This window comes from Solanum stenotomum, chromosome 6 (genome assembly GCF_019186545.1).
Source record: "Solanum stenotomum isolate F172 chromosome 6, ASM1918654v1, whole genome shotgun sequence".
Classification (NCBI taxonomy): domain Eukaryota; kingdom Viridiplantae; phylum Streptophyta; class Magnoliopsida; order Solanales; family Solanaceae; genus Solanum; species Solanum stenotomum.
This window is the reverse complement of record NC_064287.1, coordinates 54,992,314-55,054,868: the sequence shown is the minus strand read 5'-3', so window position 1 is coordinate 55,054,868 and position 62,555 is coordinate 54,992,314. Positions and strand designations below refer to the sequence as shown.

General features: G+C 36.6%; 3 protein-coding genes across 5 annotated transcripts; all 3 read left to right on the top strand.

Moving 5' to 3' along the window:
- Positions 1-10,891: 10,891 nt before the first annotated feature.
- Positions 10,892-12,015, top strand: LOC125867408 (defensin J1-2). The gene is made up of 2 exons (XM_049547902.1): positions 10,892-11,046; positions 11,852-12,015. Exons 1-2 carry the CDS (start codon positions 10,983-10,985, stop codon positions 12,010-12,012), a joined length of 225 nt encoding a protein of 74 aa, XP_049403859.1. The 5' UTR covers positions 10,892-10,982; the 3' UTR covers positions 12,013-12,015.
- Positions 12,016-13,396: 1,381 nt separating this feature from the next.
- On the top strand, positions 13,397-14,618 carry LOC125867411 (defensin J1-2-like). The gene is made up of 2 exons (XM_049547904.1): positions 13,397-13,515; positions 14,330-14,618. The coding sequence occupies exons 1-2, from the start codon at positions 13,452-13,454 to the stop codon at positions 14,479-14,481; spliced, it is 216 nt and encodes a 71-aa protein (XP_049403861.1). The 5' UTR covers positions 13,397-13,451; the 3' UTR covers positions 14,482-14,618.
- Positions 14,619-15,806: 1,188 nt separating this feature from the next.
- Positions 15,807-30,858, top strand: LOC125867403 (replication factor C subunit 3). Of its 3 annotated transcripts, none has more exons than XM_049547894.1 (12): positions 15,807-15,991; positions 16,075-16,189; positions 16,257-16,367; positions 16,432-16,464; positions 18,011-18,179; positions 20,276-20,457; positions 21,994-22,130; positions 22,267-22,365; positions 25,246-25,315; positions 25,403-25,477; positions 26,260-26,305; positions 30,623-30,858. In XM_049547894.1, the coding sequence occupies exons 2-12, from the start codon at positions 16,106-16,108 to the stop codon at positions 30,679-30,681; spliced, it is 1,065 nt and encodes a 354-aa protein (XP_049403851.1). In that variant the 5' UTR covers positions 15,807-15,991; positions 16,075-16,105; the 3' UTR covers positions 30,682-30,858. The 3 variants fall into 3 exon arrangements, with proteins under 3 accessions (XP_049403851.1, XP_049403852.1, XP_049403854.1); XM_049547895.1 differs by having other exon boundaries at positions 15,864-15,991; positions 16,101-16,189; XM_049547897.1 differs by lacking the exons at positions 25,246-25,315; positions 25,403-25,477; positions 26,260-26,305; positions 30,623-30,858 and adding an exon at positions 22,455-22,810 and having other exon boundaries at positions 15,864-15,991.
- The last annotated feature ends 31,697 nt before the right edge of the window (positions 30,859-62,555 follow it).

The following is a 62,555-nucleotide window of genomic DNA, read 5'->3' as shown; positions in this document are numbered from 1 at the left end:
TAACTTATGAGCAAAATATATTATAACAATCTTTACTAATTTTATAACAATACATAAACTATACTCCCTCCGTCCCATATTAGATGGGCACTTCCAACTTTACACGGTAATTAAGAAATCATTAATACATTGAAAGACTTCACCATTTTGCCCTTTGTTTATATCAATGCACATTGAAATGAGTTACAAAAAATACACATACAATATAGGAATGGTCATATTAATTGTAGGGGTAAAATGGAAAAGAATTAATTAATTCTATCCTAATTTAATAAGTGCTCAAAGAATATGAAAAAAATATTTTTAGTAAGATTCTCATCTAATATGGGACGGAGAGAGTAACAATATAACTTTATTAATGTTGGGCCCGGGCAGCGCCCGGACTTTCTTTACTAGTATATATATATATATAACAATGCTTCATCCTTTTTAATAATTGGAGGATGGCACTTCTTTTCACACATACCTTTAATCTTTTGTTATCTTATTGGGAACTACATTATTTCCCCCACTAGTTTTCCACTTGGGAATATATGCCACCAAACCCCTTTATGATTTCTTTTTGTTAAAATTAATTAATTTAATTGTCCTCATGAGTCATCACTTTTTCTTTTTCCTTTTATTTATTTATTGAAAAAAGACTTGTTAAATTACCGACTCCTATTGCTTTGGATAAACGACTCAATATTTAATCGAGTGGATTATTTAATTTTTTTTGGAGCATAGAGGCCCATCGTTAATATTAAATCAATTTTCAAAAAATATTTAATTATAAAATATCTAATTTTATAAAAAAATTATAAATTCACATTTATTATAATTTGAGCTTAAACCTCTCCTTAAAAAGTGTTACAATAAGTTCAATTGTATTCAATATTTTATTATTATTATAGTAGAAATTTTATATACTAACTTTGACCCAAAAGTCAACAAAATAGAAAGTTATAAAGAATCCTTTTATCACCCGTTTCCAAAGATAGATGATTTGTTTTAAAAATTAGGTGACAATCTTCTTGCAGGCCTAACAAGATTTTCCAGAAGAAAAACAAATGTTTTTGGATAATAATATATGCAAGTAATGAATTTAAGTAGTGCAAAAATTGTGGAGCATCAAATAAGGGTTATAATTACGTAAATAATAAGATATAAGAATTTAAAAGTGGAAATCTACTTGCTATCAAACTTATTATATTAAATCAGACAATGTATAGTTTAATCCTTTACGGATAGTTAAAGATTTCATATACCTAATTAGAGTCAATAATATGGTTAAACAAAGGGAAACAGGCAAATCAATGTGCAAATGAAGGTCGAAAACATATATAAGAATAAATGGTCAAATTAAATTATGTATCGTTTGAAAATTAAGAACATATTCTCCCTTTTAATATGTGTTTTGTCTTTGGTTTTGTTGAAATGCACCACATGATGAATCGGGTCTATTAGTTGGGTACAATACACAATTAACCTGATCCTTTAGTTAGTTACAATTCATTCCGTTTTTTAATTACTTTGTGATTTTATTTCATAGTTTGTTGTATTTCAATTAGAAGATGTTTTGGGGATTGAAAGTACAAACTATTATGTGAAAATTTTGATAGCTACCGTACGATGTCCAACTCTAATTATGGGTTTAAATGGGTATTAGTATGGGTTAAATATGTGAAAATTTTGATTAATTAGATTTGCAGGCATAAAATTAAATTTATAATAAAAATAGGAAATTTTGCAAATAGCCACTAAAAATCACTTAATTAGGCTCAATAGTTATAGTTTGCTAATTATAATTCACAACTACATGTTAGAGGGAGGAAAGAGGCGAGTGAGAATGGAAAAGGGAGGAGAGAGACGAGAGAGAGGGCAGAGAGTGGAGAGAGGTGAATTATATTTGTATATATGTCGAATTGTATATGTATATCTATCAAATAATTGTATATATAGTATACATATGTATTTGTATATCTGGCGAGCGAGATTGGGAGATGGCGGAGAGAGGTGAGCGAGAATGCAGAGAGAAGAATTATTGTATTTGTATATCTGTCATATAATTGTGTATATGTATAATTTGTATTTGTATATATGTTAAGAGAGGAGAGAGGCGAGAAAGAGGAAGAGAGGAGAGACGCGCACATAACTATAGCTAAAGTGAAGGAGTGATAATTCATTCAAATTGTAGCTATAATAGCTAATTAAGTAATATATACTCCTTCCGTCCACTTTTAATTGTCATGTTAATGTACATATTTATTGCAGTTAAAAGCTGATATTATTATAATGACCTTGTAAACCATTTAAGGTGTAAACCGTTTGGCCATAGATTTCCCAAGTAAAACTTGGGAAAAAATTTGGCAAATATTGTTTGTCCATACACTTTCTCATTATTTGGCAAATTTTTTTGGCAAATAACTCAAATTTTCAAATACTAGTTTTTTCTAGTATTTGGGCCAAATCTCATTATTTGAAAAGTTTTAAAAATTTAAATTTAACACTAAACTTTTATCTTTTACAAAAACACTATTTATTAACACCATCCAACTCAATTACCTCTCCATCTACCAACTAACTCAATTAATAAACCTTTATATTATAAAGAGCATAAATGTATGAATTTTCTTTAGATTGATCTTGCTTGAATTGATCTGTTTCTCTTATCTAGGTTTTAAGAGTTATGAATGATAATAATCTTTTTTTCTTGTGTTTTATTTTATCATTCGACTGGTGCAACGTGCGTCTTTCATTTTTAGTTAAAGATATGCTTTTAGATTATGTGCACTCTAAACAAAATTAAGTTATGCATATGATGCGTTGTCATGTTGATGTTGTATTGTAGAAACGCAAAAAAAATAAATAAATCACGTGGTTTAGCTGCTGATAAATGGACCGATGAAGAAACATCAATCCTTATAAGTGTCCTGCATGATGATGTGAGGAAGCCTGGATTTAAAGGTTATGCCATCAGTGGTCCACGATTGATAGAAGTTAGGAATGAGTTTTTTTAGAAAATTGAAAATCGAGATAAGTTTGATGAAAGTTTGAACTCAATGAATTTTTACATGAACACCAAAACAGTGATGAAATATTCAGTGAATATGAAAGTAATAATATGGTTGTTGATGAAAATGACGAATAATCGGCTCAGGGTAACATCGCTTCATCTTCTCGATCATTTGATTAGCAAATGCAAGCTTATCGAGAAGAGATTGTTCATAGAATGTGGGAAGATTATATTAAAGAATAGTTTGAACTCTTCTGGAAGAGAAGGCAGAGGTGCTTCAGTGATTGCTATAATTTTTTTCTTCTGTTTTCTTCTTCTTTTTCAAATTCATATTAGTTGTATTTTCATTATCATGATTTGTACTAGTCTCTTTTAACAATGTGAATATTTACTGTAATGATGCTTGTTGATTTGTTGCGAAAGTCATGAATCTTACTACGTGACATTTCTATTTTGCTATGTAATACAAATTTATGGTTAGTTTTGATAGTTTTAAAAACTTATGGGTATAAATCATATTTCTTAAAAAAATGAAATATGTTTCCCAAATATTATGGCCAAACACATGGTGAAATTTCACCCAAATCTTCACTCAAATAATATCTGCCAAAAATATTTGGAAATTTATGGCCAAACGCTAGCTAAGCGTATGTTTGGTAGAGAGGAAAATATTTTTTTGAATGTTTTCATGTTTGATTGGTTAAAATTTTTTAAAAATATCTTTATAAAAAAAAAAGTTCATTTTAATGTAGAAAATGGCTTCCCTCATAAAAGTAGAAAAAATAAATTTTATAAGTAACATTTCATATTCATTGATTGTATCCTCTAGATCTTCCCTCCATCCTCATCCCCATACTATCGTGTATCTCCATCTTCTATGGCATTTATCTGAAAAAATATATAACTTTCTTTTAGAAAAATAATCTTTCTAGCATATTAAATATTAAAAAAGAAATTAAAATATTCACTTATTTTTCTAAAAAATATTTTTCAGAAGATATTTTCCTTCGTTTTGAGTGAAAATAAATATCAATCATGGATAGAAAACAAGAACTTGTCCATTTGTCAGCAATAACCTCTTGTCAAGTAAGCTAGTATGCATCTCTAGCTTGTTTGTGTTTTGCAGCTAACCATCTTCGTGTCATTTTTTCTTCTTCTGAGTGTCTTATCCACGACCAACGCACAAGAAGGATCGTTGGCCGATTGGGAAAGCTTTATTGTACGGATATTCTTCTCTAACTCTTTCGTCTTATTTTATTGGACGTTGTTTGATTAAATTTGAAATTTTTGAAGAAAAACACAATGTACATCATATAAAACGAACTATAATCTAAGAAATTATAGCTATAGAAAATTAGTAGAGGTGATTTATCAATCAGTGAAAGTGAAATGTTGTATAGCTTTAAGAGATATGGTAAAGACAATCGAAAGAAATCCGATTATTAGTTATTAAAGAATATAAAAAACTTCTCTTAATAAAGATAAAATAAAAGGTTTTAAGATTAAATTATTTTTAATTAAATATTAAAAGATATTTCACTCCTTTACCCTAATTAATGTATCACTCTTCTTTTCCCTTCAACCTTCTATTCCAAGTAGAATATTATCTTTTTATATTTAGAGATGGTTTATAAACAATAATTTTAAAAGAAAATTTTCCTATTTTCTCATTTCCAATCAAATACAATACGAAAGAAGAGGAATAATCCATTGATAAAAGAACATGAAACTATTCTGTTTCAATAGATTTACGAGGATGAAAGAGATGATTTAGAGAAGAATTCATTCCTCTCCAATCAATGAAGTGTTATATTCCAGAAAGTGAGATCATGTCATTAATCAATAACATTTTCATTTCAGTACTTAATTTAAATTTTACATTTTTAAATTTTGTAATCGATTAAATTATTCCATGTTGTCGTTCTCTCAGAGATAATGTCAACGTCGATAATATTGTTGGAGTTGACATTTGAGTCCAAAATAAAGACGTAAAGGTTTCAATAATTAACAAAACAACAATATCAAAGAAACGATTTTTTTTTCTTGGAAAAGGACACTAAGGTAATACTATTTGTTTTCACATTATAGAGTTATGTAGCTAAATCATTTAATTATGTATGTAGTTTTAATAAATTAGTTCTTGTATGTATGTAGTCTTAAAATTGTTAATATGTTCTTAAAATCATGTTATATAATTTTTTTATCACTATTTTATTTATTATAAACTTAAATTATAGTCATCATCAATCGTTTTTACCACAAGGCACTACTACAATCTATTATTACTATCGATAATGTACCTTTAGCATCGATCTCCTCTGCACATTCACAAATCACAATTGTCAATCACTAACCACATCACCTTTCATCGGTGATACCGACCATTTTCACCATCACCATCAATCACTACCGCTCGTATATTTTAAGTCTGATGAAGCGCGAAATTCAAATTGATCGAACTCTGGTAGACTGAATTTTAAAAAAATCTTCCATGAATAAAATTTATAGGGATAACTATGACGATGACAACAATGACATATCTGATATAATTTCATAAATGAAATTTAGAAATTATTACATTTACGGCTCCACCATCGACTACTTATTCACCTTCAACATATATAATAAGTCACAATTATCAACCACCTCCACCACTAGGCACTAGCTAGTTACATTGCACAGATTACCCCTATCAGTCTACCATAACCACAATCACCTCCACCACCAACATACGAAAAATGTTGTTTTAACGGTTCAAAATAGATGAGGTGTGTAAATAATAGGGAAATCAATGTTAGTAAACGACTGAAGCTAATTTAGAAATTAATTATGAATTTTGAATTTTAATTCTTTGAAACTATTGGGTTCTGAATTTTTAATTTTAAATAAATATTTGAAGATAAATTTAAAATTTAAATCAAAAATATTAAATTCTGGCAAATCCTTATCCAAAGCGATAAACTCGCCCCTAATGAAGGAGGCAAATTAGCCTAATTGTTACGAAAACAAGAAAAGATTATGACAAAAGAGTTTATTTAAACGTGTAAAACTCAGCTTCCTTGTAAACCCTACAATGTTTGCCTGTTGTTTGGCAAGTTAGATTAGAAAAGATTAAGAAGACCGAGAACGGTTGTGATGGAGTGGTAAATATTCTTTCATCCTTAATCATAAGTTCTAGGTTGGAAAAATTGTATGAAATAGCAAACTATTAATTCAAATTAAATGTTATAGCCATAGTTTATTTTAATTGTAATTCACAACAAACATTCCATTGTTTTGCCATATGATTCGGTATACAATTAGCCATTTTATATATTTCGGTATAAAATGTGTTTGTGTTTGTATAAAGTGAGAGAAAAATGTATATACAAATGCAAATACATATATTTTCGTCCTATACACTTATAATTATACAAATACAGATCTTATTATACAAATTACAATGTATAAATTAATTTATACAAAACTGAACAATTTGTATAAAATTGGATGTTTCTAGCAAATTACACAAATCAAAAGCTCCATAGCAAACATAAAATTTGCTATGGAGCGCAATTATGCAAACTATAGCTATAACATACAAATATGATTTTTATGTTTGCTATATGTGAAAGTTGCTCTTTTAGGTTTGAATATTCCTGGGTACGGAGTTGACTTTGTTAGGGAGCGCTTTACCTTTCAAGGATTTTCCAGCGCGAATTTAGATTTAGTTGGTCTTCAATGTAGACACTAGGTACCAGATGGAAAAAAAAAGGCTTAATATGTGTTTAGTCAAAATCATTTATTAAGATTGTCTTGAAAGATTAAAAAAAAAATGAAATTAGATTGAAACATAATTCAAAAGAGATAAATGATATTTACCTAAGAAGATCACTTAATTAATAAGTAATATTACAAATAATTTATTTAATAAATTTTGATTCGTACGTAATCTAGAATAAATGAGAACTAATATGTCATAACGAGTGAAGAAGTCAATTAACGCAATTGATTTCTTCGTGTGCTTATTTTTACATATTTTGAACTCCGTTCGATTAAATATTCTTAATTTGAAGGCAATAAAAAGAAAAATCACAAATTTTCTGATGAAGTGTTAGGTGGTATTTACCAATATGATAGTTGATAGATGTCAAGTGGAAATATATGTTTGATTTTTTTCATATGCTTACTTTTATATATTTTGAAGTTTTTTACTAAAAAAAAATTTGATTCTGTCACTAATTAATATGTCAATTTATACGAATAATATAAAAAATATTATATTGTCGGATTATATTTTATGGAGTCTGTTATAAAGTATGGACAGAGATTATGATATTTATTCTATTCCCTCTTCATGTGTCGGCTGTCGCCAATTTTTTTATTTCTATAAATATTTACAAAGAAAAGAAAAAAGGATAATAATTGATGGTTCTTTTTTTCTTTTGTTTTTTTTGTTAGCTTTTGCAGCACACAAATCTTGAACCACATGAGGGATGCCAAAAAGTAGTGATCTCAAATATATTCATTTTAATGTGTAAAAGTTGTATTAAAAAACTAATGAAAAAATCATTCTAACGTGTAATCAATTTATTTATTTTTAATCTCGAAATAATCCGCGACCGCAACAATTTTTACACAACCTTTGCCCTCTTTGGTTAAACAATCTATGGTGAGCACTTACGCACTAGGTAAATCCCAAATAAGTAATATTCTGCAAACTGCATCGTTGATGTAAATCGCACTAGGCAAGCTCTGTGCGATAAACTCGACTCGGAAGGCATTGAGGAGGGATCGACCCCGGGTCCAGTGGCGGAGCCAAAAATTTAACTAAGGGTGTCCAAAATTAATGGTTTGTGGCTATCAAAAATAAAATAAACATTGTGCTATTTGGGGTTCGAACCCAAACTCCTTCACTAAATGGACACCTAATTACCACTACGCCACAAGCATAACTTTAGTCAAGGGTGTCCAACTTTAAATATATATCCTTTAAATGTAGAATTTGATATATTTATATAATGTAATTTTACGACGAAGGTTGTCCAACTTGACACCTGGGGTAGCTCTAGCTACGTCCCTGCCCAGGTCATCCGTGTGGATGATTACCCTCCAAACCAACTTAGCGATCCCGAAGGACCATTTAAAAGTCATTAAGGAGGGATTGATCCCAAATCATCCGCGTGAATAATCACCCTCCAAACCAACTTAGTCATCCCATACGACTGTTTAAAAGCCATTAAAGAGGGATTGATCTCAAATCATCCGTGTGAATGATCACCCTCCAAATCAATTACTGAACCATATAATGAAATATTATTGATGATATCATCATCATCATCATCTCTTCTTCTTCTTCTTCCTCTTCTTCTTCTTTTTCATCGGGCTTAAAGGTCTGTAAAAAAATCTCATCTTAAAAGATTTTTTTTACCATATAAATATATATTTAGGACATAATCGATTCGAAAAAAAATGTTATCCTTCGTAAAGTAAGGTTTATAATTTAGGTTATAGTAGTAATTAAACAAATGATAATCTTAATTATGAACTCACTTTCCAGAACTAGATATTCCCAACTCATATACGCAATTAAGGCCCTTTTACAAAGATAGAAAATGCCAGCTATAATTCAAATGCTGATTCAGATCAGACACTAATCTTTAGACATATTTATATTCATAGGTATCTAAAGTTAATATTCCAAAGGGATGGGACCTTCAAATAATGATAAAGTTATTTCTGTGCAATATAGATTGTTCGAGCGATGGAATCAATTACAGATGTTTGCGTTACAATAAGCTACCTTATACATCAGAATGATCAGATTCTTTAGTTTGGGGTTGTGAGACAGTTGTAAAATTAGAAAATTTGTTAAGAATATTCGAAATTTAATATATATGTATGAAAAATAATTTTTGACATATATATACTTTATATAAAAAATTTTCTCTCTCTATATATATTATAAATTTTTGATAAAGGGTGTCCGACTGGCAATCCTAAACTATGTGTAGCTACGTTTCTACATGTGAAACCCTTTCTAAGTTGATCGCTACGTAAATGCAAGATGTTTGGTGCATCGTATTATTTTAATTTTTAGTGAATGTTCATACCTTCATGATTTTTTTTTCTTTTTAAGTACACACTCCTTTTTAATTTCTTTTAAGCACTTCTTTTCTTTTACTTCTTTTTATGTTTCGAGGAAGGACGTGCTAAAGTGAATGTTCACATCTTCATGTTTTTTTTTTCTTTCTAGTAGGTTCATTTCTTTCTTTTATTTTTTCTTTTTCTTTTTGGGGTTTAAGGTAGAATATATATGCTAGAATTATATTCTTTTTGTTAAAAAGGAAGAAGACAAAAACGATGTATTTTTGAATTGGGAAATAAATTAACTTGAGTTTTTCATTTTATCTTTTATCACCATCTTTTATACTCACATAAATGTTATTTCAAAAGACTGTTCGATCAAATAAATAAATATAAAAAGCTAGATGAATATATATTAGTTGGTGATTAATTTAAAATAAATAAATAAATAGATCTCTTATAAAAGGTCAAGATATACCTTTTTTTTTAATTATTCTTTTTACATATTATATTATCAATATAGTAGATATTTAGATTAAAAAAAAGTAAGTGAAAAAGCTAAGACGTAAGAGAGAGCAAAGATTAGTGGACATCGAGTTGTCATGATTTGGTACAGATAATGTGTGTTTTTTCTTTTACTTTCACCGAAATTTTTAAAATTACGATAAAATTATTTTTATATAATTTTTAAATAACGAATTTAAATTATGAAAATTGTCATTAATATTTATACTATATAATGATGAACTGTCTATATAACACTCCTTAATAGGGGTGTGCATTCATTTTTTCGGTTTGGTTTTATACTATTCGGTTTGGATTTTTCGGTTTTTGGTTTTGAAGAAGTGTAACCCAATCCGAACCAAAATAAATTTGGTTTGGTTTGGTTTTTCTCTTTTTGGTTTGGGTTTTTTCGATTTGGTTAATCGATTATGTCAATAATTAGAAACATAACAAAGTTATATTTACAATTTTTAAAAAATTATATATATATATATAATATTGAATTTCTTAAATATACTTTTTAATATAAATCACAAGTAAAACGTAAAACACAATACTTAAAAGTATATCAATTATTGATGTCCAAACATAAAAAAAAAAAAATAAACTAAATCATAATGAAAATAACTAAAAAGGGACAAAAGTGGTTAACTTTCATTTTTTCGGTTTTCATTTTTCTAAATCCGAAATCAAACCAAAAAACCAAACAAAGTAAATTATAAATCCAAAACCAAACCAAAAATCCAGAAAACCAATCCAAATTAGAATTCGATTTGATTTGATTTTTCGGTTTAATCCAAATAGTACACATCCCTACTCCTTAAGATACGATCCTTTCCAAATTCTATATAAACACAAAATACTTTGCACATTAGATTATCCTCTACTTTTCCCTTCTGGATTATTCAAAGTAGCACACTTCATATGTAGTTCCAAAATCAATCTCTTACACTCATATAACTAAAAAAAAAAATGAAAAAAAAATGAGAGTGGGTCGTTGAACAAATTAGTCTTCATATATAGGGTTTGAGAAGGCTACCATCGAGGAGTATGACATAAGATAATTTATTTTAATACAAATATTATTAATTGTCTTTCAAAGTTTGATTCTATAATTCGATTCACACAAAAAAAATTTAAAAAAGAAAAAAGAAAAGAGAAGAGTAGTTTGGTAAACAAACTATTCCGTACATGATATAAGACAATTTACTCTATTAATACAAGCATTAATGAGTATGTTTTATAATTTAAATTCATAACCTATAAATTACTCAGAAATAATTTACCGCTATTTTGAAACTTGCTTCACACTCATATAACTTTATGCTACTATAAATTAGACATATTAGTAGTAGCCTCTTCACTCTTCTCCCTTCACCACAACAAAGAAAGAAAAAAATAATAAAAGAGATCCAATATGGCTGGCTTTACAAAATTAGTTGCAACTATTCTCCTTCTGTTGACGCTTATTTTTTCTACTGGTAATTAATTTATTTTCCTTCCTATTTATTTTTTCATAACACGCTTATACGTTTCAAAAGTTTTATAGATATATAAAGTTTATATTTAAAATTAAGAGTTTCGAAAATCTTACGATTTTTTTTATAAATTTGATATGATTCAAAATTAAGAGTACTACACTTATAAGGACCATGGTTTACCGGTTGCTAATTACTATGTAGTATGTCTACTCGAGAGATGGATCTAAGATAAATTCTGCGAGTTTAACTGAATTTATTGTTTTCATTTTGAATTATATATTTAAAAAGAAGATAAAATATTAAACATATAATAAGATCATACACATTTTAAAACTAGTTGTTGATGTTGGAGTATCACTTCTAAAAGTTTAAGTACTCAATTATATTCTTCTCAAAATTATAGTACATACAAAAAAAAATATTAGGTGATTTTTCTATATGTTTTAGTCTTAGTCGAAAAGAGTTATTTGATATTTGTTACGGGTGGAATGTGATAGATATTCCTTCAAATTAATCGATGTACGTACAAACTTATCCAGCTTTCACGATTTTAAAATAATGGTCTTCTCGACAAGCATTTCATGAAGCATGTAGAATTTTTTTTAATGATAAATTCACAGTGAGACTTGAACTCACGACTCTAATAACTACTTTGATAGGACCATTTTAAATTGGATCACCATCTCATCTAAATATTTAAATTATTAAAATGAACATAGGTATATTTACTCAATTATATATTTTCATTCTAGACAAACTAATATGACTCTAGATTCTGAATTCGTCGTCGTTAAATAATGTATAGGGATGATAGCAGAGGCGAGGACCTGCGAGTCGCAGAGCCGCCGGTTCAAGGGGTTATGCTTCAGTAAGAGCAACTGTGGTTCCGTTTGCCATACGGAGGGGTTTAGCGGTGGCCATTGCCGTGGATTCCGTCGCCGTTGTTTCTGCACCAGACACTGTTAATTAATTAATCTTTCCTATCGGAGGGAGTTGTTATTAATTATGAGTGTTTTTCTACCTAATATGAATTAATGTCATGAAATAAAAAAATTAATTATCGACCATTTGAACTTCAAGAAATAGAATTGTTCTTTTTTCTTGGAGAGTTAATGATTGCTATGGTTAATGTTATGTGTGATAATATATATCGTATTGTATTGTATTTATTTGAATTGAAATTAAAGTTTATTGTATCATGTCCTAAAATATCATCATTATTATGTAGAAGCATAAAATTTCATTTTATGTGAGTATCGTCTCAACGAAAGCAATAGATTACCTTCGATTTTTTTATGGTCTCATTTTAAATTAATATTCCCTCTGTTCATCTTATATGACATAATTTTACGGAGTTTAAGAAAGAGAGTTATAGTTAAATTTGTGATTTAAAGTAAATCATCATTTTTTGTGCAATTATAAACCATCTTATTAATGATGAAAATCACACTTAAAGTATAATATTTTTATGAATTTTATATCTGAAAAAAATTTCGCATTCGAACTATTACCAAATGTTTATCAAAACACATCTTTTGTTTCTAAATATAAAAATATAAAAAATAATTATTCGTATGTGTCAATTTATATGACTGACCTCAAATCAATTTATATAACTTTGTTTTATTTTTAGCCAATTCTAAAAAAATATCACAATTCTATATTTAGTAATAATTTGATTTTAAAGACTCAAATATGACATTGAACTTTGAGAAAAAGTTATGCCATATGTTAAAAAATTGGCTTACCTATACAATTATGTTTGAGAAAAGGCTTATCCATGTCATTATTTGTTAACTAAAAATAGTATCAATTTTGCAAAATCACTTTTTACACATAGTCCATTATGATTCAGTCACGTCATTAAAAATGTTTAAACATGTTATCGAAAATAACTTAGATGGAGAATTCATATTTGAGCCTTTTTCCAATAAAAAACAATTATAACCACATAAATAACTTATTTTACATGATAAGTTTTTAAAATAAATTTTGTTTTAGTAAAACTTCACTTTACCACGTCAAAATAAATCATATAAATTGAAATGAAGAAAGAGAGTGAGACAAAGGGAGTAGTTGATTGACTATGCGAGAAATCGAAGGGAGTAGTTGATTGACTATACGAGAAATCGAACCTGAAACACCTTGCTAATGAAGATGCAGAAAGTCAAGGATTAGACCAGTGCACCACATCAACTTTTGTGATTAAGGATGCACAAGTAAATATATTACATGTATTAGGATATATACATGCATATTATATATATAATTTTTTTGAAATTAACGAGGACACGTACACCCCTTTCATCTAAGGTGGATCCGCCTCTGCCTATTTAGTAGTAGCCTCTTCACTCTTCTTCCTTCAGCCCAACAAAGAAAGAAAAATAAAATAAAAGAGATCCAATATGGCTGGCCTTTCAAAAGTAGTTGCAACTATTCTCCTTATGTTGATGCTGGTTTTTTCTACCGGTAATTAATTTCTTTTCATTTCTATTTGATTTTTCATATATGACGCTGATAAGTTTTAAAAGATTTATAGATGTATAAAGTCTATACATATAAAATTAAAAGCTTTAAAAGTCTTATTTTTTAAAAAAATTGATATGATTCAAAATTAAGAGTACTACACTTATAAGGACCAATATGGTTTACCGATTATTAACTACTACATAGTATGTTTACTCAAGAGACTGATTTAAGATGAATTCTACGAATTTAACTAAATTTATTGTTTTCATTTTGAACTATACATATTTTTTTTTAAAAGTTAAAATATTAAACATATAGTAAGATCATACACATTTTAAAACTAGTAGTTGATGTCGGAGTATCACCTCTAAAACTTTGAATACTCAATTATATATGATCTTCTCAAAATTATAGTAGAGATAAAGAAACACCAGGTGATATTTCTATATGTTGTAGTGTTAGTCGAAAGAGTTATTTAATAATTATTTCTGGTGGATTGTGATAGATATTCCTTTAGTCGATGTACGTACATGCTTATCCAACTTTCATTTAATATAATGATCTTCTCGACAAGCTTTTCTGAAGCATGTAGAATATTTTTTTAATAATAAATTCAAAGTGAGACTTGAACTAACGATTCTAACTATTTGATAGAACCATTTTAAATTGAATTATCATCTCATTTAAATATTAAAATTATTAAAATAAACATAGGTATATTTACTCAATTATATATTCGTCACTCTAGACAATATTAATATGACTCTAGATTCTAAATTTATCTGTAACGTTAAATAATATACATGGATGATAGTGGAGGCGAAGACTTGCGAGTCGCAGAGCCGCCGGTTCAAGGGGTTATGTTTCAATACGTGGAAGTGTCGTTTCGTTTGCAGTACGGAGCGGTTTAGTAGCGGCCATTGCAATGGACTCCGTCACCGTTGCATCTGCACCAAACAGTGTTAATTAATTAAGCTTTTTTATTGGAGTTATTATTAATTATAAGTGTTTTGCTATGTTATATGGATTATTATCATGAAATAAATAAAATTAATTATCGACCATTTGAACTTCAAGAAATAGAATTGTTCTTTTTTCTTGGGGAGTTAATGGTTGCTATGATTAATGTTGTTGTCAACTTTTGATTGCAAGTTTTTTTTTGTTTGAACAGTTGTTATCTGTTGTAATATATTGTATTGTATTTGTTTGGATTGAATTTAAATTTTATTGTATTATATTATGTTACGTAAAAGCGTAAAATTTCATTTTATGTGAATATTGTCCCGATGAAAGCAATGGTTCTAGACCTTCAACTTTTTATGGTCTCATTTTAAATTAATATTCCCTCCGCTCATTGTATATGAGATAATTTCACTTTATATGGAGTTGGAGTTTTAAGAAAGAAAATTATAGTTAAATTTTGCGACTTAAAGTAAATTATCGATTATTGTGTGATAGAGCTGACAAAATGAATAAAAAATATGTGTATTCATTCATTTTTACCCATTTAAAATGAGTCAAATATGAGTCCAACTCATATTACCCATTTAAAATATGGGTACTTAAATGGGTAAAGCCTATTCACTGTAAAAGAAAAAAATAGGGTAGAAATTTGAATCTCACGCAAACAAAATTGCCTTAGTTTTTCATCATCTTCCATCAACCAAAGTTGTCTCAGCTTCGGTGATTTCTCCGGTGAGACTCTCTCCTTCGTCTTTACTTCTGTCTTTGTCTCTCTTTTCTCCTTTTCTATTTTTGTTATTGTTGTTGCTGTGGTACTCTGCTTTGCTGTTTTGATAGATTTGATGGTAGACTTTCTATCTGTTTCTTTTAGTTCAACTTTTAGATCTATTTTTCAAGGTTGATGCATGTCTAAATACAGCTTCTAGTCATGGGTAAAATTGTTAGAAACTTGTCATGTAGTAACACACAAGAGACTACATTGATGCAAATAATTGAGTAGGAAACAAAACAACTTTATGTGAAGTTCACAAATGTATCTCTTTTTTCCAATAACAATTTTGGTGGATTAGACAGACTTAATTGTCATTTGACAAAAGTGTTGCAGAATTTTGTTATCTTCATTATCCAAATTGATCATTTAATGTCTTTAAATGCTTTATGACTTGGTCATTTTGGAGCTCATTGAGCATGCGAGAAACAATTTGACTCATGGGTAAATATGGATATCCATAGTATTCATTGAATAATTAATTTTTATCCATTTAAAATATGAATCAAATTGAATATTTTATTCATTTTTATTTAACTCGTTTTCGATCATCACTTATAATGGGCCAAATTTAATTGACCCAAATCAATTGGCACAGTAAAACTAAAATCCCAAATCACGATTCACGTCTCACGACCACACTCCACAGTGGACGTCGACCAAGTATCACGGTTGCAGACTTGCAGCTCGCCTCTCGTCGACAATTTTCGACTGTTCAGTCTCTCATCAGTCATCTTTGTCAAGGTGCGATGTTTGAGTTATTTCTTCCCTTTTTTGTGTGTTGTCTGTGTTAACAAAGAACAATCATGGTTGATATCTGGTTTCAGGACCATTTCTCTTCAACTATATATAGTGGAAATGTTGTGGGTTGACAAGTACCGCCCTAAAACATTAGACAAAGTTACTGTACACCAGGATGTTGCTCAAAATCTTCGTAAACTGGTAAAATATCTCTCCCACACTTTGTCAATTCTTTCATACTCAAACTCATCACCCTTATTACTATTAGGTCTCAGAGGGAGATTGTCCTCATCTCCTCTTTTACGGCCCTTCCGGTTCAGGAAAGAAAACTCTCATTATGGCACTTCTTAGACAGATTTTTGGTCCAAGTGCTGACAAGGTAACTCTTTAATTCTTTTTTTTTCTCTCTCCCTCTCTCTCTAAAAATTTGAAATTTATTGCAGGTTAAGGTTGAGAACAAGATTTGGAAAGTTGATGTAAGCTTTTCCTTGAATTTCTTTTTCTTTTGGAATGCAAGTATGTCAATGTGAATTTTTTGTATATCTGCATTCTTATTAGTTGCATACATATTGACATCAATTGATTCCTTTTTTCTTTCTCCAATATATAAGAAGAAATATTGTAACTTTAATTACCCTTTTTAAAAGTAAAATGCATAAAAACAGTGGAAGATGCTTAACATTCAAGTAACACATACACACTCATATTCAAAGAAAAAGTGACAAAGAATAGTTCTAGTTTGTTCCTTCTAAACTTTTGGTGCACAACATATGTACCTACTTGTATAGATAGTTGGTTGGATTTTTGGTGATTTGATATATAGCACTGTACTTCTCTTGTAAAGCTATCATCTTCTTCATGTAGTATTAATATAAATAACTTGGATTTATTAAAACAAAGAAAAAAAGGGTCAATACCTTGGATATAAAATCTTCTTCATAGCTTCATATTTTTTGTAGCAACAATTCATGATTGTTATTGGTGTCAGCTTCAGTGACGATCATGTAACAGTAGAAAATTAATGTTAATGCGTATTTGCTTTAAGGATAAAATACATAACTTATCATCAAACATAGAGAGAGCATGCGTACTCGCAACACAATGTGCAAGGACGTAGAGTTAATATATTTTTTTTGTTGCAAAAATGTGGAGCAATTGATAAAGATCTGGTTTTGGTCAAAGTGATAACAACTGGTGACTTCTATGATTAAGGATTAATTGCAATTGGAATCCATCTCTTCTTTTCTTTGTTCTTTATATTGTTTATTGAACTTTATTTTATTGAGAGTATGCTATCATGTACCACAGAGTACATTAAAAGTTCTTACAGGTTGTGTAGAGAACTAATTAAGTAAATCATGGGCTCAACATTGTGAGTATCCATGTACATTTGCCATGTTGCTCCAAAAAGAAAGAAAGGAAATACAATGAGACTGAAGACTTACATTCTCCTTTTTTTCTTAAAAAAATTCTTGTGTTTCTCTTTCTCCAGTTTTAATTTAGTCACGTGTGTATATATATTTTCTCAATGTTTGTCAGCAACATATTGTGTGAATTTCAGTATTAAAGAATAGAAAGTTTAGGCAACATGTAAACAGACAATTTTCATTAACTTTTAAGTTCAAATGAATTGTGCTAGTTAAAATGACCTGGACTGAAGTGTTAAAAACACGAGAACCCCTCTGATTCCTCATATGCTCTTCCCATGTCTATCACAAAATAAAACAGAACCTTTTATCAGTTTCAGCACTACTCTAATTCAGTTGATGTTTGGAACTGAGTAATTAAAGTACTTATTCATAAAACTATTTTAGTACATTATTTACTAATTAACAATATCTAATTATCTTTTGCATTTGAGAGGCTTTTCTGCCAGTATACCTCTAATCTATCTGTCAAAACTGCAAGAAATTTGATATTTAAGAGTTTGGGGAAATGTGATCTCTGAGGGACATTTGGCTAAAGGAAAAAAGCAAGGAGCGTTTTCTTGCATTGATCTCTCTTTATGGGTTTTCTTCTCAGGCTGGTACTCGGACAATTGATGTGGAGCTCACAACATTGTCAAGCACTCACCATGTGGAATTAAATCCAAGTGATGCCGGATTTCAGGACAGATACGTTGTTCAAGAGATAATCAAAGAAATGGCCAAGAATAGACCAATTGACACGAAAGGGAAAAAGGGGTTTAAAGGTGACTCAACAACTTAGTCTAGTTTTTACTTGTTAAAAAGATTCTTAACAACTTTGACTGATTAAATATATAAAAAGCAACTCTTTCTAGCAAAACTTGATCCATCTCCTTGACTCGTCCCCCAAACCCATCATCAAGATTATTTGATGAAGGAAATCCCAACTCACATGATCGTAAGCTTTCTCAAGATCCAACTTACATCAAGTACATGAGTCATCTTTTGTCTTTCTAAATTAGCCACTTCATTTGCCACCAAAGCTGCATCCAAAATTTGTCTTTCTTCCACAAAAGCATTCTGACAAGTAGACACTGTCTTATCCCAATTTTTTTTTTTAGTCTATATGAAAGCACGTTAGAAATAATCTTGTAAATGCTTCCTATCAGACTAATATGTCTAAAATCCTTTATATTCATTGCTCCTTCCTTCTTTGGCACAGTGGTCATGAAAGATGCATTAAGACTTCTCCCCAACTCCTAGTATCTTGGAATTCTGCAATGATCTCCATCAACTCACTTCTAACTACCCCCAACACTGTTGGAAATAAGCTAGAGTGAATCCATCACCTGCCACCGCTTCCCGCACTTCTTCTTCATCTATACCCCTTTCCAACCCCTCCCTCATCCCCTTCCTTAATTGACTAAATACTACAATGGCTCCCTTCACTTCCTCTTCGTCCTTCTCATACTCCTCTCCATTCACATCTAGAGATTCAATTAAGTTCCTCATCCTATTTGCTATGACAACCCTATGAAATAAGTTTGTATTAGAATTCCCATCTTTCAGCCACAATATCCTCGATATTTGACTCCAACTAGTCTCTTAAGCAACCGCTAAAGCAGCAAGCTACCTTTTCGCCATCTCCTTCCTAATTCTCTCCCTATCTTCTAATGCGTTCATCCCTTCCACATTCTTTATTGTCCACCTCATTTTCTAATTCCCTCATTTTAACTTCCACAATCCCAAACATCTCCTTGCTCCACTTCCTCATATTTCTTTTTAACATTTTCAACTGCTAGCAAGTCGGAAAGATGGTGTAGCAACAACTTCATACCCATTCCACCAAGTATCTTCCCTACCTTTTTGAATAGATCAACACTCCAAAGATGGAACGGAGGGCCCACCAGATTTACTATCATAGTGTTGCCGAAGAATCTTGTGTCAACACACCCATCTTGCTCTATCCACCTTTCCAACAGAAGTTGCTAGCTAACCATCTCCTTCCTCCCGGAAGTGTCTTCACTGCCTGCTCCTCATTAGCAGAGCGAAATAAGGTTTTGGTGTCTCTCAGCTGCATAATTTTCAACCCATCTGCTACTTCCCATTCATTAACAACGCAATTTCTGATTGCCTCGTAAGTGCACCCATTTCGTAATGGAACCAACCAGGCAAGTTCTTGATTTTTTTTTCCTTCTTAAGACATATTCTGTAGAAAGAGAGAAACAGGGTTCTCTCGTTGATTTGTTCTGTTGGCATCTTCCCGGAGGTCTAACAATACCCGCGATAGAGCTTAGTGGAAGGACATGACCTCCTTCTTCTCTAGAGACTTTGATCATAGTACTATTTGTTGTAGTTGCTCCTTTTTTCAGACTTCTTTGTCGTGCTTTCTATGGTATTTTGCCATGGCTTCTTCTTCACTTCTGTCATTTGTTTTTCGAACTGCTTTGAGTTTCTTTTCCTTGAGCCGAGGGTCTATTGGAAACAACTTGACTACATCCCAAGGTAGGGGTATCTTCACTTGTGGGGTTACACTAGTTATGTTTTGTATGAATAAATGAAAAACAACAAAATCCGTCATCTGTCTTTTGATAAGGAAAATAATATGATCTGTTATAGATAATTTATAAAAAAGAAGCATTTCATGTGATATATCATGCCAAAGGTTAATAGGTCAAGAAGATTGATATTCTATAGTGATTTCTCTATGTTAAGCCGAGGAATTCAAAATAGATATTGAAATGCCTTATCAACTTTGAGATATTATTTCGGAATTTCAATTATTTGCCACCAGCATTGTGTAAATATCTTCTATTATTTGTAATTTGTTCATTAGTAGCTGTAAAAGCTACGTAGCTGATATCATGTTGGTAAATATTAGTTTTAGTGCTAAATGAAGTTGACAAGCTCTCAAGAGAAGCACAACATTCTCTTCGAAGAACAATGGAGAAGTACAGTGCATCATGTCGCCTGATTCTTTGCTCCAACAGTTCTTCAAAGGTCACTGAAGCAGTTCGCTCACGATGCCTTAATGTGCGAATAAATGCACCAATGGAGGAAGAGGTCAGTGAAATTCAGTTGTCCGACTGTTGATATATTTTCTGTCACCATCTTTCTGGTTTGTCCCACTGGTAATATTACAACATTGTCTTCTTTTCTTTTCTTTTTCTGGTGTTCATACTACAAGATCAAGAGTAGAAGTGTATGTGCTGTTTAACAATTGCCTGCATCTTCTGGGTTCTGGCTTGCATTAGACTAGTGTGTTTATCTGGTCTTTCCTCCAGGGTTTATTTCATGTGACAATTTCCCTGTAATGATATTCATTCTCACCAAAAAAGGTGCTATGTAAAGTTAACTGTTGTGCTTGCTTAGACATGGCGGGTTGGAAATGCCATTTCAACTGCTTTGGCTATTCGTTTACCACAGGAAAAGGCACTTTTTGAGCAAAGGGTGCTATACATCCTTGAACGTAGTTTGAGCAGTCTTTGGTCTTACATACCAATTTGTGCCTTTGAAACAAGATGGAGACTCATCTAGTGAATAGAGTAACTAGAACAACTAAATGTTGGAGATATACTTAAATAATAAAAGTGTGCTCTTTTTAATTGCTTAAGCTTTTAGATTAGATGGCACTAACTTCAACATTTATTAGAGCACGCACACGTCCTGGGTCAGTCTCACCATCACCCATTATTAAAAGTAATATCCACGTGCTTGGCTCATGAAAAAAGAATCAAGTCTGCAGTCTGCACATGAGAGGGCGTGTTACAGATGTAACACTAAATAAATAATAGTGTGACTTCTCTAACAGCTTAAACTTTTAGATGAGATCATCACACAGTTCAGCACTAACATTTGAACACATTTCACAGTACGAGAGCAGTAGTTATTTGTAGAATTGTCACATGAGTTTGTTTAAATTTTCTTTACAATTAATTTTTTTTGGTTATACTTGGATTAAATATAAGAACATTTGTTGTAATTTAATTAATTTTCAAAAAAAGTAAAAAAAATATAAGAACATTTGCTTAAGTATGTATTGATCTTATTTTAGTTTATTTTTGATTAATTACGGATATGCTAATTTGAGTTATTCCACTGACATGTTCTAGTTGTCCAGGAAACGTTTATAAGATTAAATTTTTAACTTTAGAAAATACGTCAACTGAAGGACCATAAAGCATGTTTTTTTTTCCAGTGACATTTTCCCCCCATAATTGAGAAATCCCTGAAGGGCAGTGGGCCTTGTTCGAAGCTCATTGAATAATTGATCCACCTTACCCTTCTCCACTTAAATACCATGACTTTTTCCGCATCAGGGTTCAAACCCTTGCACCTAATCTACACATCACGTGCTGCACTCTTACTAGACTAAAGCCTGGTTGCTTTAGGACCTGCGACTCTACTTGACCTAATGCTTCATTGACTTTGGTGTGGGATCATCGGAAAGTTTTTGATTCTTGTAAGCCATAAGAATTTTTCTGAATCAAAGTATATATACGGCCTAGTCAGTCATGTAGCAAAGAATTGTTGACATGTGGTCCTTTGTTTATTCATTGCATTCCTAACTGTTTCTTGTTAATCTTTTTTGTTTGACAGATTGTTAGTGTTTTGGAATTTATTGCCAAAAAGGAAGGACTTCAATTTCCACAGGGTTTTGCAGCCCGCATTGTGGAAAAGTCAAATAGGAATCTGAGGAGGGCAGTTTTGACATTTGAGTCTTGCCGTGTTCAACAGTTGAGCCCTTTAACTGCTGGATACTGATTTATTTTAGTTTCTTGCTAGTTTAAGCTGTTAATTCTGAGTTTATGGAATATTATTTGCACCAAAGTTTTCTTATGCACGTGCTGATCCCTTGTTTATTTGTGCAAGGTATCCCTTTACAAACAACCAAACTATACCTCCGATGGACTGGGAGCAATATGTTTCAGAAATTGCATCAGACATAATGAAAGAGCAGAGCCCTAAAAGGTACTGTTGACAGTCAATATGAATAGGGTATTGAATATTCAGCTCGTGATTCTATAAACTGTTCTTTGAATGTCTAGATCTGCCACTAGAGGTCGACACGGAATTCAAGACAACTGGAGATTCAACTTTGAGAGAAGGGAATTTTAAAGTTAAGACGACACTAGGCTTTTGAGTGCTGAGAGAGGAGTATGTTATAAAGACTGAGAGAGAAACCTATAAGACTTCACATGATAACCTTCGGTGGCCCAGTGGTTTGGGCTTGGGACTCCCATGTTGGAGGTCTGAAGTTCGATACCCCTTGCCAGCGAAAGCAAGGGGTTTGCCTTCTGGGTTGAGCTCGTCTCACCGGGATTGTCTAGTGTGGGTTACCTCTCCTGTGTGGTTTGTGAGCTATTGTATAGGAGTGGGGGTTTTACCATGTGCGTACCTATGTTGCGCGGACTCTTCATATTTGCAAGCGAACTCGTCGAGACTCTTCATATTTGCAAGCGAACCCGTCTCGACGCGACACTGGTGCGGGTGCGGGGTGCGGGGTGCGTGTCGGATTTGGTCAATCCGATCGGGACACTTTGACCGGAGCCGAGAAAAGATTTGGGGAAGAAAAAGTCAGTTTCCGGCGACCTAAAGAGAACAAAGCTTGAAAAAGTACAGAGAAGAGAAGAAAGAAGAGTTTTTTCTTGAAAAAGTACAAGGAACAGTCTTTTTTTTTATCTTTATTGAAAAAGTACAGGGTCTTTTCAATTTTTCTTGATAAAGAACTCCAAGAGGCAGAAACGAAGGGTTTCTCAAAATAAGTGTACTGTTTTATAAAATAAATTATATTTTTCATGTTTACTATATTCTCTCTCTTCTTTAACAATTATACTCCTTTTATTTTGTATGTAATTGTACCAAAATATGCAATTAATCATTATATATATTTTATAAATAGTTTTAGTAATATTTTATGCAGTTATTTAGTACTTAGTATGTATGGTATAATTCAATTTTTTTTATATATATATATTTATATATCCCACTTATTTGATTATACTAGATATATTGTTATTGAAATATATCTATATAACTATATTTTTATAATATTGAAAAATTTTAGCCGTATCCCTGCACCCGTATCCACACTCGAATTCGCACCCACGAATCTTAAAATTTGGATTTTGCCGAATCCGACTCTCGGATTCGGATTCGCATCCGTCTCGGATACCCGCACCCGAGTCCGAGCAACTTAGGTGCGCACACAAAGGGTAGCGGCTGCGGGTTTCCCTTGTCATATAAAAAAACAAGCAAAGCAAAATTAAGTTTCAAGTAATGTAATAAATGACTAGAAATGGGGAAGTTAGTGACTAGAAATAGGAAATTAGAAATTAGTTTTAGAAAACTAGTTGCTTCTATGATTTAGAATCTTAATTTGCATCTAATTTAAAAAGGTTTTCAAACTTGATTGATAGGGCCTTTACTTCATTTATTTAACTTATTGTAGTTCTTTTTACCATAATCCATACGTACTTATAGTTAGTTTTCTTACATTACACATGTTAATTTATGTTTTCTTCCTACATTTGTGCCTTTCTTCACTACAGCATGCTGTAATTGCGCTTTGGGCTTAAGCCCTGGCGACACTCCTTTGTGTATAAGTAGAAAAGAAGCTGTAAGAAGTCAAAAGGGGGCATATTGAAATTTATCCTTGTCATGGAATTTGTTGATTGCTTTCTTCTGTTAAAGTGAGTAGTTATATGTTGTCTCAGTTTCTGAAGTAGTTTCCAAATTGAGGATCTGAATGTCTTATTTGACTAATAAATCAGTAATGTAAACCACAGACAATTCAGCGAGCGAGTCGCATATCGATAAGCAATTTGTATCCAAACTTCTAAAAAATTGTCCAGGATTTTTTAAAAAAAACTAGCTCACTGAAACAAAAGAAAATTAAAAAAAAAGAAGCAGCAAAAAGAATGAATATTTGCTGCAATCGATTTACAGAAGTCTCCATCTCCAAGATCTTTAAAAATCCTTAAAATTCTTTAAGTCCTTTTCATTACCTTGGATACACCAAACAAACGCATACTTTATGAACAATGGTTGATACTCCCTTAAAGCATTTCCTTTTTTGTTCATTCCGATGCAACCAATAATGCATAGTGTTGCATCACAAATTTCCTCACCTATTTCCCATAAAATGTCAAAAGACGGAACTGCACGCTCTTTAATAAGCAGAGCCAGAAGAAACGTTCAGTTGAAAGGCAAAATCCAAATATTCAAGCACAAGAATCACTAGAACGATATATTGGTGTAGTTCAGAGTATATAGATGGTCCTGTGGCTATTGTAGATATCCCAGGATCCTTATAAGATGATGGAGGATCTAGTGATAGTTTTGGCTTTTTCTTTATGTTTTTGTTTGATAGGCACACTCTTGTGGATATAGGATATGCTGTAAATATTTGCTTACCAGCTCTGAGCTGATGATTGATATACAAAACGTTACCTTTATAAAAAAAATAAAAAAAATCACTAGAACGATACTAGTTTTTTGCAATGTCTGGAGTTTTAACCTTTCTTTGTAAAGCTTTATGTATCGTCTTGATGCTTTTCAACACAACAACTTACTTCATAAAAAAGAACAATATTCTACCCTCACTGTAAGTTGAAAAGTGGAAAACTGTATGTGTTTTTGAGCTTACGTTGTTTTTCACATCATTTAAGATATTCAACTATTAATCATGCAAAGAAATCATCATCTTTCATACGAAGTTAGGAAGGAGGGAGGTGGGTAACTTCCCATGGGCAATCTGAACAAGACATGGGTCTTAATTGTGCTTATGACAGCACCACTACACAATGTACATTTGCCTCCTTATCTGAACTGCAATGTTCTTTATTACAGGTTATTTGAGGTAAGAGGAAAGTTATATGAGCTACTAACTAATTGTATTCCCCCTGAAATTATTTTGAAGGTAAGATCTTTTTTCCAGGTGCTTCACCTTTCACTCTGTAAGGTGTTACAAAAGTTTATGTTTGAATGATTCTGCTTTCAACTGCAGAGGCTGCTTTTCGAACTATTAAAGAAATTGGATTCAGAGTTGAAGCATGAGGTGTCCAACTGGGCTGCTCATTATGTAAGTTATTGAGTTACATAATGTTTCATATTAGGTCGATGAGGGTTAAGGAATCAAAGGAATTTCTAAAGGTCGGACTACTCCAACCATTGCCTTATGGTTTTGGGTTGGATGATCAATTATTCTGTAGTATTATAACCAAGTATAATTAGGATTCAAGTCAATGTATGAACTCAGAACCCCTATATTGGTTATACATGCATGAAGGTAACGGGGTTTGTGGTTTGATTTCAGTTGGATTTTACTTGAAAAAGACCAACAACACTATTATGATATGTAGAAGAAAATATCTTAATATCAAGGTAAGCTCAATAATATGAGCAATTTATAACTTGGGTGAGGGTTGATAATTGTTTGTTTAGAAAATAGTCCATCCGTCCGAATTTATGTGAAGGTGTTTTATTGTGCATGGAGTTGAGAGAAAAAGAATGACTTTCAAAACTTGTGGTCTAAAACAAGCCATATAAATTTATGCGATTACAAATCATCTCATTAAGGGTTAGATGGGAAGTTTTAAAATTAAACTGTTACCTTTAAAATATCGCATAAATTGAGGCAGAAGGAGTAATAATTACCGTGTCAACAGTGTCTCCTAGTGGGGTGTGTGTGGGTGGGGGGTTGTAAAGGGATGCTTTATATTCTTTGTTGAATCAGTCATTAGGTTATGTGCACTTCTATTGTATAGATATTTCTGCAATTTTCTCGTGCATGGATTAATATTTGCTGTTTTATAAAGAAATAGCTTAAAACTTTCCTTAAGAAAATCTGTGTGTGTCTTTCAGGAGCATAGGATGCGCCTTGGACAGAAGGCTATATTTCATCTTGAAGGTATTGCATAACCTTTTAAGTAGAAATTAACTTTGAGCATTATCAGAAAACAGCTTAGACTGGCTGCTTTGTAGTGATTGAGCTCTATTTTCTCAGATACTGATTTTTGATGTTACCTTTACTTGATCTCTCACTTGTTTATGCTCTCATACATTGTTTGAAATATAAGTTGCTGCAAGTAACTTAGAAACTACAATGGTGGATCTATTTTTCATGCTTCTGTGATTTCTTGTATGCCTTTTTAAATTTTTAAGTGCACTTAATTTTTGAATACTGGTGTTGTTCTATTCGTCTAAGAGCTTTGGAATGTTTCTTTAAAAAAATCTTCTGCCACATATTTGATTTGTAGATAGGATTTGCGCATGCCTAGTTCAGTCTGAAGGGGTTAATAGGATGCTAGTATTAAAGGGATTGTATATTTATATTTGGATAGTGAGCTGATCGGAGCAGAAGCCTGGGAGAAGAACATCATGCGTAAAGTTGGATTATTTATTGTTTAGGTCGATAATCCAAGGAAATGGGCGACCGACGATGTATACAATGTCTTGTGTGATAAGAATGTGCCACCAAGGCTTAAAGGTAACATTTATAAAGTGATTGTCAGACCAATTATGTTGCATGGGGCATAGTCAAGAATTCGCGCGTCTAGAAGATGCAAGTAGCGAAATGAGGATGTTGAGATGGATGTGTTGGCATACAAAGAGAAGATATGATTAGGAACCAAGAAATTCCGAACGAGTGAGGAGATGTGAGACGTTGGCTATGGTAGTATGAGGATAGGTAGAGGTAGGCCTAAGAAGTAGTGCGAGAGGTGATTAGATAGGATATGACACATGTGTAACTTACTGCGTACATGATCTTAGATAAGAGGGTATGGAGGTCGAGGATTAGGGTAAAAGGTTGATAGGTAGTCGAACGTTGACTAGTTTTCCTTGTCAGTATTGTTCCAATTGTTACTTTTCTACTATCTTATTCTTTGTTTTACTACCACCTGTTGTTTTTGTTGTTGCTACTGCTCTCTTCTACTTTATTTTTACCTTGGCTTCTTCACTACTGTATTTCCTTTCTATACTTGTTATTATTATGCTTTACTTGAGCCTGAGGGTCTATCGAAAGCAACCTCTTTACCTTCACAACATTGGGGCAAGACTGCGTACACACTACCATTCTCAAACCCCACTTGTGAGATCATACTAGGTATGTTGATATACCTCCCCTTGGGATGCCAAGTTAGCTTCTAGAATATGCATTATCTGGTTTAAGAAAACCGAAGGGTACCTCTGTTGAAGTAAGAAACTGAAAGGAAAATAAGATTTATCTTTGCTTGGAGATAGGGATGGATTCTCATTCAACCTGTAAATATTTGCATGTATTGTACTTGTATCATGATTGTAATTTTTGGAACCACGGATAAGGGGAAGGTGAGGATTACAATTCCAGAACCAGCCATGTGTATGGGTAGGGTGAGAAATTATTATAAGAAAAATCATTTGATTTTAGTGCATAAGGAATATAAAAAAATTGTAGGTCGAGGAACGTGATGGTGGAGATATTGTATCTGTATGGTATGATACAAAAATTGTATCTGGATGAGCACTATGGTGTGACCTCTAATAGTCAATATAGTGGGTTGAGAATTATAGGGTCTTAGGTCCAAATCCAGTGAAGCAAAAACACTAGGTGATTTCTTCCCATCTGTCCAAGTCTTGGTGGATGGAGTTACTCGGTACCTGTGTTGGTGGAAGGTAGCAAATACCCCGTGGAACAAGTTGAGGTGTGGGCTAGCTAGCCCCTGCTCCACTGTTCTAACAAAGATATTGTCCGTATATGGATGATCCGTTGTAACATCTACTAATGCTTGTATTAGGGTAGACTGTCTACATCACACCCCTTGAGGTCCGGCCCTCTCCTGGAACCTTGCGTGAATGCGGGATGTTTTTCGCACGGCATGCCCTTCTTATCTATATATCGATGAATTGCTAAGTAGTATTATTTATTATGGATGAGTTCACCGAATAGATTTCATGTCTTTTGTCATCCTACTAGAAGAAAAACTTGCCACTTCTAGAAAATGTGTTCAGTAGTTTTTCATTTTTTTCCTTTCCCTTTCTGTTTTGCTTGCCAAATAAGGGAAAGGGACATTGTTAGCAACTTTTGATTTTCTCATTTACTTCTAATGAGACACCCTAATATGCAAGCATTTCTCTCTACTTTTCAACTTTACTTGAATCAAACTATATTCCAAGTTAAACAGTGCTCAATCTCGAAAGGTGTATGATGTAGATAGTCTATTGGAGTTCCTCAGTTACCTCACATGCTAGAGTAGAGAGGAACTGAATTTTTTGTAATATCCCTGCTGTAATCTCCCAACACCACCTTGGTGCCGTTTTGATGAATGAAACTTTTTACTAACCTATGAAAAAGAAATGTTGGAAAAGCTTGAAAGTGACCTCTTTTTTTTGATGACAAAGCTTGAAAGTGACCTCTGTAAAGTTACAGCCGTTATCATTGACAGTAATACCTTTTGAAAATTAGAAATTAAAAAAATGAAGTAAAACTATTTTTAATAAGGAAGAAGTAATACTGTTAGCAGAGGCAGAGGAATGTCTAGCATGTGAACCGTTAATCTTTTGGGGGTTGATCTATAGGAGTTGCTTAAAGAGAAAAAAAGCAAGAGTCTCAAGGAACATTCTGGGAAGTACTAAATAAGACCGATGTCCTATTTGGGGTTGCATGTTAGGTGATTTAGGTGCATCTCACAGTTGAATGCTTGGCGCCAAAAACTGTTGATATACTCCAGACCCCTGAAATAGAATTTACACTGACTTGAGGAAATGAATGCATGAATAGACTCCCAGAGTTGAGACAAACGTGAGTTGAGTTTAGAGCCATAAACACTTCTATGGGATTCAAATTACTTCCATGTTTCTTTTATGATATGCAAACTTCCTGATAAGCTACTGTCAAGGACAACCAACCGTTGCTCAGGATGTAAATTAAATTACCTAAGCTGTCTTTTCAATTATATTGCACATGGATTTTCTATGTACTCAATATGTTCCTTTGCTGTGAAAAAGACAAAGTTGAGTACTTGATTTGCTTACCCCTGTTAATGTTAGTTGCACCATTTCAGTATTTGGATATTCCAGCCAATGCCCTCCTTTCTCCATGTTATGTTGCTCGGGCTCTCCCAAAATACTGCCGCACCCGTGTTGGATCCTCCAAATATGCTCTACTTTTGAAGATCTGACATTCACCCGTCAACATTTTTGAAGAGTCCGAGCAATATAGATGTGTGCTTCATTACTTGTCACATTTTATATCCCCAAGATATTGTTATGCCTTGCTCGTAAATCTTGTCAATAAAACAAGATATGGATATGGGATTTATCACCAACAGACAATACCAGAAGCTGGGAAAATGGCAGGGAAAGAAATTTTATGAGCTTTCTGCTTGTGGGATCAACTTTACAGTTTTGTGTATATATATTTGAGTTTATATTGTGTTGAACTGCGTGACTAAATATACTTAAATCCCATCACACTGAGCACATCAACAAAGGGTTATCATATAAGCATAGTTTCTCCGTTTCATGTATTAGGTGTGTTTATGTGTGACTGGAGTGCATGCTAGTGTGGAAGAGTTTTGATGGACACCTTGAACAGAATGATTGAAGCTAAGGAATGTTTCTTCAATTACTAGGGGTGCCTGTTTGTAGGAAATACGACATTAGTTTTTTTTTTTTTATTAGTCTAAGTACTTTTAGTTTCTCATTTGTAACTTGGAGCAGAAAAAACTGAGGAATTTATCCCAAAGTTCTGCATATTAAATGGGTTATGGAGCATTTTTTTTTAGTTTGGGATTTAACTCAAAGTTGGTCACTGAAGGGGGAAGGGGCTCAATATACGTTATAAGTTGATTTTGCTTTACACCAATAAATGATCCAATTAAGAGCCATCTACAAATTGAAAGTGAGTGATGATGACAGTCCATTTGTAACAATTAGGGAGATAATCTTTGGCAGCAAGGGATTGCTTAATTCCATTCTTTAGCATGTATTTGCAGCAGGTGTTTGGCAGAGGCAGATATACTTAATTGGAGAAGCATGATAGATGTTCACACTTAATGGTGTCATAGCTACAGACCAAGCTTGCTCAGTAATCACAGTTTTTGTTGCTAAAGTTAAATATTCTTCTATATATTGGTACAAGAACTGTTATTTTAAAGATGTGATTTTGTTAACTTCCGGATATGGTTTGATGTCTGTAATATGTTTCGAGCTTATTTGGTACCTCATCTTTGATTTGTTTTTGCAGCATTTGTGGCCAAATTCATGAGCATCTACAAGAGTTTCCTTATTTCAACATTTGGCTAAGATAGAAGATCTGAAGTAGTATGGAACTGTTTGGCAGCAGGAAGAAGTTTTCTTTGTCCGTTGTGCTAATGTCCTGTCGTGTTTTAATTTAATTTGGGCTGTACAATTGTGTCTAGACATTACTGTACAAGAATCATACTCCAATTTGATCTCTATCAGAAGGATTTTCTACTGCTAGTATCTTTGCAATTCCCATGTCGCGGTGGGTACAAGGTAGTAATGGGTACATGTTGCAGTTATTTTTTTTCCCTAGCCCCTTTGATGAGGAAAGTGAATGAATTAAAAGGAGTAGGTGTATGAAATTGTGGGTATGAGTTTTGGTGGAAAAAAAAGAAATGACAATATGCTTGTTGAAACATAAGTGATGATGATAAGTGATTATGCTTGTTGAAACATTTCCTTGACGAACTGAAGTTAAGACTAATCACTCACTTGTTTGAGATAATCAAGGGAAAAGGATAATGGGATGGATGGATGGATATTCAAGATAGATAAAACCTACCTCAAGCTTACCTACAATTAGCATAGGCAGGGTTACAAGTGGAAATTTGCTTATCAACGAAGACGGCATGCATACATACAGTCGAGAGCAAATCATTTTGGCAAATAAAGGTCACAGACATGACGCAGATTCATTGCTTAAACTCAATGGAAGGAATCAATCAGACTTGAGGGAAAAGTTTTGCACAGTACAATTTAGAAATATGCACAAGAAAACTTGTGAACTGCAAGATAGCAACTTGAAGTTGAAATGGAGTTAGCTCAATCGTTTGAGGGTTTAGGCAAAGGATAACAATCTACTTTCTACCATCAAAGATGAATAATAGATAACAAGCAGATATATCGTTCATCATACTTTGTTTACACGGGAAACAAAAACAACTTATAATGGAACTGAAGAGTCTGTTAGAGCAAAAGAAGGTAGATACGTGATAAGTTCGTCTTCAAACAATATATCTATGTATAACAGTAAGCATTTGAGGTTCTAACACATAACACTTCAAACATGCATGATGCACCATATATACAACGGAAACATAGGAGTGCCTGACGCTAGAAAAATCACCCAAAGAAACAAGTAATTCTTGGCTCTTGCTCTTCTCATTCAATCCCGCCGTTTGCCACTGCCACCATTTAGTGCTTTGTTTCACAGATCCGCCTCAAGGATGAAACCGTATTCCAACCTTGCTTTTCCTTATTGATTAATGCCACACTAGATACATTTCTGACGGCTTCCGCAAAACCCAAAAATATCAACTGAAATCACAAAAAATTTCGACAAGGAAGAGGGAAAATACCCAAAACTGGGAATACTTACTTGTTACCAATAAAATTTACATAGCCAAAAATTTAATGCTAAAAAGTGAAAATAGATACAATATTAAAATCTCCTCCCTCTGTAGAAAGGAAAAAAAAAGAGATGGAAGTGAAAAAATAAAGTTGTAATTACCTTGTAATCCCTTGTGAAGATGAAGAGTAAAGTTGAAATAAACTGAAAAACTATCCTTTAAAATATGAAGAAGAGAGAATCGATGTATCCAGACCTAAGCGACATGAAGTTCGTTCATATCATAACTACATTCACACATAACAAGAGACCATTTTTGAAAATATGAATAGGAGTAACCCATTGTGAAGATGAAGAGAATCAAGTAGTTTTGAGAGTGAAGAGCAAAAGACCATTTTTGGAAGCGACATATCTGGTTCTTGATGTTGATAGTAAGATTAGAGATAAAGAGTCTTAATGGATTTTTATAGACAATAACTGATCGTTTGTGCTACCAAGTGAGGGGAAGATTTTTTCTTAGCAAAGTAAAATGACTAAAATAGCCCTGGTCGTCCCACGATTGACTCTTTATAATATACTAAATAGGTATCACAGTCCCAACATTTAAATATTGTAGTGCTTATAGTGCTTTTGAATGTGATGAACAATATTTTCAACAATTGCAAAAAATATAGCTGATGCCAAATATACATTTAAGCATAATATTACAAATGGTTTTATCGTATTATTAGTTTGAATAAATCAGCCCATCCCGTGTACTGATTTAGGATTGGACAAAAAATGATGGGAAAAAAATCAAAGAGGATGATCATTGTCTGTCACTCCTTGTTGTGCAACGACAATAACTGTCAATAACATGATCAATATAGATAAAGGGGTTGACATCTTCAAAATCATTCAATGTAATCCTAATGCCTCGCTATCCAAAAATAAGATGAATTTTGGGATGCCGGTCTCCTCTCAACAGGAAGCAATAATACTTATCTGAAATGCTGAACATATAACAATAAAGTAAGGCTGAAACAAAGAAGACACACAACAAAGAAACAAAAGTATCAGTAATGCACAAGTCTCAAGCTTTAAAAAAATAGAACATGTCAGAAGAAAGACGCCCCTAAAAGACTTATCAAACAAGTTATGTCACATGGGGTAAGAGAAAAAAAAAGGATCAAAACCTAAGAGGAAATAACATGAAAATTCAAGTAACAACCTTAATGAAATTGTGCTGAAATGTATAAACAATTGTCACGATCCGAGAGCACCCCCTAGTTGTAACACGGCATACTTGACCCCGAAGGGGTCGCATACAAGCCCTTAGCATTATCATATCATAAGATCGTAGAAAAGTAGGGGGAATTTAAAACTTTCTTTAAAGCATAATACCAAAATTATTTCATAAAAGCGGAAGTCTTTCTAACATCTTTGTCTCAAACCATCTATGAATAACATGAATAAAAGTCTTGGGACGCAGCCCACATAAAGACTAAAACATAAGAAAAGACATAAATGTAACATAAGGGGTTTGTCCTCGAAGCTATGAGGACTCACCAATCTTCTATCTTCTTTCACTTAGGAACCTAGCCTCCAAGCAACTCAATCTCCCAACACCCTACATTTGATTAGAATGTAGGCAATATGCGTTAGTACAAAATGTACATCTCAAAATGGCTAGTCAACATAAGACATAAGCATAAGAGACAATACATAATTATAACATAAATTCCAACATAAGTATCATACCATAACAAGTCAACATAAGACATACATAAGGTCATACTTCAATCATTAGTCTTTCATAATCAAGTGAACTACTTCACAAGCCACCTCCAAGTATACTAGTGCAAGGCAAAGATAGCATCCCATAATACTATCCAAGCCAAGTACCTCTCTTTGGTCATTCTTGGTCATAGCCCACCTTCATAGTCAAGACCTAGGTTTTCATGTCATAAGAGCACTATACCCCTAAGTAACCCCAAGGCACACTTGTGCAATGCATGTGGAGCATCCCATAATACCACACATACTAAGCATATCCTTAAGGTCACCATATTCACATCTACCAATTCTAGGTGTCACTATTGACCTATTTCATATTGACAAGGAACTATCAACTTAAGTCAATCATATCATGGTGAGGCAACTATAACAACAAACCAAGCTAGGCATTCATCACAAAAGATGACACTTTATAAGTAGCTTCAAGTCATACTTGTGCCATGCATGAATGACATCCCATACTACCATCCACACTAAGTACTTCTTTAGGCTAACATACTCCACGCTAACTATCTTTCATTCTAATCTATTAAGAGTAGCATACTACCATGCTAGACCTAACTACCTTGGAAAACCATCATATCATACAATCCAAGCTATATAAGGAAGGATACAAGTATACCAACCTAGCCACCATGCAACCATTCAATAAGATGCAAGCTATCCATAGGGGAGTATGAATCCTCAACCCTAAGCTATCCTTAGGAGAGTATCATATCTCAATCCTAAGCTATCATGAAATGGTCTTGGCCTAACCAAGTGAAGCTACCATGAAGACATTCTAGTCATGCTACTTCAAGCTATCCTTAGGAGAGCTTAATTCCTCAATCCCAAGCTACCATGCCTATACTAATGCAAGCTATCACGAAAAGCATCCTACCAATGCTAGTTCAAGCTAACCTTAGGAGAGCTTAATTCCTCAATCCCAAGCTACATAATTCAACTATCCATGAAGGAATCATAAGACTCAACCTCAAGCTATTCTAGTCTAACAAGCATAATTCATTTTAGGTGATTAACCTTTCACATTCTACATACATGCAAGCTAGCTAACTCATCATATTAGACTTATTCTATAAGCACTAGTGATCAACATTATGACTTCAAGCCCTACATTCAAACTTTACTTCATAATCATCATACTAGTCTAGATTTCAAGGCACATTAGCCCTAAGCCTTAGTCATAAGTCAATTCTAAGAATAATTCATCAAAAGTCCCAATTCTTAATCATTTCAATTCATATTCTAACATACATGCATAAGTCTAGTCAATTCATGATCTCATATTTATATCCTTGGATATACTCCATACATATCAACGACCCAAGAGAATCTAACAAAAATCATCAATTTCTCATTAAAAGATCTAAACCCACATACCTTGGAAATTAGGGTAAATCAAGGAATTCACATAAATTCTTCATAATATCATGAATCAACATCAATTTAATCATATATGAGCAGTATCCAACCATTTGGAATCATACCCACCTAAAACCCATGCATTGGAAGTAACCCTACCTTCATTGGGGTTCTTTTTCACAAATTAGGGGAAATTCTAGGGGACTCTATGGGTGGAAGAACCCATAGATGAAGAGATAAACATACCTTGATCAAAGCCCTAGCATAAGTCTTTAGCAATAAACCCTTTGTTCTTGACCCTAGCTTCAACCCTAGCTTCTTCTTTAATGGATGTTCTTCTTTGAGAGAGAAATATTTGAGAGAGGAGTGATTTAGGGTTTTGAATTGAGTCTAATCTAAAGTGACTTAAAACTAAGGGGTATATACTTAAAATAGTCTAAATAGGTTAATAAAATACACACAAAACGACCCCCACTTAAACCTAGTCGAATAGTATTTTACCCAAATGTCCCTCAACTTGGCTGCCCCGTCCCAGGCACCACGGCCACTTGGACGGTCCTTGAAGGGCTCCACGGTCCATGGTGGTGCCCGTGGTCCATGGACCAGTAGCTCCTTCAACCCTTTTTGGCCCTCAACCACCCTAATTTGCTAAGGCACCTTCACAGGCACTTTGACAGACCGTGGTCAAGCAAACGACTCGTGAAGTGCCTTGTGAACTTGGGGCAGTATCTAGGCCTCTTGGCCTGGCCTCCCAAGTGTCTAAGGCATCTTCATGGACCCCTTCACGGACCGTGGTCTACACCACTGGTCGTGAACTCTTAGGCAGTGGCTGCCAAGGTTGGACAACCTTGACCCTTTGGCTTAGGCTTGCCCTTTTGCCTTGGTACTTGCCCTTCCCATGCTCAACCAAACTCTCTAAGGTCATCTAGGCTACTAGGTCTAATACATACCTTGATGTTCAACCACTAAACTCCTCATTCTAAACACATAAAGTCTCATCTACGACTCCATTTCCCATACATCAGACCTTAGAACCCTAGCTTGTGGCTCTAGTTTTGTCTACTAATTTCCGGGGTGTTACAACAATGAAGAATCCCTAGAGCACTCAATAGAAAATGAGGAAGATTAGAATAACACATGTATAACCAAAAATAATAATCACATAAGCCTCGTGCTATTGGATTGTCCACCTCCAAAAATTCGAAGGAGCCTTAAAAGCCACAAACTACTTAAAATAAGTCCAATCCAATTCTTACACTTGACAAATATAGAGTAAACGACAATTCATAAATTTGGCCTCGGATGTCCTTTTCAGGCTATTTTTTTTTGAATTTGGGTATTTTTTTGAGATCTACTCAAACAAACAACCGTAAGGCGGTTTGACCAAGCCGATTTTTTGAAAAATGTCTTTTAACCCATTCAATTTTGTATTTCCCCAAATTTTGAAGAAAATCGTAATTCTTTATTGCTAAGAATCTGATAAAAGAAAATTAATTTTGAGTTCAAAATACTTTGATAATGCATATATGAATGTCAATTTTAATGCTAGATAATAAATTTTCTGATAAACAACTTTTATTCCAAAATTTTAAATTTCCCCCGATTTTGCATAATGATTTTTATTCCTTAAATAGGTATGTGAAAAAGATTCGATTAAAAAAAGTGGATTTGGAGTTGGAAATACCATTTTAATACATAAGTGAAATCCATTTTAATACCAGACGTCAGCCAAGGCCTGCGCCCATCTGCACACAGCAAGGTGTCACGTGGGGTGGAAGCTGGCCTCCCATGCATCGTGAGCGCACGACTAGCCTAAATGCGAGTGCACGTTGACGGACATCGTGACAAATGGTGGTTGAAACTCAACTCTCTCTTGATGTCGCTACTACAACCCGTCCTGCATTCTGATTCTCAATCCTAATTGCGCCGACTAAGTATGGCGCTCCGACCGCGACCCTAGGTCAGGCGAGATTACTCGCTGAGTTTAGAATCGGGTGGCTCCATCGTCTGAATTATAGTATGGAGAAGCGTCCTTAGTGGCGGACCGTGCCCATGAAATATTTTGGCAAAAATTAGGTCGAAATTCTGGATCACCAAAAAATCCATGGACTATAGCACATGAAAATCGATAAAATGGGGGGTTACCTGCTTCGGGGATCGTTTGACCTTGAAAATGGTCTGTTTTGGCCATGAGGGCTAACTGACTCCATAGCTAAGGTCTTAACGGACGACCACGAAAATTTTTGGCAAAAATGAGGTCGGAATTCTGGATCACCAAAAAATTCATAGACTATAGCATATGAAAATTGGTAATATAGGGGTTTAACTTCTTCGGGGATCATTTGACCTTGAAAATGGGCCGTTTTGGCTGTGAGGGCCAGCTGGCTCCATAACTAAGGTCATAACAGACGTCCACAAAATTTTTTAGCATAAATGAGGTCGAAATTTGGGATCACCAAAAAATCCATGGACTGTAGCACACACAAATCGGAAAAATGAGGAATTTATTTGCTCTGGGGATCGTTTGACCTTGAAAATAGGACGTTTTGTCCGTGGAGGCCAACTGACTCCATAGCTATGGTCTTAACGGCAAGAAAAATTTCGGCAAAAATGAGGTCGAAATTCCAGATCACCATAAAATCCATGGACTATAGCACATGAAAATTGGTAAAATAGGGGGTTTACCTGCTCCGGGGCTTGTTTGACCCTGAAAATGAAACGTATTGGCTGTTAGGGCCAACTGGCTCCTTAGATAAGGTCTTAACAGACGTCTATGTAAAATTTTGGTGAAAATGAGGTCGGAATTACGAATCACCAAAGAAGATGGTGAACTATAGCACATGAAAATTGGTAAAATAGGGGGTTTAACTTCTCTGGGGATCGTTTGACCTTGAAAATGGGCCATTTTGGCTGTGAGGGCCAGCTAGCTCCACAGCTAAGGTCTTAACAGACGTCCACAAAAAATTTCAGCAAAAATGAGGTCGAAATTTGGGATCACCAAAAAATCCATGGACTGTAACACATGCAAGTCGGCAAAATGGGGGGTTTATCATCTCTGGGATCGTTTGAACTTGAAAATAGGACGTTTTGGCCGTGAGGGCCAACTGACTCCATAACTAAGGTCTTAACGGACGTCCATGAAAATTTTGGCAAAAATGAGGTCGTAATTCCAGATCACCAAAAAATTTGTGGAATATACCACATGAAAATTGGAAAAATAGGGGGTTTACCTGCTCCGGGGCTCATTTGACCTTGAAAATGGGATGTTTTGGCCGTTAGGGCAAACTATCTCCATAGATAAGGTCTTAACGGACGTCCACAAAAAGTTTTGGCAAAAATGAGGTTGGAATTCCAGATCACCAAAAAAGATGGTGAACTATATCACCTGATCGGTTAAATAGGGGGTTTACCTGCTCCGAGACTCGTTTGACCTTGAAAATGGGCCGTTTTGGCTGTGAGGGCCAACTGGCTCCATAGTTAATGTCTTAATGGACGTCCACGAAAAATTTTGACAAAAATAAGGTCAAAATTCTGGATCACCAAAAATCCATGTACTACATAGCACATGAAAATCAGTAAAAATAGGGGGTTTACTTGCTCTGGGGGTCGTTTGACCTTGAAAATGGGCTATTTTAGCCGTGAGGGCCAACTAGCTCCATAGCTAAGGTCTTAACGAACGACCACGAAAAATTTTGGCAAAAATGAGGTCGGAATTCTGGATCACCAAAAAATCCATGGAATATAGCACATGAAAATCAAAAAAATAGGGGGTTTACTTGCTCCGGGGCTCGTTTGACTTTGAAAATGGGATGTTTGGCCGTTAGGGCCAACTAGCTCCATAGCTAAGGTCTTAACGAACGTCCACGAAAAATTTCGACAAAAATGAGGTTGAAATTCCAGATCACCAAAAAAGATGGTGAACTATAGCACCTGAAAATCGATAAAATAAGGGGTTTACCTGCTCCGGGACTCACTTAACCTTGAAAATGGGCCGTTTTGGCCGTGAGGGCCAACTGGCTCCATAGCTAAGGTCTTAACGGACGTCCACGAAAAATTTTGACAAAAATGAGGTCGAAATTCCGGATCACCAAAAAATCCATGGACTATATTACGTATGAAAATCGGTAAAGTAGGGGGTTTACTTGCTTCGGGGATCGTTTGATCTTGAAAATGGGCTATTTTGGCCTTGAGGACCAACTGGCTATATAGCTAAGGTCTTAACGGACGGACACGATAAATTTCAGCAAAAATGAGGTCAAAATTTTGGATCACCAAAAAATTCATGGACTATAGCACATGAAAATCGGTAAAATAGGGGGTTTACCTGCTCCGGGGATCGTTTGACCTTGAAAATGAGCCATTTTTACCATGAAGGCCAACTAGATCAATTAATAAGGTCTTAACGGAAGTCCACAAAAATTTTGGCAAAAATGAGGTCGAAATTCTGTATCACAGGAAAATCGGTAAAATAGGGGGTTTACATGCTCCGGGGTTTGTTTGACCATGAAAATGGGCCGTTTTGGCCGTGAAGGCCAACTGGCTCCATAGCAAATGTCTTAACAGACGTCCACAAAAAATTTCGGCCAAAATAAGGTCGGAATTCTGGATCACCAAAAAATCCATGGAATATAGTACACGAAAATTGGCAAAATGGGGAGTTTACTTGCTCTGGGAGTAGTTTGACCTTGAAAAAGGGATGTTTTGGCCGTTAGGGCCAACTGGCTCCATAGCTAAGGTCTTAACGGACGTCCATGTAAAATTTCGACCAAAATTAGGTCGAAATTCTGGATTACCAAAAAAAATGGTGAACTATAGCACATGAAAATCGGTAAAATAGGGGGTGTAACTGCTGCGAGGCTCGTTTGACATTGAAAATGGGCCGTTTTGGCCATGAGGGCCAACTAGCTCCATAGCTAAGGTGTAAATGGATGTCCACAAAAAAATTAGGCAAAACTGAGGTCGGAATTCCAGATCACCAAAAAATCCATAGACTATAACACATGAGAATTGGTAAAATTAGGGGTTTACCTGCTACGGGGTTAGTTTGACCTTGAAAATGGGATGTTTTGGCCGTTAGGGCCAACTGGCTCCATAGCTAAGGTCTTAACGGACGTCCATGTAAAATTTCGGCAAAAATGAGGTCGGAATTCTGGATCACCAAATAAGATGGTGAACTATAGCACATGAAAAATGGTAAAATAGAGGGTTTACCTGCTCCGGGGATCGTTTGGCCTTGAAAATGGGACGTTTTGGCCGTGAGGGACAACTGGCTCCATATCTAAGGTCTTAAGGGACGTCTACGAAAAATTTCAGCATAGATAAGGTCAGAATTATGGATCACTAAAAATATTCATGGACTACAACATATGAAAGTTAGTAAAATAGGGGATTTACCTGCTCCGGGGCTCGTTTAACCTTGAAAATGGGCCGTTTTGGCTGTAAGAGCCAATTGGCTCCATAGCTAAGGTCTTAATGGACTTCTATGTAAAATTTCAACAAAAATGAGGTCGGAATTCTGGATCACCAAATAAGATAGTGAACTATAGCACATGAAAATCGGTAAAATAGAGGGTTTACCTGCTCCGGGGATCATTTGACCTTGAAAATGGGCCATTTTGGCCATGAGAGCCAACTGGCTCTATAGCTAAGCTCATAACAGACATCCACCAAAAATTTTGGCAAAAATTAGGTCGAAGTTCTGGATCACCAAAATATTCATTGACTATAGCACATGAAAATCTGTAAAATAGGGGCTTTACCTGCTCCGGAGATTGTTTGACCTTGAAAATTGGCCGTTTTGGCCGTGAGGGCCAACTGGCTCCATAACTTAGGTCTTTGTGGATACCCACAAAACATATCGGCAAATATGATGTTGGAATTCTGGATCACCAAAAAATCCATGGACAATAGCACATGAAAATCAACAAAATTGGGTGTTTACCTGCTCTGGGGCTCGTTTGACCTTGAAAATGAGACGTTTTGGCCGTGAGGGCCAACAGGCTCCATAGATAAGTTTTAATGGACGTCCACAAAAAATTACGGCAACAACGAGGTTGGAATTTCGGATCACCAAAAAAGATAGTGAACTATAGCACATGAAAATAGGTAAAATAGGGGGGTTTACCTGCTCCGGGGATTGTTTGACCTTGAAAATGGGTTGTTTTGGCCATGAGGGCCAATTGGCCCCATAGATAATGTCTTAACGGACTTCCACGAAAAGTTTCGACAAAAATTAGGTCAGAATTCTGGATCACCCAAAATCCATAGACTATAGCACATGAAAATCGGCAAAATATGGGGTTTACCTGCTACGGGGATTGTTTGACCATGAAAATGGGACGTTTTGGCCGTTAATGCCATTGGCTCCATAGCTAAGGTCTTAACAGACGTCCATGTAACATTTCGGCAAAAATGAAGTCGCAATTCTGGATCACCAAAAGAGATGGTGAACTATAGCACACGAATATCGGTAAAGTAGGGTGTTTACCTGCTCTGGGCTCGTTTGACCTTTAAAATGGGCCATTTTGGCCGTTAGGGAAAATTGGCTCCATAACTAAGGTTTTAACGGACATCCACAAAAAACTTCCGCAAAAATGAGATCGAAAATCTAGATCACCAAAAAATCCATGGACTATAGCACATGAAAATCTGTAAAATAGGGGGTTTACCTGCTCCGGGCTCGTTTAACCTTGAAAATGGACCATTTTGGCTGTGAGGGCTAACTGGATCCATAACTAAGTTCTTAACGAACGTCCATGAAAAATTTTGAAAAAAATGAGGACGAAATTCTGGATCACCAAAAAATCTTTTGACTATAGCACACGAAAATCGGCAAAATAGGGGTTCACCTTATCTGGTGCTTGTTTGACCTTGAAAATGGGATGTTTTGGCCATTAGGGAAAACTGGTTCCATAGTTAATGTCTTAACGGACATCCATGTAAAATTTTTGCAAAAATAAGGTCGGAGTTCTGGATCACCAAAAAAGATGGTGATCTAGCACATGAAAATCGGTAAAATAGGGGGTTTACCTGTTCCGGGGATCGTTTGACCTTGAAAATGGGCCATTTTACCGTGAAGCACAACTGGTTCAATTACTAACGTCTTAACGGAAGTCCATGAAATTTTTGGCAAATATTAGGTCGGAATTCTGGATCACCAAAAAATCCATGGACTATAGCACATGAAAAATCAGTTAAATAGGGGGTTTACCTGCTCCGGGGTTCATTTGACCATGAAAATGGGCCGTTTTGGCCGTGAAGGCCAACTGGCTCCATAGCAAATGTCTTAATAGACGTCCACAAAAAATTTCGGCCAAAATGATGTCGGAATTCTGGATCACCAAAAAATCCATGGATTATAGCACAAGAAAATTGGCAAAATGGAGGGTTTACCTGCTCCGGGGTTCATTTGACCTTGAAAATAGGACGTTTTGGCCGTTAGGGCCAACTGGCTCCATAGCTAAGGTCTTAACAGACGTCCATGTAAAATTTTGGCCAAAATGAGGTCGGAAATTCGAATCACCAAAAAAGATAATGAACTATATCACATGAAAATCGGTAAAATAGGGGGTTTACCTGCTCCGGGGTTCGTTTGATGGCCATTTTGGCCGTGAGGGCCAACTGGCTCCATAGCTAAGGCCTTAACGGACGTCCACGAAAACTTTTGGCAAAAATGAGGTCGGAATTCTGGATCACTAAAAAATCCATGGACTATAGCACATGAAAATTGGTAAAATAGGGGGGTTTACCTGCTCCGGGACTCGTTTGACCTTGAAAATTAAAGGCTTTGGCCGTTAGGGCCAACATGCTCCATAACTAATGTCTTAACGGACGTCCATGTAAAATTTCGGCAACAATAAGTTCGGAATTTCGGATCACCAAAAAAGATGGTGAACTATAGCACATGAAAGTCGGTAACATAGCGGGTTTACCTACTACGGGGTTCGTTTGACCTTGAAAATGGGCCGTTTTGGCCGTGAAGTCCAACTGGCTGCATAGCTAAGGTATTAACAGATTTCCACAAAAAATTTCAACAAAAATGAGGTCAGAATTCTGAATCACCAAAAAATCCATGGATTATTTATAGCACATGAAAATTGGTAAAATAGGGGGGTTTACCCGCTCCAGGGCTCGTTTGACCTTGAAAATGGGCCGTTTTGGCCGTGAGGGCCAACTGGCTCCATAGCTAAGGTCTTAACGGACATCCACAAAAAATTTGTGCAAAAATTAGGCCCAAAATTCTGGATCACCAAAAATCCAGGAAATATAGCACACGAAAATCAGTAAAATGACGGGTTTGCCTACCCCGGGGATCGTTTGACCTTGAAAATGGGACGTTTTGGCTGTTAGGGTCATGACTACATAGCTAAGGTCTTAACATACATTCATGTAACATTTCGGCAAAAATGAGGTCGAAATTTCGGATAACCAAAAAGATGGTGAGCTATAGCACATGAAAATTGGTAAAATAGGGGGTTTATCCGCTCCAGGGATCGTTTGACATCGAAAATGGGTCGTTTTGGCCGTTAATTCCAACTGGCTCCATAACTAAGGTCTTAACGAACGTTCACGATAATTTTTGACAAAAATGAGGTTGGAATTTCAAATCACCAAAAAATCTATAGACTATAGCACATGAAAATCGGTAAAATAGGGGGGTTTACCTGCTCCGGGGTTCGTTTGACCTTGAAAATGGGCCGTTTTGGTCATGAGGGCCAACTGGCTCCATAGTTAAGGTCTTAACGGACGTACACGAAAATTTTTGGCAAAAATGAAGTTGGAATTCTGGATCACCAAAAAATCCATGGACTAGCACACAAAAATTGGCAAAATGGGAGGTTTTCCTGCTCCGTGGCTTGTTTGACTTTGAAAATGGGATATTTTGGCAGGTAGGTCCAATTGGCTCTATAGCTAAGGTCTTAACAGAATTTCATGAAAAATTTCCACAAAAATGAGGTCGGAATTCTGGATCACCAAAAATTCATGGATTATAGCACGCAAAAATTGGCAAAATGTGGGGTTTACCTGCTCCAAGGCTCGTTTGACCTTGAAAATGAGATGTTTTGGCCATTAGGGCCAATGGCTCTATAGCTAAGGTCTTAACGAACGTCCATGTAACATTTCAGCAAAAATAAGGTTGGAATTCCGTATAACCAAAAAAGATGGTGAACTATAGAACATCAATATTGGTAAAATAGGGGGTTTACCTGCTCCAGGGCTCGTTTGACATTGAAAATGGGCTGTTAGGGCAAACTTGATCCATAACTAAGGTCTTAACGAATGTCCACCAAAAATTTCGGCAAAAATGAGGTCAGAATTTCGGATCACCAATAAATCCATGGACTATAGCATATGAAAATTGGTAAAATATGGGGTTTACTTGCTCCTGGGCTCATTTGACCTCGAAAATGGGTCATTTTGGCCGTGAGGGCCAACTGGCTCCATAACTAAGGACTTAACGGACGTCCACAAAAAATTTCGGTAAAAATGAGGTCGTAATTCAGGATCACCAAAAAATCCTTGGACTATAGCACACGAAAATTGGCAAAAAAAGGGGTTTACCTTAGTCGGGGCTCGTTTGACCTTGAAAATGGGATGTTTTGGCCATTAGGGAAAAATGGCTCCATAACTAAGGTCTTAACGGACATCCATGTAAAATTTTAGCAAAAAATAGGTCGGAATTCTGGATCACCAAAACAGATGGTGATCTATAGCACATGAAAATCGGTAAGGGCGTTTACTAGCTCCGGGGTTCGTTTGACCTTGAAAATGGGCCGTATTGGCCGTGAGGGCCAACTGGCTCTAAAGATAAGGTCTTAACGGACGTCCGCAAAAATTTCAGCAAAAATGAGGTGGGAAGTTCGGATCAACTGGCTCCATAGCTAAGCTCTTAACCACAAAAAATTTTAGCAATAATGAGGTCGGAATTCTAGATCACCAAAATATCCATGGATTATAGCACAGAAAAATCGGCAAAATGGGGGGTTTTCCTGCTCCGGGGCTCGTTTCACCTTGAAAATGGGATGTTTTGGCCGTTATGGCCAACTGGCTCTATAGCTAAGGTCTTAACGAACTTCAATGCTAAATTTAAAAAAAAATGAGATCGGAATTCTGGATCACCAAATAAGATGGTGAACTATATCACATGAAAAATGGTAAAATAGAGGGTTTAACTATTTCGGGGATGGTTTGACCTTGAAAAAGGGCTGTTTTGGCTGTGAGGGCCAATTGGCTCCATAGCTAAAGTCTCAACGGACGTCCAAGAAAAAATTTGGCAAAAATGAGTTCACAATTTTGGATCACCAAAAAATCTATGGACTATAGCACATGAAAATTGGTAAAATAGGGGGTTTACCTGCTCCGGTGTTTGTTTGACCTTGAAAATAGACCGTTTTGGTCCTGAAGGCTAACTTGCTCCATAGCTAAGGTCTTAACGGACGTACAAGAAAAAGTTTGGCAAAAATGAGGTCAGAATTTTGGATCACCAAATAATCCATGGACTATAGCACACTAAAATCGGCAAAATGGGGGGTTTACCTGCTCTGGGGCTTGTTTGACCATGAAAATGGGATGTTTTGGCTGTTAGGGCAAACTGGCTCCATAGCTAAGACCTTAATGGACGTCCATCTAAAATTTTGGCAAATATGATGTCTGAATTCCGGATCACCAAATAAAATGTTGAACTATAGCACATGAAAAATGGTAAAATAGAGGGTTTACCTGCTTTGGGATCGTTTGACCTTGAAAATGGGCTGTTTTGGCCGTGAGGGACAACTAGCTCCATAGCTAAGGTCTTAACGGACGTCCAAGGAAAATTTCTGCGTCAATGAGGTCAGAATTCTGGATCATCAAAAATTTAATGGACTATAGCACATGAAAATTGATAAATAGGGGGTTTACCTGCTCTGGGGAACATTTGACCTTCAAAATGGGTGATTTTGGCCGTGAGGGCCAACTTGCTCCATAGCTAAGGTCTTAGCAGATGTCCACAAAAAAATTCAGCAAAAATGAGGTCAGAATTCTAGATTACCAAAAAATCCATGGAATATAGCACACGAAAATTGGCATAATAGGGAGTTTACCTACTCTGAGATTTGTTTGACATTGAAAATGGGACGTTTTGGCTGTTAGGGCCAACTGGCTCCATAGTTAAGGTCTTAACGGACGTCCATGTAAAATTTAGGCAAAAATGATGTCGAAATTCTGGATCACCAAAAAAGATGATGAACTATAACATATGAAAATCAGTAAAATAGGGGGTTTACCTGCTCCGGGGTTCTTTTGACCTTAAACATGGGCCATTTTGGCCGTGAGGGCCAACTGGCTCCATATCTTAGGTTTTAACGGAATTCTACGAAAAATTTCAGCAAAGATGAGATTGGTATTCTTGATAACTGAAAATCCATGGACTATAGCACAAGAAAATTAGCAAAATGTAGGGTTTACCTGCTCCGGGGATCGTTTGACCTTGAAAATAGGACGTTTTGGCCGTTAGGGACAATGGCTCCTTAGCTAAGGTCTAAGGTCTTAAAAGACGTGCATGTACATTTTTGGCATGAATTAGGTCAGAATTTCGGATCACCAAAAGAGATGCTGAACTATAGCACATGAAAATTGGTAAAGTAAGGGGTTTACCTGCTCCGGGGATCATTTGACTGTGAAAATGGGCCATTTTTGCCGTGAAGGCCAACTTGCTCAATTGCTAAGGTCTTAACGAAGTCCACAAAAATTTCGGCAAAAATGAGGTCGAAATTTTGGATCACCAAAAAATCCATAGACTATAGCACAGGAAAATCAGTAAAATAGGGGGTTTACCTGCTCCGGGGTTCGTTTGACAATGAAAATGGGTTTTTTTGGCCGTGAAGGCCAACTTGCTCTGTAGCAAAGGTCTTAACATACGTCCATGAAAATTTTTGGCAAAACTGAGGTCAGAATTTCGAATCACCAAAAAATCCATGGACTATAACACATGAAAATCAATAAAATAGGGGGTTTACCTGCTCCGAGGATCGTTTGACCTTGAAAATGGGATGTTTTGACCGTTAGAGTCAACTGGCTCCATAGCTAAGGTCTTAACGAACGTCCATTTAAAATTTCGGCAAAAATGAGGTCAGAATTTTGGATCACAAAATAAAATGGTGAACTATAACACATGAAAAACGGTAAAATAGAGGGTTTACCTGCACCGGGGATCGTTTGGCCTTGAAAATGGGCCGTTTTGGCTGTGAGGGCCAACTGGCTCCATATCTAAGGTCTTAAGGGACGTCCACGAAAAATTTCGGCATAGATAAGGTCAGAATTATGGATCACTAAAAAATTCATGGACTACAACATATGAAAATTGGTAAAATAGGGGATTTACCTGCTCCGGGGCTCATTTGACATTGAAAATGGGCCGTTTTGGCCGTGAGAGCCAACTGGCTACATAGCTAAGGTCTTAGCGGATATCCAAGAAAAATTTTGGCAAAAATGATGTTGGAATTCTAGATCACAAAAAATCCATGGACTATATCACACAAAAATTGGCAAAATGGGGAGTTTTCCTACTCCGGGGCTCGTTTGACCTTGAAAATGGGCCATTTTGGCCGTGAGGGCCAACTGGCTCCATTGCTAAGGTCTTAACGGATGTTCACGAAATATTTCGGCAAAAATGAGGTTAGAATTCTGGATCATCATAAAATCCTTGGACTATTGCCCACGAAAATTGTCAAAATAGGGGGTTTACCTTATTCGAGGCTCATTTGACCTTGAAAATGTGATGTTTTGGCCATTAGGGCAAACTAGCTCCATAGCTAAGGTCTTAACGGACATCCATGTAAGATTTTGGCAAAAATGAGATTGTAATTCTCTATCACCAAAAAGGATGGTGAACTATAGCACATGAAAATCGGTAAAAGAGGGGGTTTACCTGCTCTGGGCTCGTTTGACCTTGAAAATGGGCCATTTTGGCCGTGATGGCCAACTGGCTCTTTAGCTATGGTCTTTACAGACATTCACGAAAAATTTTGGCAAAAATGTGGTGGGCATTTCGGATCACCAAAAAATCCATGGACTATAGCCCACGAAAATTGGCAAAATGGGGGGTTTACATTCTCTGGGCTCGTTTGACCTTGAAAATGGGACGTTTTGGCAACTTGCTCCATAGGTAAGGTCTTGACGGATCTCCATGTAAAACTTTGGCAAAATAAAGTTGGAATTTTGATTCACCAAAAAAGATGGTGACCTATAGCACATGAAAATCGGTAAAAGATGGGGTTTACCTGTTCTGGGCATTTTTGACCTTAAAAATGGGCCGTTTTGGATGTAAGGGCCAATTGGCTACATAGGTAAGGTCTTAACGAACGTCCATGTAAAATTTTGGCAAAAATAAGATCGTAATTCCTGATCACCAAAAAAGATGGTGAACTATAGCACATGAAAATCATTAATAGAAGGGGTTTACCAGCTCTAGTGGTCGTTTGACCTTCAAAATAGGCCGTTTTGGTCGTGAGGGACAACTGGCTCCATAGCTTTGATTTTAACGGACGTCCATGAAAAATTCTGGCAAAAAAGTGGTCGGAATTCTGAATCACCAAAAAATCCATGGACTATAGCACACGAAAATAGGCAAAATGGGGGGTTTACATGCTCTGGGTATTTTTTGACCTTGAAAATGGGCCGTTTTGGCCGTGAGGGCCAACTGGCTCCATAGGTAAGGTCTTAACGGATGTTTATGTAAAATTTCAGCAAAAATGAGGTTGGAATTTTGGATCACCAAAAAAGATGGTGAACTATAGCAAATGAAAATCGGTAAAAGAGAGGGTTTACCTGCTCTGGGAATAATTTGACCTTGAAAATGGGCCGTTTTGGCCGTGAGAGCCAATTGGCTCCATAGGAATGACATTAATGGGCATCTATGTAAAATTTTGGCAAAAATGAGGTTGAAATTCCGAATCACCAAACAAGATGGTGAACTATAGCACATGAAAACCGGTAGAAGAGGGGGTTTACCTTTTCTGGGGTTCGTTAGACCTTTTAAATAGACCATTTTGGCCGTGAGATCAGACTGGCTCCATAACTAAGGTCATAACGGACGTCCATGAAATATTTTGGCAAAAAATAAGTTGAAATTCTGGATAACCCAAAAATCCATGGACTATAGCACACGAAAATTGGTAAAATTGGGGGTTTAGCTGCTCTGTAGATCATTTGACCTTGAAAATGGGCCGTTTTGGCCGTGAGGGCCAACTAGCTCTATAGGTTATGTCTTAACGGACGTCCATTAAATTTTGGCAAAAATGAGTTCAAAATTTCGGATCACCAAAAAAGATGGTGAACTATATAGCACATGAAAATCGGTAAAAGTGGGGGTTTACCTGCTCTGGGGCTGTTTTGACCTTGAAAATGGGCCGCTTTGGCCGTAAGAGCCAACTGGATCCATAGGTAAGGTCTTAACAGACGTCCATGTAAAATTTTGGCAAAAATATTGTTGGAATTCCGGATCACCAAAATAGATGGTGAACTATAGCATTTGAAAATGGACCGTTTTGGTAGTGAGGGCCAACTGGCTCCATAAATAAGGTCTTAACAGACATCCACGAAAATTTTCGGCAAAAATGAGGTCGAAATTTTGGATCACTAAAAATTCCATGGACTATAGCACACGAAAATCGGCAAAATGTGGTGTTTACCTGCTCGGGGTTCGTTTGACCTTGAAAATGGGCCGTTTTGGTTGTGAGGGCCAACTGGTTCCATATGAAAGGTCTTAATGGACGTCCATGTAAAATTTTGGCAAATATGATATCGTAATTCCAGATCACCAAAAGAGATGGTGAACTATACCACATGAAAAACGATAAAAGAAGGGGTTTATCTGCTCTAGGGTTGGTTTGACCTTCAAAATAGGCCGTTTTGGTTGTGTGGGTCAACTGGATCCATAGGTAAGGTCTGAACGGACGTTCTTGTAAAATTTTGGCAAAAATGAGGTCGAAATTCCAGATCACCAAAAAAGATGGTGAACTATAGCACACGAAAATTGGCAAAATGGGGGGTTTACCTGCTATAGGGCTCGTTTGAGCTTGAAAACAAGCCATTTTGGCCGTGAGGGCCAACTGGCTCCATAGGTAAGGTCTTAACGGACGTCCAGGTAAAATTTTGCCAAAAATGAGATAGGAATTCTGCATCATTAAAAAAGATGGTGAACTGTAGCACACAAAATTAGGCTAAATGTGGGGTTTACATGCTCTAGGGCTCGTTTTTGACCTTGAAAATGTGCCGTTTTGGCCGTGAGGGCCAACTGGCTCCATTGGTAAGGTCTTAACGGACGTTCAAGTAAAAGTTTGGTAAAAATAAGGTCGAAATTCCAAATAATCAAAAAAGATGGGGAACTATAGCACATGAAAATCGATAAAAGTGGGGGTTTACCTGCTATAGGGCTCGTTTGACCCTTAATATAGGCCTTTTTGGCCGTGAGAGCCAACTGGCTCCATAGGTAAGGTCTTAACGAACGTCAAGGAAAATTTTTGGCAAAAATGAGGTCAGAATTTCGGATCACCAAAAAAGATGGTGAACTACAACATATTAAAATGGGTACAAGAGGGAGTTTACCTGCTCGGTAGCTCGTTTGACCTTGAAAATGGGCCGTTTTAGCCGTCAGGGCCAACTGGCTCCATAGGTAAGGTCTTAACGGACGTTCCGGTAAAATTTTGTCAAAAATGAGATAGGAATTCTGCATCACCAAAAAAGATGGTGAATTGTAGCACACAAAATTAGGCTAAATGTGGGGTTTACATGCTCTAGGGCTCGTTTTTTACCTTGAAAATGTGCCGTTTTGGCCATGAGGGTCAACTGGCTCCATTGGAAAAGGTCTTAACGGATGTTCAGGTAAAAGTTTGGTAAAAATGAGGTCGGAGTTCCAAATAACCGAAAAAGATGGGGAACTATAGCACATGAAAATCGATAAAAGTGGGGGTTTACCTGCTCTAGGGTTCGTTTGGCCTTGAAAATGTCCCGTTTTGGTCGTGAGGGACAATTGGCTCCATTGGCAAAGTCTTAACGGACGTTTAGGTAAAAGTTTGGTAAAAATGAGGTCGGAATTCTAAATCACCAAAAAAGATGGTGAATTATAGTACATAAAAATTGGTAAAAGTGGGGGTTTACCTGTTTTAGGGCTCGTTTGACCTAGAAAGTGGGTCGTTTGGCCGTCAGGGCCAATTGGTTCAATGGGTAAGGTCTTAACGGACGTCCAGGTAAATTTTTGGCAAAAATGAGGTCCTAATTCTGGATCACCAAAAAATACGTAGACAATAGCACACAAAAATCGATAAAATTAGGGGTTTACCTGCTCTAGGACTCGTTTGACCTTGAAAATGGGCCATTTTGCCCGTGAGAGCCAACTGGCTCCATAGGTAAGGTCTTAACGGATGTCTAGGTAATATTTTGGCAAATATGAGGTCAGAATTTCGGATCACAAAAAAAGATGGTGAACTACATCACACGAAAATCAGTAAAATGAGGGGTTTACCAGCTCTAGGGCTTGTTTGACCTTGAAAATGGGCCATTTTGGCCGTGAGGGCCAACTGGCTCCATAGGTAAGGTCTTAACAGACGTCCAGATAAAATTTTGGCCGAAATGAGGTCAGAATTCTGGATCACCAAAAAAGATGGTGAACTATAGCACACGAAATTTGGCTAAATGTGGGGTTTACAAGCTCTAGGGCTCTTTTGACCTTGAAAATGTGCCATTTTGGCTATGAGGGACAACTGGCTCCGTCGGTAAGGTCTTAACGGATGTTCAGGTAAAATTTTCACAAAAATGAGGTAGGAATTTCGGATCACCAAAAAAGATAATGAACTATAGCACATGAAAGTCGGTAAAAGAGGGGGTTTACGTGCTCTAGGGATCGTTTGATATTGAAAATGGGTAGTTTTGGCCGTCAGGGCTTACTGGCTCCATAGGTAAGGTCTTAACGGACGTCCATGTAAAAGTTTTCCAAAAATAAGGTCGAAATTCCTGATCACCAAAAAATCTGTGGAATATAGCACACGAAAATTGGTAAAATGGGGGGTTTACCTGCTCTAGGGCTCGTTTGACCTTTGAAATGGGCCATTTTGGCCGTGAGAGGCAATTGGCTCCTTAGGAAAGGTCGTAACGGATGTCCAAGTAAAATTTTGGATAAAATGAGGTCGAAATTTTGGATCACCAAAAAAGATGGTGAACTATATCACATGAAAAGCGGTAAAAGAGGGGGTTTACCTACTCTAGGGATCGTTTGATCTTGAAAATGGGCCGTTTGGGCTATTAGGGCCAACTGGCTCCATAGGTAAGGTCTTAACGGATGTCCAGGTAAAAGTTTGGCAAAAATGAGGTCGAAATTTCGGATCACCAAAAAATCTATGGACTATAGCACACGAAAATTAATAAAATAAGGGGTTTACCTGCTCTAGGGCTCGTTTGACCTTGAAATTGGGCCATTTTGGCCGTGAGGGCCAACTGGCTCCATAGGTAAGGAGTTTACGGACATCCAGGTAAAATTTTGGCAAAAATGAGGTTGAAATTGTGGATCATCAAATAAGATGGTGAACTATATAGGACACGAAAATCGTCAAAATTGGGGGTTTACCTGCTCTAGGGGTCGTTTGACCTTGAAAATAGGCCGTTTTGGTCGTCAGGGCTAACTGGTTCCATAGGTAAGGTCTTAACGGATGTCCAGGTAATATTTTGGCAAAAAGGAAGTCGAAATTTTGGATCACCAAAAATCCGTGGACTATCGCACACTAGAATCTGTAAAATAGGGGGTTTACCAGCTCTAGGGCTCGTTTGACCTTGAAAATAGTCTAGTTTGGCCGCGCAGGCCAACTGGATGCATAGGTAAGGTCTTTACGGATGTCTTGGTAAAAGTTTGGCAAAAATGAGGTCGGAATTCTGGATCACCAAAAAATCTGTGGACTATAGCACACGAAAATCAGTAAAATGGGGGGTGTACCAGCTCTAGGGCTCGTTTGACCTTGAAAATGGGCCATTTAGGCCGTTAGGGCCAACTGGCTCCGTAGGTAATGTCTTTACAGACGTTTTGGTAAAATTATGGCAAAAATGATGTCGGAATTGTGGATTACCAAAAAAGATGGTGAACTATAACACACGAGAATCGTCAAATGGGGTTTAACTGCTCTAGGGCTCGTTTGACCTTGATAATGGGCCGTTTTGGACGTCAGGGCCAACTGACTCCATACGTAAGGTCTTAACAGACGTTCAGGTAAAAGTTTGGCAAAAATAAGGTCGGAATTCTGGATCACGAAAAATCCGTGGACTATAGCACACGAGAATCAGTAAAATAAGGGGTTTACCTGCTTTAGGGCTCATATGACCTTGAAAATAGGCCACATTAGCCGTGAGGGCCAATTAGCTCCATAGGTAAGTTCTTAACGGACTTCCAGGTAAAATTTTTGCAAAAAAGTGGTCAGAATTCTGGATCACCAAAAAAGATGGTGAACTGGTCGTTTGACCTTGAAAATGGGCCGTTTTGGCCGTCAGGGCCAACTGGCTCCATAGGTAAGGGTTAATGGACGTCTAGGTAAATGTTTGGCAAAAATGAGGTCGAAATTCCGGATCACCAAAGGTAAGGGGGTTTACTTGCTCTAGGGATAGTTTGTTCATGAAAATGGTTCCATAGATAAGGTCTTAACGGACGTCCAAGTAAAAGTTGTCCAAAAATGAGGTCGAAATTTCGGATCACCAAAAAATCTGTGGACTATACCACACCAAAATTGGTAAAATGAGGGGTTTACCTTCTCTAGGGCTCGTTTGACCTTGAAAATGGGCCATTTTGGCAAAAATGAGGTCGAAATTCTGGATCACCAAAAAAGATGATGAAATATAGCACACGAAAATCGGCAAAATGGGAGGTTTACCTGCTCTAGGTCTCGTTTGACCTTGAAAATGGGTTGTTTTGGTTGTGAGTGCCAATTAGCGCCATAGGTAAGGTCTTAACGAACGTCTAGGTAAAAAATTGGCAAAAATGAGGTCAGAATTCCGAATCACCAAAAAACATGGTGAACTATAGCACATGAAAATTGGTAAAAGTGGGGGTTTACCTGCTATGGGGATCGTTTGACCTTGAAAATAGGCCTTTTTGGCCGTCAGGGCCAATTGGCTGCATAGGTAAATTCTTAACGGACGTCCAGGTAAAATTTTGGTAAAAATGATGTCGAAATTCTGGATCACCAAAAAATCTGTGGACTATAGCACACGAAAATCGGTAAAGTATGGGGTTTGCCCGCTCTAGGGCTCGTTTGACCTTGAAAATGGGACAGTTTGACCCTGAGGGCCAACTGGCTCCATAGGTAAGGTCTTAACGTCTAGGTGAAATTCTGGATCACAAAAAAATATGGTGAACTATAAGATACGAAAATCGGCAAAATGGGAGATTCACCGGCTCTAGGGGTCGTTTGACCTTGAAAATGGGTTGTTTTGGCCGTGAGGGCCAACTGGCCCCATAGGTAAGGTCTTAACGGATGTCCAGGTAAAATATTGGCAAAAATGAGTTCGGAATTTTGAATCACCAAAAATGATGGTGAACTGTAGCACATAAGAATCGGTAAAAGTGGGGGTTTACATGCTATGGGGCTCGTTTGACCTTGAAAATGGGCCGTTTTGGCCCTCAGTGACAACTGGCTCCATAGGTAAGTTCTTAATGGACGTCCAGTTAAAATTTTGGAAAAAATGAGGTCGTAATTCTGGATCACCAAAAAATCCGAGGACTATAATAGCACACGAAAATTGGTAAAATGTTAGGTTTACCTGCTCTAGGGCTCTTTTGACCTTGAAAATGGGTAGTTTTGGCCATGAGGTCCAACTGGCCCCATGTGTAAGGTCTTAACGGACGTCCATGTAAAATTTTGGAAAAAATGAGGTCAAAATTTCAAATCAACAAAAAAGATGGTGAACTATCTCACACGAAAATCGATAAAAGTTGGGGTTCACGTACTATAGGGCTCGTTTGACCTTGAAAGTAGGTCAGTTTGGCTGTGAGGGCCAACTGGCTCCCTAGGTAATTTCTTAAAGGACGTCTAAGTAAAATTTTGGCAAAAATGAGGTCGGAATTCTGGATCACCAAAAAAGATGGTGAACTATAGCACACGAAAATCGTCGAAATATGGGGTTTACTTGCTCTAAGGGTCGTTTGACCTTGAAAATGGGCCGTTTTGGCCGTCAGGGCCAACTGGTTCAATAGGTAAGTTCTTAACAGACGTTTAGGTAAAAGTTTGGCAAAAATGAGGTCGGAATTTTGGATCACCAATAAATCTTTGGACTATAGCACACAATAATCGATAAAATGTGGGGTTTACCTGCTCTAGGGCTCATTTGACATTGAAAATGGGCCATTTTGGCCGTGAGGGCCAACATGCCCCATAGGTAAGGTCTTAACAGACGTCCATGTAAAAATTTGCCAAAAATAAGGTCGATATTCTGGATCACCAAAAACTCTGTGGACTATAGCACACGAAAATCGGTAAAATGGGGAGGTTACCTGCTCTAGGGCTCGTTTGACCTTGAAAATGGGCCATTTTAGTCGTGAGGGCCAACTGGCTCTATAAGTAAGGTCTTAACGGACGTCCAGTTATATTATTGGCAAAAATGAGGTCAGAATTCCGGATCACCTAAATAGATGTTGAACTACAACACATGTAAATCGGTAAAAGAGGGGGTTTACCTACTCTGTGGCTTGTTTGACTTTGGAAATGAGCCGTTTTTGCCGTCAGGGTGAAGTTGCTCCATTGATAAGGTCTTAACGGACGTCCAGGTAAGGTTTTGTGAAAAATGAGGTAGGAATTCCGGATCACCAAAAAATCTGTGGACTATAGCACGCAAAAATCGGTAAAATGGGGGGCTTACCTGCTCTAGGGCTCGTTTGACCTTGAAAATGGGCCATTTTGGCCGTGAGGGCCAACTGGCTCCATAGGTAAGGACTTAACGGACGTCTTCATAAAATTTTTGCAAAAATGAGGTCGGAATTCTTGATCACCAAAAAAGATATTGAACAATAGCACACGAAAATTGGCAAAATGGGGGGTTTAGCTACTCTAGGGCTCGTTTGACCTTGCAAATGGGACATTTTGGCCATGAGGGCCAACTGGATCCATAGGTAAGGTCTTAACAGACGTGCAGGTAAAATTTTGGCAAAAATGAGGTTGGAATTATGGATCACCAAAAAAGATGGTGAACTATAGCACACGAAAATTGGCAAAATAGGGGGTTTACTTGCTCTAGGGCTCGTTTGACCCTTAATATGGGCCTTTTTGGCCTTGGGAGCCAACTGGCTCCATAGGTAAGGTCTTAACGAACATCAAGGAAAAATATAGGCAAAAATGATGTCACAATTTCGAATCACCAAAAAAGAAGGTGAACTACAGCATATGAAAATCGGTACAAGATGGGGTTTACCTGCTTTGTGGATCGTTTGACCTTGAAAATACGCCAGTTTGGCCGTGAGAGCCAATTGGCTCCATAGGTAAGGTCTTAACGGACGTTCAGGTAATATTTTGGCTAAAATGAGATGGAATTCTAGATCACCAAAAAAAATGGTAAACTATAGCACACTAAATTCGGCTAAATGTGAGGTTTACATGCTCTAGGGCTCGTTTGACCTTAAAAATGTGCCGTTTTGGCCGTGAGGGCCAACTGCTCCATTGGTAAGGTCTTAATGGACGTTCAAGTAAAATTTTCGCAAAAATAAGGTCGGAAATCCAGATCACCAAAAAGATGGAAAAATATAGCCCATGAAAATCAGTAAAAGAGGGGATTTACTTGCTCTAGGGCTCGTTTGACCTTGAAAATGGGTCGTTTTGGCTGTGAGGGCCAACTGGCCCCATAGGTAAGGTCCTAACGGACGTCCAGGTAAAAGTTTTACAAAAATGAGGTCGGAATTCCGGATCACCAAAAAATCTATGGACTATAGCACACGAAAATCAGTAAAATGGGGGGTTTACCAGCTCTAGGGCTCGCTTGACCTTGAAAATGGGCAATTTTGGCCGTGAGTGCCAACTGGCTCCATAGGTAAGGTCTTTACAGACATCTTGGTAAAATTTTGGCAAAAATAAGGTCGAAATTATGGATCACTAAAAAAGATGGTGAACTATAGCACATGAAAATCGTTAAAATGGGGTGTTTACTTACTCTAGGGTTTGTTTGACCTTGATAATGGGCCGTTTTGGCCGTGAGGGCCAAGTGGATTCATAGGTAATGTCTTAACGGATGTCCAGGTAATATTTTTTCAAAAAGGAAGTCGGAATTCCGGATCACCAAAAAAGATGTTGAACTATAACACACGAATATGGTTAAAAGAGGGGGTTTACCTACTCTGTGGCTCGTTTGACCTTGAAAATTAGCCGTTTTGGCCGACAGGGCCAACTGACTTTATAGGTAAGGTCTTAACGGATGTCCAGGTAAAATGTTGGTAAAAATGAGGTTGAAATTCAAGATCACGAAAAGTCTGTAGAATATAGCACACGAGAATTGGTAAAATAGGGGGTTTACCTGCTTTAGGGCTCGTTTGACCTTGAAAATAGGCCAGTTTGACCGTGAGGGCCAACTGGTTCCATAGGTAAGTTCTTAACGAACGTCCAGGTAAATTTTTGGCAAAAATGAGGTCGAAATTCTGGATCACCAAAAAAGATGGTGAACTATAGAACACGAAAATCGCAAAATGGTGGGTTAACCTGCTCTAGGGGTCGTTTGACCTTGAAAATGGGTCGTTTTGGCCGTCAGGGTCAACTGGCTCCATAGGTAAGGTCTGAACGGACGTCCAGGTACAAGTTTGGCCAAAATGAGGTCGGAATTCTGAAATAACAAAAAATCTATGTACTATAGTACACGAAAATTGGTAAAATGGGACGTTACCTGATCCAGGGCTCGTTTGACCCTGAAAATGGGCCATTTTGACTGTGAGGGCCAACTGGCTCCATAGGTAAGGTCTTAACGAACGTCCAAGTAAACTTTTCTCAAAAGTGAGGTCGGAATTCCGGATCACCAAAAAATCTGTGTACTATAGTACATGAAAATTGGTAAAATGGGGGGGGGGGGGGTTACCTGCTCTAGGGCTCGTTTGACTTTGAAAATGGGCTGTTTTGATTGTGGGGGACAACTGGCTCCATAGGTAAGGTCTAAACGGACGTCTTGGTAAAATTTGGGCTAAAATGAGGTCGGAATTCTTTATCACCAAAAAAGATGGTGATCTATAGCACACGAAAATTGGCGAAATGGGGGGTTTACCTTTTTTAGGGCTTGTTTGACCTTGAAAATGGATCGTTTTGGCTGTGAGGGCAAACTGTCCCCATATGTAAGGTCTTAACGGACGTCCAGGTAAAATTTTGGCAACAATGGGATCGAAATTTTGGATCACCCAAAAATCCGTGGACTTTAGCACTCGAATATCGATAAAATGGGGGGTTTACCTGCTATAATGCTTGTTTGACCTTGAAAATGGGCCATTTTAGCCGTGAGGGCAAACTGGATCCATAGATAAGTTCTTAACGGATGTCCAAGTGAAATTTTGGCAAAAATAAGTTCAGAATTTCGGATCTCCAAATAATCTGTGGACAATAGTACACGAAAATCGGTAAAATAGTGGGTTTACCTGCTCTAGGGCTTGTTTGACAGTGAAAATGGGCCTTTCTGGCCGTGAGGGCCAACTGGCTCCATATCTAAGGTCTTAACGGATATTCAGGTAAAATTTTGGCAAAAATGAGGTCGGAATTCTGGATCACCGAAAAAATGGAGACCTATAGCACACGAAAATTGGCAAAATTGGGGTTTACCTGCTCTAGGGCTCGTTTGACCTTGAAAATGGGCCATTTTGGCCGTGAGGGCCAACTGTCTCCATACATAAGGTCTTAATGGACGTCGAGGTATAATTTTAGCAAACATGAGATTGTAATTCCGTATCACAAAGAAATCCGTGGACTAAAGCACACGAAAATCGGTAAAATGAGGGGTTTACCTTCTGTAGGGTTTGTTTGAACTTGAAAATGGGTCTTTCTGGCCGTGATGGCCAACTGGCTCCATAGGTAAAAGTCTTAACGGACGTCCAGGTAAAATTTTGGCAAAAATGAGGTCGGAATTCTGGATCACCAAAAAAGATGGTGAACTATAGCACACGAAAATCGTCGAAATATGGGGTTTACTTGCTCTAAGGGTCGTTTGACCTTGAAAATGGGCCGTTTTGGCCGTCAGGGCCAACTGGTTCAATAGGTAAGTTCTTAACAGACGTTTAGGTAAAAGTTTGGCAAAAATGAGGTCGGAATTTTGGATCACCAATAAATCTTTGGACTATAGCAAACGAAAATTGGTAACATGGGGAGTTTACCTGCTCTAGGGCTCGTTTGGCCTTGAAAACAGGTTGTTTTGGCCGTCAAAGCCAACTGGCTCCATAGGTAAGGTCTTAACGGACGTCTAGTTAAAATTTTGGCAAAAATGAGCTCGAAATTCTAGATCACCAAAAAATCCATGGACTATAGCACACGAAAATCGGTAAAATGGGGGGTTACTTCTCTAGGGCTCGTTTGACCTTGAAAATGGTCTATTTTGATTGTGAGGGCCAACTCGCTCCATAGGTAAGGTCTAAACGGACGATCTAGTAAAATTTGGGCTAAAATGAGGTCAGAATTCTTTATCACCAAAAAAGATGGTGACCTATAGCACACCAAAATCGACAAAATGGGGGGTTTAACTGCTCTAGGGGTCGTTTGACCTAGAAAATGGATCGTTTTGGCCGTGAAGACAAACTATCCCATTAGGTAAGGTCTTAACGGACGTCGAGGTAAAATTTTGGGAAAACTGAGGTCGAAATTCCGGATCACCAAAAAATCCCAGGACTATAACACACAAAAATCGATAAAATGGGGGTTTACCTACTCTAGGGCTCGTTTGACCTTGAAATTGGCCATTTTGGCCGTGAGGGCCAACTGGCTCCATAGATAAGGTCTTACGGACGTCCAGGTATAAATTTGCCAAAAATGAGGTTGGAATTCCGGATCACCAAAAAATCCGTGGACTATAGCACACGAAAATTGGTAAAATAGGGGGTTTACCTTCTCTATGACTCCTTGGACTTTGAAAATGGGCCATTCTGGCCATGAGGGCCATCTAGCTCCATAGGTAAGGTCTTAACAGACGTCCAGGTAAAATTTTGGCACAAATAAGGTCGCATTTCTTTATCACCAAAAAAGATGATGACCTATAGCACACGAAAATCGACAAAATGGAGGGTTTACCGGCTCTAGGGCTCATTTGACCTTGAAAATTGGCCATTTTGGCCGTGAGGGCCAACTGGTTCCATAGATAAGGTCTTAACGGATGTCCAGGTAAAATTTGGGCAAAAATATGGTCGAAATTATTTATCACCAAAAAAGATGGTGACCTATATCACACAAAAATTGGCAATATAGGGGGTTTACCTGCTGTAGGGCTAGTTTCACCTTGATAATGGATCGTTATGGCCGTGAGGGCCAAATGTCATCATAGGTAAGGTCTTAACGGACGTCTAGGTAGAATTTTGGAAAAAATGAGGTCGGAATTCCGAATCACCAAAAATTCTGTGGACTATAGCACACAAAAATTGGTAAAATGGGGGGTTTACCTCCTCTAGGGATCGTTTGACCTTGAAAATGGGCCATTTTAGCGGTGAGGGAAAACTGGCTCCATAGATAAGGTCTTAACGGACGTCCAGGTAAAATTTTTGAAAATAAGGTCGCAATTCTGGATCACCAAAAAATATGGTGACCTATAGCACACGAAAATCGACAAAATGGGGGGTTTACCTACTCTAGGGATTGTTTGACCTTAAAAATGGGCCATTTAGGCCGTGAGGGCAAACTGGCTCCATAGATATGTCTTAACGGACGTGCAGGTATAATTTTGGCAAAAATGAGGTCGGAATTTTGGATCACCAAAAATCTATGGACTATAGCATACGAAAATTGGTAAAATGGGGTGTTTCCCTTCTCTATGGCTCGTTTGACCTTGAAAATGGGCCATTCTGGCCATGAGGGCCAACTGGCTCCATAGGTAAGGTCTTACCAGACGTCCAGGTAAAATTTTGGAAAAATTGAGGTTGGAATTCTTTATCACCAAAAAGATGGTGACCTATAGCACACGAAATTCGACAAAATTTGGGGTTTACCTGCTCTAGGACTCGTTCGACCTTGAAAATGGGCCATTTTGGCTGTGAGGGCCAACTGGCTCTATAGATAAGGTCTTAACGGACGTCCAGTTAAAATTTTGGCACAAATGAGGTCGGAATTCTTTATCACCAAAAAAAGATGTTGACATATATCACACCAAAATTGGTAAAATTGGGGGTTTTTCGTCTCTAGGGGTCGTTTGACCTTGATAATGGATCATTTTGGCCGTGACGGCCAAATGTCCTCATAGGTTAGGTTTTAACGGACATCCAGGTAGAGTTTTGGAAAAAATGAGGCTGGAATTCTGGATCACCAAAAAATTTATGGACTATAGCACACGAAAATTGGTAAAATTGGGGGTTTACCCGCTCTAGGGTTCATTTGACCTTGAAAATGGGCCATTTTAACCGTGACGAAAAACTGGCTCTATATATAAGATCTTAACGGACGTCCAGGTAAAATTTTTGCAAATATGAGGTCAGAATTTTGGATCACCAAAAAAGATGGTGTACTACATCACATGAAAATCGGTACAGGAGGAGGTTTACCTACTCTGTGGCTTGTTTGACCTTGAAAATGGGCCCTTTTTGCCGTCAGGGCCAACTGTCCCCATAGGTAAGGTCTTAACGGACGTCCCAGTACAATTTTGGTAAAAATGAGGTCGGATCTCCAGATCACCAAAAAATCAGTGGACTATATAGCACACGAAAATTGGTAAAATGTGGGGTTTATCTGCTCTTGGGCTCTTTTGACATTGAGAATGGGCCATTTTGGTCGTGAGGGACAACTAGTTCCATAGGTAAGGTCTTAATGAACGTCCAGGTAAAATTTTGGAATAATTAAGGTCGAAATTCTGAATCCCCAAAAAAGATGGTGAACTATAGCACACGAAAAATGGCAAAATTAGGGGTTTACATGCTATAGGGCTCGTTTGACCTTGTAAATGGCCCATTTTAGCCGTGAGGGTCAGCTGGCTCCATAGGTAAGGTCTTAACGGACGTCGAGGTAAAATTTCAGCAAAAAAGGAGGTCAAAATTATGGATCACCAAAAAAGATGGTGAGGGCCAACTGGCTACATAGGTAAGGTCTTAACTGACGTCCATGTAAAATTTTAAATAAAATGAGGTCAGAATTTCGGATCACCAAAAAAACTGGTGAACTATAACACATGAAAATTGGTAAAAGAGGGGGTTAACCTGCTCTGGGGCTCATTTGACCTTGAAAATTGGCCGTTTTGGACGTCAGGGCCAACTGGCTCCATAGGTAAGGTCTTATCGGACGTCCAGGTACAA

Excerpts from the sequence above, each read along its gene's own strand:
- LOC125867408 (XM_049547902.1), top strand. The coding sequence starts at position 10,983 with ATGGCTGGCTTTACAAAATTAGTTGCAACTATTCTCCTTCTGTTGACG. Across the intron at positions 11,047-11,851 it reads GACGCTTATTTTTTCTACTG|GGATGATAGCAGAGGCGAGG; the intron begins GTAATTAATTTA and ends AATAATGTATAG.
- LOC125867411 (XM_049547904.1), top strand. The coding sequence starts at position 13,452 with ATGGCTGGCCTTTCAAAAGTAGTTGCAACTATTCTCCTTATGTTGATG. Across the intron at positions 13,516-14,329 it reads GATGCTGGTTTTTTCTACCG|TGGAGGCGAAGACTTGCGAG; the intron begins GTAATTAATTTC and ends CATGGATGATAG.
- LOC125867403 (XM_049547894.1), top strand. The coding sequence starts at position 16,106 with ATGTTGTGGGTTGACAAGTACCGCCCTAAAACATTAGACAAAGTTACT. Across the intron at positions 20,458-21,993 it reads ATGCACCAATGGAGGAAGAG|ATTGTTAGTGTTTTGGAATT; the intron begins GTCAGTGAAATT and ends TTTGTTTGACAG. Across the intron at positions 22,366-25,245 it reads AAAGAGCAGAGCCCTAAAAG|GTTATTTGAGGTAAGAGGAA; the intron begins GTACTGTTGACA and ends TCTTTATTACAG.